Source organism: Cajanus cajan, chromosome 5 (genome assembly GCF_000230855.2).
Source record: "Cajanus cajan strain Asha chromosome 5, NIPB_CcT2T_4, whole genome shotgun sequence".
In the NCBI taxonomy this organism is placed as follows: domain Eukaryota; kingdom Viridiplantae; phylum Streptophyta; class Magnoliopsida; order Fabales; family Fabaceae; genus Cajanus; species Cajanus cajan.
In genome coordinates this window covers 47,013,061-47,085,149 of record NC_138521.1, presented here as the reverse complement: position 1 = coordinate 47,085,149, position 72,089 = coordinate 47,013,061, and the positions used below count along the sequence as shown (strand labels likewise).

General features: G+C 38.6%; 2 protein-coding genes across 2 annotated transcripts; one reads left to right on the top strand and one right to left on the bottom strand.

The window, feature by feature from the left end:
- Window positions 1-36,664: 36,664 nt before the first annotated feature.
- Window positions 36,665-37,165, bottom strand: LOC145958025 (uncharacterized). The gene has a single exon (XM_083074476.1). The coding sequence runs from the start codon at window positions 37,163-37,165 to the stop codon at window positions 36,665-36,667; it is 501 nt and encodes a 166-aa protein (XP_082930602.1).
- Window positions 37,166-57,391: 20,226 nt separating this feature from the next.
- Window positions 57,392-58,932, top strand: LOC109790664 (amino acid transporter AVT3B). Its single transcript, XM_020349853.3, has one exon. The coding sequence runs from the start codon at window positions 57,509-57,511 to the stop codon at window positions 58,751-58,753; it is 1,245 nt and encodes a 414-aa protein (XP_020205442.1). The 5' UTR covers window positions 57,392-57,508; the 3' UTR covers window positions 58,754-58,932.
- The last annotated feature ends 13,157 nt before the right edge of the window (window positions 58,933-72,089 follow it).

Here is a 72,089-nt window from a genome sequence, read left to right as displayed (position 1 = left end):
AGGCGCTGGGCGCAATTTGGAATTGCGCCGGGCGCGAGAGAGCCTTGGTGCTCTCGGGTTGAGTCTTGCTGGGCGCGAGTACTCCTGCGCTGGACACGCTGGCCTTGGTGCTCTCGGATTAAGCCGTGCTGGGTGCGACCTCGAGTGCGCCGGGCGCGAAAGGAGATGATGACATATATGATGTAGGATGTTGAATTGTGCAGAGATTGTAAATCAATGACGTTATATGCCGAACCAAGTTGTATTTGATGAATATGCTGTGAGGACTAGGGGATAAAGTTGAGATAAATACATTTAGCTGTATTAGAGGTGTATTATTGGGCTGGAATCGATGGATTAATACGTAAAATTCTATAGCATAGCGGAATTATAGACTGTTGGGCTGAATTGTGGAAAATAATAATTGTGTGGAATCGCTGTGCTGTGTTATGCTGTGTTGTGCTATGTTGTGCTGTGTTGTGCTATGCTGAGTTGCGTGATATTATAGCCGCTAAGTCGGTGCTGTTATTAGCCACATATGTGGTGCTGTTCTAACCGCTAAGGCGGTGCTGTTGTTGCCGCTTTGCGGTGCCGTTATAGCCACTTGAGTGGTGCTGTTGTTGCTGCTAAGCAGTGCTGATACTGCCGCATTGTGGTGCTGATATTGTTGAGTGGTATAAGCTGTACAAGTGTGCTGATAACTGTATCTATTGTTATTTATATTGCTATATATTTGTATGTTGAATTTTAATTACACTAGCTTACCCTTTTGTTGTCTCCATGATGTTGGACTGCAATGATCATACTATGTATGGGAGCAGAGCAGGGATAGGTGGGTGTCTGGTGGTGAGTCTCCGGTGGACCCATGGAGCTGATTGCTTTTGTGATTATTTCGCTGTGTAGCTACTTGTGATAGTAGCATTTGATTGTAATTTCTTTTGTACACTTTAACTCTGTTCAGACTGGATCATGTATATGTATATTCTAGACTCTATATGTATACATTTGTTCTCTTCTGTGCGGTGTTTCTAGTGTGCTGTTCCGTGTGTAGGGACCAGCCGGATCGTTACAATTAATATGATGAAAAAAATTATTAAAAATTAACTGTAAAATGTTGTATATATTAACAAGATATTACTTATTATGAATTTAGTCATATAAATATATATATATATATATATATATATATATATATATATATATATATATATATCATGTGTTGTACAAGATTAAAATAAAGCCTTTTGCCTATGGAGTTGGAGGATACTAGTAGTAGAACCAAAACAAATACTATTCTGCATATAAAGTTTTAAAAATAAACTTAAAATAAGATAATATTTTTGTAATTAAAATTCTCTATCATTTATCTATATATAAAAATAGAATAATTTATACTATTAATAAATAGAATTCTCTTTTGGTGTATATAAATTTTGGAATAATTTACTTGTATAATTTTCTCTAAACCATTCTCTTTCATTATCTTTTATATATTCTCCTTTTTTATATACTTCAACATATTTAATTTTCAAAACTCACTTTTTTATCTATCAGAAATACAATAATAACATTTAGATTTGAACTCAAGACTCTGTTCAGTGTGCATTCTACCCCAATCTCCAACCACTAAGCCAACTCAAATGAATATTCTTTTATAGTCAAGTCTCTTTAGACTCAACCGTATATCAACAATTATATATGAGTAAAGGTTTACAAATGTTGTTTCATTTTATAGCCAAGACATGATACAATTAATTAAGAACAATATCTTTACAAAAGAATGAATGAATAATGATTTTTGCAAATATTCTCTTTTCGTCCAAAAAAATCTCTTATTCTTTTTGATCTTGAAGTTCCTTATATAGTAGTCTGAATGAAGATGACTATTGCAAAACTTTAAAGGTTCCTCATAAACTTGCTTCGTCTGTCTTCGTTTTGAGACCCTTGAGATAAGAAATGTTTGTTGAAGCATTACATGCTTGCATTAATAATATTTTATCAAATTGTCACTTCTTATCTAATTAAGAAGACTACTTATTAGCTTTAGGATACCAAAAAACCTTTATATGGCGTGTGCTAGTGAATAGCAGGTTCTACATCATCTTTACTAACTTTCTTCATGATTTCAAGGACATGTTTGTCCTTATTTCTTCTGCACAACATGAATTTATTCACTCGATAGTAAACCAACAAAACTATTTTGTTTTACTATTAAGACGTGGTACAACCAATTAAGTACATAACTTTTTTACAGAAAGAATAAATATGACTTTTACAATTTTCGGAACCCGAAAACTTTTGATCTTACCTGTAGATGATTTGGACTTCCATTTTGAAAATCTCATCGATTAGAGAATGCCCAGAAACTAGACTAATTCCTAATCAATGGTTTTAAAAAAGAGTTCAAAGGAGTCGCTACCGATATTTTACTCAAAAACATCGAAAAAAGAATAGATTTTTAAAATTACCAAAATGGCCCTCATAGCTAGAATTAGGTTCGAGGGTCGATTACGTGTAAGAAGGTATTAGACACCCTACAATGTCCTATATGGGTACCATATGATGAAATTAGCATGATAGAGAATAAAAGTTCAAACATTTGGTTCCCTTTATTAATGGTTATTTACATGCTTAATGTTAAAATTACATGATTGAACCTAAAATGTCTACATGGTCGCTTTTATTTATGGCAATGTTTATGAAAAAATAGTAGATAATAGAGAAGGAATTTGATGGGAATACCTCTTGAACGAGCTTTTATAAAATATGCTTCCAATATGGTGGACTTGAGGTGTTTTTTGACTACCTTACACATTACAATTTACCTCACAAATCTCAAGAAATACAAAGAAAGGGAGAAAGAGAAGATTTCGAGCTATATATGACTCTAGTAGGCAATTTTTTTCCTCCATTTTCATTGTACATGAGTCTCATATTTATAAATTTTAGACTTAATTGGAATGATGGTTCTGATCACCGGAACGGGTCATTCCAGATTAGTTTATTATGAGAAATTTTTGAATCTGGAATGGTCTGTTCTGAAATCGGAATAGCCTGTTCCAGATTTGAAGTTAACTCATAACACCTGGGTTAAAACGACCATTCCGAATTGGGAACGCCCCATTTTGACATAGGATTTCTAGGCCATTTTAGAAGCTTGGAACGACCCATTATAGAGTGGGAGCGACTTGTTTTGGGCTCCTAATTCATCCTTTTTGGGTTTTCAAGCATTCTGATGTCGGCCTGGTCCATTCTAATATTAATGAGCCATTCAGATGTCACATTGGTCCATTCTAACGTCATATTCGGGCCTTTGGGAACTCCTTTGTCTCATACTAAAGGCCCATTTCCTTGTATGCATGTCCTAGACGAAATTAGGTGTCTATTGATGCCTCTCTTTACTTGTCCTTTGGATAACTATGTATTGTTTTTCCAAAGGCAAGTAAAGACGTAAATATTTCATCTGAGTCTTATCTTTTGCTTCACAATGTAGGTGCTTCCACATCGTTTCCTTCGGGTAGATGGGTTTACCTGTATCCTTCCCCTTTGGAGAAACTGAGTGTCGAGTTGCGTGTTTCATTGGGTGATAAAGATGGTAAACTATACCATCTAGACTTCCGACTTGGTGTAGATGCTCCATGTTGATGCCCTTGGTCGCTTGTTCGGTGATGGTGTGATTGAGGCTTTATTCAAAGCTCATTGAGGAATGAGTATATTCTGAGCTCAACTTTTCTAGGCTATATTGACATTAAGGCTTTAAGCTACCTTTTTTGAGTGTTCCTTGGCACAGCCTCTATAGGCTAAAATGACATTAAGGCTTCAACCGACCTTTTTCGAGTGTTCCTTGGCACAACCTCTCTAAGTTGTATTGGTTTTGAGGGTTTATCCAACCTTTGAGTGTTCCTTGGCACAACCTCTCCAAGCTGTACTGATTTTGAGGGTCCAACCAACCTTTGAGTGTTCCTTAGCACAACCTCTCCAAGTTGTACTGGTTTTTAAGGTCTAGCCAACCTTTGAGTGTTCCTTGGCACAATCTCTCCAAGCTGTAATGGTTTTTAGGGTCCAACCAACCTTTTCCATGATGTGAGTATTCTTTATTAGCCTCTCTAAGCCTGAGATAAGTAAATGTTAATTCCTTTTGTAAAGGTGGACGTAGTAACCTTTAGTAGGATCGTGCTCTAGTGATCCTGGTGTCATTCTTTGATTTGAGGAACTCAACAGTGTCCTCTAATTGATGTCTGTAGAGTGCACCTGGGGTTGACGGGCAAGGGATGCCTAAAATGCCCCCGTTTTGGGTTGAGATTAGCAAAATGTTGGTGATGCCCTACTAGGTGAGTGTTGTGATGTCTCTCTAGGTTTCTTGTATGTGGAATGAATGGGTGGTAGAGACTCTAGTGTTGCCTCTGGCATGTGATTATTGTGATGCCTTTCTAAGCATCTCCATTGGAGGATGAAATGTGTGGTAAGGATTCTGTTGTTGTTCTTGTCTTGTGAGTATTATGATGCCTCTCCAGGAATCTGTACTGAGGATGTATGGTGAGAATTCTATATTATTTCTACCATACGAGTATTATGATACCTCTCCAGGCATCTGTTTGGGATTTTTTTGACTGGTGATTGGTTGGCAGGAATCTAGTGTTGCTTTTGCAAGGTGAGTATTATGGTGCCTCTCCAAGCGTGTGTCATGGATGTTGGAGTTTTGGTGGATATTTGCTGATTGTCTACTTGTGGGAGTAGTGAAGCTCTTGAGGTATTGTTGTGGTGATGAAGGTAGATGTGACTTGAGGATGTTGTTGCTGACATGAGGGTGGTTTTGATCTTTTTCAGATTGCTTGACTTGATCATGAAATGGGACTGCTGTTGTGGGGAGACCTTCCCCCCTTCTTGTGGTTGAGTCCCCGTGTTGAGGATTCTTTTGAGCCTTGAGCTCACCACTATTTTCAGCTTCAGCTTTTCTAGTGTGAAGCTTTGCCTTTTTTCCTGTGTTGTTTATTTTTTTCTTGTTCCGACTTTCACTTTTTATTTTCATTGTTTATTTTTTTAGATAATTTCCCTTAAATGTGAAAAATTATTTTTCTAAACACGTGTTTCACGTATGCCATGCATGTGCAATGTGCCTTTTTAGGTGTCCTCTGTTATCCATCATCTCGAGAAAGTGGCCTTTCATTTCTCTTTCAAGCGAGACTTCTTTTTGAACAATCTTCTCTCCCTTTTTTTTCGAGCGCCATGGAACATTCTGTATTATTCCTCACTTATTAGGAGCTCATATAGGGTTGTTTGTTCATTTATTTTTTCTTTTTATTAGACCAATTCAATTTTCATTTAATCAATAATAAAACAAGATATTTAAAGATGCAGGTCAAGAAAAATGAATGAAAAAGGGATATCTTTATTATAAATCAAAGGTTTTAAGAAAAGATTACAAAAAGGGATTTAGAAAGAATGGCTAGCTGAGGTAGGTTGGTGTTTCAGCTCAAGCAAACATATCTCTTGGAAAATGAAAGTAAACATCCCCCTAGTCATCCTGGACTGCATGCTTGGAACTCTAGCTGGATTCTTCAGAGGGCTCTAATTCCTTGATAGGGTATCTAGTTCACTTTTCAGTTTTCAATCTAGATGCTTGTCACTTGCTTTTTATATTATCCCAAACTTTTTCCTAGGACGTATCCTAAGGGGATTTTTTTTAAGCGATCTTGTTCAAGTGTAGTATTTCTTCACGGCGTCGGAGTTCACTGGATAAGTTAGTTCCTCACCATCCATGTTGGTAAGGATCAATGCTCCGCCGAAAAAAGCTCACATGACCACATACGAACCCTCATAGTTCAGAGTCCGTTTCGATCATGATAATTATTTATTAATATCATGCTATTGTATAAATAGAGCGTGTATGACTATTCGTTATTTATTTCATGCCATGAGCTAGAGTGAGAAGTGTGTATGGTTGGGTCTTATTGTATGTATTGTTTGTGTTTGGTTACTCGATTTCCATTCTTGTACCATGAGCTAGAGTGAGATGTTTCTCACTTCCTTTTGCTTTGTATTGTTTTCCTTAGGTGTTGTAATTTAGTATAGATTTGTTTTGTTTAATTGCAAATTTAATTCTACTCCATAGAGAGATTTTAATTATAGATTTGTAGTGACTAGTACGGATAAATAAGTTTACCAAGGTTTAAATAATACAAGAATATCTCACCTTAATCAAACATATACTATTAAAACCCCAAGATTAAACCTCTAACTACAAATAAATTCAAATTTTTACTATGCATATGTGATATATTAGTTAATAAATATCATCATAATAAATTTAAAAATAATACCTATTACTATAATAACCATTATTATTATTATTATTATTATTATTATTATTATTATTATTATTATTATTATTGAACTATACATATATATATATATATATATATATATATATATACACATTTCCGATTATTACATAAAAGTAAAAATAAATTTATAACTATAACTAAGTAAAAAGAACGTAATATATATGAGGAGGGATCCGTTTATTTTAGAAGTTTATCTAACAAACTTTGTTCAACAACTCATGTTCTACATCAAATTTTAACGATCCAACCATTGAATATAAAGATTTTAATAAATAAAATTTGCAAATTTTTAAAAAATTTAAAAATCATTTGATATTTTTTTAATGAATTCAAATCAATGTATAAAATGTTTTTATGATTATCTAAATAGATAATCATAAAAGCATTTTATACATTGATTTGAATTCATTAAACAAAATATCAAATAGTTTTTAAAATTTTAAAAAAAATTGTAGACTTGATCTATGAATTAAGAACTTTAAATTCAACAGTTGAATCATATAAATTTGATATAAAACATGAGTTATTGAGTAGAGTAAGTCTAGGTAGACTTACTTTTGGAGTAAACGAATCCCTTCTCAATATATATATATATATATATATAGTTAATCACCTATACACTGCCAGTGTAAAGTTTTTTTACATTAACAACCAATTATATCTTTTAATTGTGTCATGTCACTGTTAAAAGTAAATGTGTTTATAGTGACATGGCACAATTAAAAGATATAATTGGTTGCCAGTGTTAAAAAAACTTTACACTGGTAATGTATAGGTGATTAACTCATATATATATATATATATATATATATATATATATATATATATAAACAACTAATATATTATAATATTATTTATAAAATTAATCTAAATAAACTTGAAATCATTTTATATAACTAGAAACCAAATTTTAAATAAAATATTTGCAAATAAAAATTAACATATTAAAATGAATTAAAGAATATACAAACAACACATGTAAGATGTTAAGAGAAATAAAAATAGTTACGTAATATAACAACATTAACTAGATTGCATAAATTAAATAAACAAGATGAGGTTAGAGAGAGAGGGTAGGAATCAGTTTACTTCGGTAGACTTATTCCATTATTATTTCATATTCTACATCAAATTTCAATAATCCAACCGTTGAATTTAAAGTTCTTAATACATAAATCAAGTATGCAAATTTTTAAAAAGATTGAAAATCATTTTATACTTCATTTCATTAATTCAAATCAATGTATAAAATAATTTATGATTATCCATCCATTTTAATTAATGAAATGAAGTATTAAATAATTTTTAAATATTTTAAAAATTTGCAAACTTCATCTATACATTAAAAACTTTAAATTCAACGATTGAATCATTGAAATTTGATGTAAAATATAAATTATTAAATAAAGCAAATATAAGTAAACTTACTCTTAAAATAAATGAATGTCTTCTCATGTATATTATCATAATAGATGTCTCATCCCCTGACTTGACTTGGTGTTTGTTGTAAATAAAATGTTTTTTCTTGATAGTATTACAAGTTCCTCCCTTTTTTATTTCTTAACCAAACCACACCGGTTGAAAGTACACTATGAGAAGTGTATGAACTGCCCTACTTCGTTCACTATTTATAGACATACTCACGTTGTACAGTGTTAAATTTTTTTTTACCTCTCCAAAGATTCCATTCTTTAATAATATGTACTACACCACTTCACTTTATCTTTTTATCATATTTTTTTTCACCTTATCCATTCATAAAACCAAACCATTCTTATCCCGTGCATGTTTCCTTTTTTTTTTTCGAACAAACATCATTGATGATCATATTATATTTATTTATATTATATTACTCATATACAATCAACAATTTAAAAACTTATATATATATATATATATATATATATATATATATATATGTGTGTGTGTGTGTGAGGAGGGATGTATTTATTCTAAGAATAAATATACTTAAATTTATTTCATTCAATAACTCATGTCTTACATCAAATTTTAATTATTCAACCATTGAATTTAAATTTCTTAATGTATAGATTAAGTTTGCAAATTTTAAAAAAAATTGAAAATCATTTGATATTTCATTTTATTAATTCAAAGTGACGGATAATCATAAAATCATTTTATATGTTGATTTGAATTAATGAAACAAATTATCAAATGGTTTGCAAATTTTTAAAAAAATTTCAGATTGATCAATCCACTAAGAACTTTAAATTCAACGATTGAATCATTGAAATTTGATGTAAAATATGAGTTATTAAACAAAGTATGTTTATGGGAACTTACTCTTAGAATAAATGAGTTATATATATATATATATATATATATATATATATATATATATATATATTTAGGAACCAAAAATAAAATGAAATACAATAGAATACTAATATCATTATAAAAAAAATTATTATTCTATAATATAATCAACTCAACTAAAATAAAAATCTTATTCATAAAAATAAAAAAAATTGCAGTTGAAAATTTAGAATTTTACACGTGTTCTTTCTGTCTTTTTGGATTTCAAACTTTTTTTTTAAAAGGCTTCAATGAAGATAAGCGTCGCAAATCCTTAGGCGTCTCTTACAAGCTTACTTCCTCGGTCTTTAATTTTTCCTTCCTTTTGAAGATAAGTGTTTGTTAGTACATTAATTGCTTGTATTAAATGTATTATTTCATTAAATTGTCACTTCTTATTTGATCAAGGAAGCTACTTATCACCTTTTATGTACTGAACAAATGGATTCATGCGTTTGTTAATTCAAAATAACTTTTTGTAAGGATTTTTGTGATTCATAGGATCTACTTGTCTCTTTCAAACGAAAACACATGTCCTCCTTCTTTTTTGTCATTGCGGGTACTAGGGAAGTTATTTTGCTTTGGTTTGTTAATGAATAATATACAGAAAGACCGATTTAGTTATCAGACATCATAAATCATATTAATTAAGAGTAAATGACTTATAGATGAAATATTTTATCTATTAAACACTTATGTCAAGATAACCGATCGTCTTAATGCATTTGTCTTATTGAATGATTTAAACTTTTCTCTAAAAACGTGTGCGTTTCTTATCGTTAAAACTTTATAACTAAAAGATCTAAGATTATCTTTTGACTTAACAAAGTTTTTTTTTGTTATAAGGTCTTAAGAAAGGAAAATAGAAACAATCAAAAACCTTGAGAATAGTGTAGTTTGAAAATTGTCCAAAAATTTTATGATAAGGCATGTCAAATTGAAGAGAAGACATAGGAAGATGATTTATGAGATAGACACTAGTGACAAAGGCATGATCCCAAAATGTTAGAGGTGAGAAGGCTTGAGCTAATAAAGTAAGATTGAAACTATTAAAATGTAGTTATAGTTTTAGATTTATATTTTAGAAAATATATCCAAGTAAACATTGTGCAAGAATCAACAAAGACAATATAGTATCACTACTAGAATTTTTCTTATTACATGCGACTGTTCCTGCGAATTTTTCATAAAAATTCGCAGGAAACGTTGTTCCTGCAAATTTTCCTGCGAAATTTATCTGCAGGTAATACCTTCGTGGATAATATTTTTTTGCGAATTTTAAAATTTGCAAGAAATTTTCCTGCGAAATTTCTTGCGAAAAAAATTTGCAGGAAACTTTCTTGCAAAAAAAAAAATTTGCAGGAAATTTTCTTGCAAAAAAAAATCGTAGGAGAATTCGCAAGAAACTTTCCTGCGAATTTTTTTGCAAGAAATTTTGTAGGAATATTTTTTATAAAAAAAATTAAAGAAATTACTATAAATTCTATCAATAATTTTTCAACTTTCAAATGCTCACAATGAATTCATCCGAAACATTTGTTCCATGCCTCCAACATGTGATACATAATCTTTTAAATTCTAAGATTGTAGATTATAAGCGTAACACTCAACCATATAAATCAACTTGTAAGGTAAGTGTTGCCCCAACTTATATACTCTTTAATTGCTTTATTTTCAATCGATGTGGGACTTGAAGTTTTTTTAAAATATTAAACTTATAAATTTAAATATATATTTTTTTATTTTTCCTGCGGATTAAAATTCGCAGGAAAAGTTACCTGCAATTTTTTTTTACCATTTAGTAAACATTACTTGCGAATTTATTTTTGCAAGAAAATCTGCAAGAAACAAAATAAAATTCTTACAATATTTTCTGCAAATTTTTACCATGAAATTTTTTTTTCATGATTATTAAAATTGTAGCAAAATTTGTAAGAAATATCTGTAAATTATTTTTCGCAAATAAATTCGCAAAAAATTTCTGCGAATATTTTTTTGCAGGAAAATTTGCAAAAAATTTCTGCGAATATTTTTTTTGTAAGAAAATTCGCAAAAAAATTTTGTGAATATTTTTTTGCAGAAAAATTTGCAAGAAAATAATACTTTTCTAGTAATGTATGAGTAACCTTTATGAGAAATAAAAGGAGTCAGACTCGATAAATATGAATAAATTAGCTCAAGAGGATTATTATAAACAATTGTGGATAGCTTAAAGGGAAACTTATGTGCTTTGTCAATATAACAAGAGGAATAAAATTCAATAGAATTTTTATTAATAGGTGGAAAATTAATGTGTTTGAAAATGTTATGTTGAACATCTATACGTGATGTCCAAGTCTAGAATGTTGTGTGATTACATTTGACATAGAAGAATAATTAACAGAAGGATTGAAATCAACATTGAGATTTACTATAAGCTGTTTTGAATTCTATGTTACTTGCAATAGAGAAGGAAATTGGTCAAGCCATCAGCTCGCATTGTTCCCTTTAGAAGAAGCTCCTTAGTGGCCTGAGATTTAACCACACAAAAGGTTGAATGAAACTCAAAGAAAACATAGTTATCTTTAGCAAATTGACTCACACTTATAAGATTTTTGGTTATTGAAGGAACATAAAAGAGACTTTTAAGAATAAAAAGGAACATTAGAGTGAAAAGAAAAGAATTTGGTAACACTTGTAGATTGAATAGAGGACCCTGGTCATTTCCTATAAGAATTTGATCAGGTCCTTGGAAGGGCACTTGTTGAATGTTGTGAGAGACATTGGTAATGTGATGTGAGACTTTTGAGTTAGGATACCAATTACCAATGCCAAGATGATCATCTATTGTAATAATCGTAGCATAAGCTGGCTGAGAAGAATAATTAGCTAGCAGTAAAGGACTAGTAGGATTAGATGGCCTAATATTCTGGTTATGTGATACAGGAGGTCTCTAAGGTTGACAGTGATAGGTATTCCATGGATGAGGGAACAAATTTGGAACCAAGGTTGTACTAAAGGTTACATTATAGATTGTTGATAAGAAAAATCAAGAGGAACCTAAGGTATATAACTTTTCTCAAATTTATGGTAACAAATAGAAGCTTTGTGGCCATACTTATGGCAAACTTGCCATTTAATGCTATAATATCTTTCGTTGCTTCCACGAGCACCACACCAAATCTACATCGTAAGGAGTAAAAGTGCAATTAGAACCAGAGTAATCTTCTTGATATGGTGTAGATCCCTTAACCAAATTCACTTGACCAAAATTAGGTTGAGAAGACAAAATCGAATGAGATGCTTCAATAACATTTACATAAACAATAGTCTTCTTGAATTTCTCAATACAAGATTCATGTGAGAAGGAGGAGTTTCAACTTCATCAATGGAGGGAGGTTCAAGTTTGCTATTAGTGAGAAGAAAACCGTATCACCAATTGTAGTAAGAGCATCAATTAGTGCCTGAATATGGAGAAGATAATCAGAGATAGTTTGATTCTCGAGCGACATGTTGTGGAGTTTTGTTCGTAACTGTCACGCTTTCACATTGATGTGAAAGTGAAAGAATGCATGAATTTTGTCCTAATGCTACCATGAAGATTTCTATCCGATGACACACATGAGCATTTCTTGCAACATCGACGATTGGAACCTCGATAGCAAAAACTAATCTTTCTATTCCCAAGCAAGATACGTTTCATAGATGCAATCTTTATCATGATCTTCAATAGTGAGATATTTTGAAGGAATTTAAGGATTGACAAGGTAACAATGCAATCGATGTCACTTGATTACAAGTTTTACTTGCTAACATGCACCATAGAAAATAGTTTTTCAAATCAAGTTTCTTATAAGCAGAGTGAGAAAAAGTCATTGCAGCCATTGACAATCGAGGTGGAAGGGATGAAGGAGGAAAAAATGAGGTCATGGTTCAAAGATCAAACCTTCTTGATACCATATTAGACAAATTTCAAAGAGAATGAAAGAAAATATTATTGATTATATTTATATAAAATACAAGGTGTTCTTACCGGAATTTGTCGTAGGGACAATCTTCTAAGTAAGATTGGTGAGCCTCCTTCACTGGTACGCTGATGCTCCAAGATGAGGGTGGTACCTGCAAAAGAGACTCCGATGCTAAAGTTAGGGTTTGTATGAGTAATAGTCTCGTATATGTAATGCGCACGTACCTTGGAGTGAATTAGGTTTTTTTTGGGCTCTGGGCCTGAGATAAGATATGATAGCGGATCTCGTCTGGGGCGAGATCTTCGGTGGTCGGTGATTGGATAATGGCTCTCGTATTGGCGAGATCCTCGGGAATAAGTTGTGATTCACCTGGATGCCGAGCTGACGTCGTGTGACGCGTGCCCGAGATCATCTTGCACTGTGATGCCGAGCTCGAAGCTCGGCTTCGCGGTATGGTCAGTACACTAGCCCCCCGAGCTCCAAAGACCGTAGGTCGAGGAGTTAAGACCGAGCTCGTTGGGGGAAGTGGCTTTTCACATGTGTCGCGACCGTTCATTCCCCAGGAACGCGCAAGTGACGTGCCACGGGAAATGACGGTTATGGAATGATGAATTTGTAATTAATTGTGCTGTCAGGCATGCCCTTGAGTTGACACGTGGCGCGACCGTTTTGAATTGTTGGGAGAAGACTTTCTTTTCTCTCACTCGCGCCTCTTTGCCTTCTTCATTTTACTCTTCTTTCAACTTCCTGCGTACGTCGCTTCTCTTGTTTTCGTCCACCCTCCGTCTCCGTTTTCTCCGTTTCAGTCACCGTTTTCGGTAACCCCTTCATTGTTAGGGTTATTTTCTGAAGAGGTGTACCAGGTACTTCCTTTTTACTGTCTCCTTTTCTTTTCTTCCCGATTTTTCTTGTCTTTTCAATGGCTGGGGGAAGTGGTGCCAGCCCTTCTGCGCCTTCTCGGGGCAAGGCGCGTGGTAAGGCGGTGGCTACCGGGAAGGCCACCGCCGAAAAGAGGGATCCGCCCCGAGGCCCGGAGCCAGGCATTCCTGGCTACGACTGGGTCAAGAGCGAGATGGCGGGGGTCCAAAGCGTTTTTCGGACCTTTCTAGAGGTCAATAGGATCTCCAGGTCGTGTAGGGTTTGCGACCCTTCTATCTCCCATATGATTCGGCTTGAGCCTTGTCAGGCCGATGAGGGCGTGTATATAGGGAAGCCTACAGACTCTCCCCATTTCTATATGTACCAAAGCTTTTTTAGGGATTTAGGTGTCTGTCTTCCCTTCACTCAGTTCGAGTGCGATTTTTTGAATTTTATCAACGCGGCTCCTTGCCAGTTGCATCCCAACAGTTGGGGTTTTTTGAGGGCTTTTCAGGTCCTGTGTGCGGTTCTGGGGATAGAGGTGTCCCTTCGCGTCTTTCTTCATTTTTATCAACTGAAGGCGGGCGCTCCGCCTTATGGTATTTTGTCCTTGAATGGGAGTAGGGATGGGGGTTTGTTTACTCTCTACTCCCAATCATATAAAAACTTCAAACAGGAGTTCTTCCGGGTTGCCCTTGTGGGTATTGACCCCTTGGAGGACGAGGTGTTCCACTTTGGCGGCTTGCCAAAATTTCCTTTTTACTGGTGTCCTAAACCGTCTAGGTTTCACGATTTGGGTAACCTGAAGGTGACGGCCTCGGAGGCAGCCGCCATTGAAAACCTTGCTGCGCTCCCTCGCCCGTTGGATTGCAAGCTCGTTCTGTCGCTTGCGAATTCGCCTTACAGGGAGAGGGGCCTAGGGATTGCAAGCTCGTTCTGTCGCTTGCGAATTTGTCTGCAGGCATTATGGGGAAGAACTTGTGGCGCGAGCTTAAGCACCGCTACAACGTTACTGAGCTCGAGGCTCCCGAGCCTCCGGAGGAGGAAGTTGCCCCCCTGAAGGTTAGCTGGAAGAGAAAGAGGGGGGGAAAGAGGTCGGGGGAACCTCCGCCCCTCCAGGTGCCGAGGAGGTGACTTCCAAGGCCGTTGACGCTGATGCGGTGGATCTCACTGAGAGTCCACCGTCTAAAGAGGCTCCCCCAGTGGGGGCTGGGAAGGCGGCCCAAGCTGCTGAGCCTACCACGCAGGTCGCCGATGCGAGTGTCGTATTTCCTTATACGTTTCTTCTGTGTTAGACTTTGCTTGGTTTATTGTGGTGATATGGGTTTTCTTGTAGGCCGGGGTGGCCGTCACTGAGGTAGGAGTAAGGGCGGCTGAACAAGTTGCTCGAGTTGCCGAGGTGGTGAATATTGTTTCTTCGGATTTTCGTTGCCTTTTATTATGCTTTCTTGTCTTTTGACCTGGGGTCATTTTTCCCAGGCAAGAAATGCTGCCGGGATGGCGACCTCCGGCGCTGGGCCAGTCGCTCCCGCCGTCGAAGAAGTGTTCCCGGCCACCGAACGGGCCTCCCATGCTGTTGGGGTAAACAATGTTAACTTGTTTTTGTGATTCCCCGTATGCCACCTTGTCTATTTTCTGACATGGGGTTGGTTTTTGCAGGCGAGGTCGGAGGTTCCCATTGTGGACTCCCTGGATGCCGAGCAGGGGACGTCGGTTTCTGCCTCCGTTGAGGCTCGCGGAGGGGGCCCGAGTTGTGAGGCTCCCCCGTCCACTGCTGCGGCCTCGGCGCCGCCTTCGGGCTCGCCACAGGGGGCTTCCCGGGGCGGATATTTGGCCCATTGCTTCGGGAAGGGACTTTCGAAAGTGCAGCTGGACCACGTGAGTGCCTCAGCCGACATGGACTCACTGTGGAGCTCGGGGGTGACTGCTGAGAAGTTCTTCCCTCAGGGTTCGTTGAGCTCCGAGGACCAGGGGCTGATAGAGGAGGTCGGTCCTGAGGATAGTTTCGATGCTGCTCAGGTCTTGCTGCAGAGGACTATGGGCATCCTAGGCCACTGGAAACCGAGGTGGGCCAAGCAGCATGAGGACTTGGCCAAGCAGCGAGAGGACCTGGCCAAGCAGTAAGAGGAGCTGGCCAAGCTGAGGGGTCGGCTTCAACCTTGGAAGGATGCGAATAAAATTCTAAGGGAGGAGAACAAGGCTCTCAGCACTGCCCTTGAGGAGGCGAAGCGGCACGAGGCTGAGCTCCGCTCTGCGCGTGGCGACCTTGCACGGGTGCAGAAGTCTCTTGAGATTGTGTTGCGATCCAATGAGGCTTATGCCTCTCAGGTGGGGGAGCTGCAGGAGCTCGTCGCCTTCTCTCGAGGCCGCGCACGCTCCTTAGAGGATGAGGTGACCTCTTCTCGTGACCAAGTGCGGGCTCTGGAGGACGTTGTGACCTCTCTTAAGGGAGAGTTGGCAGCGGCAGCTAAGGAGCGCCTCCGTAACGAGGTCATTCTTGGTGGCCGTGAGGACGAAATTGCCACCTTGAAGGCGGAGCTCGCAGAGCTGGCGGCGAGGAGGGCGGCCACGGACAAGAGGCTCGCGGAGGTCGAACGCTCCGTTGTGGTGGAGCACAAGAGGGGATTCCAAAAGGCTGCTCGTCAGGCTTGGCTTCTTGCTCCTGGATTCGACTTTTCTTCCATGCATGTGGAGAAAATCGTCCGCTTTGGGAGGCTAGTCAAGGAGGACGATGCCGACGACAGTTCTGGCGGGGATGCTTCAGCCTAGGCCGCCTTTGTAATAGCTTGGTTTATTTTTCTTTGGATTGAATTGATGTACTGAAATTTGAGAACTTTGTTTGTATATATATATATTTTGCTCTATCTTGTCCGTATTCGCGTTCAATTTTGGCTGTTTGCGCTGTTTGAGGCACATGTTTGGCGTCTGTTATATGCTTTTGTATATGGTGATACTTCTACCTTGAGTTGGTGAAGTCGAGGTTCGAGGTCGGCCTTAGTTTTTTGTTTAGTAGGATTTTTCGTGGGAGTTCGAACTCGGCTGTAAATGAATGTGTTAAGATTCGTATTCGACCTCGAATTTTGACTGAGTAATTGTTGTGAAAGTTCATAAATGACCCTAGACTGGAGTCAAGGTCAGAATTCGACCTTAAGAAATGTGTTGAGGCTCGTATTCGACCTCAGATTTGAATTAGACGCTTTGGTTGGGTTCGGGCTCGACCTTTATCGGGAGTGTCGAGGCTCGTTTTCGCTCTTACACTTCGATTTTGAGTGATTGATTTTATTGTGGTTCGGATTTGACCGATTTTATTAAGGTTCGGGTTTGACCTTGAAAGTGCCGATGTTCGTATCCGACCTTAGGCTTGGGTGGGGTTCGGGTTTGGTCTTAGGTTTGAGCAAAATGATTTAGCTAAGGTTCGAACTCGACTTTTAAGCGGGGACATCGAGGTTCATACTCGACCTCGGTTTTGAATAAAACGAATTTTTGGCGAGGTTCGTATTCGACCTCGGATCCGGATGCTGTGGTTTGTACTCGACCTCATATGTTAAGGGAGGTTCGGACTTGACCTCAGGTTTGGGTGAGCGTTTCTGTGAAGGTTCGATGACCTTGATTTATTAGCGCCGAGGTTCTGAGCCGACCTCAAACCGGAGTGTAGTGAATTGGATAGGTGGTCCGTATCCGCCCTTAAGTTTAGGCTCATGTATGTTTTGTCATGGTTCGAACTCGACCTTAGGTATACGGCTCGTACTCGACAGTGTCGAGGTTCGGACTCGACCTCAGATTTAGGGTGGTGCGTGTTTCATCGAGGTTCGAACTCGATCTCGGATATGTGGTTCGGACTCGACCTCAGAATAAGTTATTAAGGTTCGAACTCGACCCTTGACAAGAGCGTCGAGGTTCGTATTCGACCTCGAAATTTGCGAGTTGGTTCGATTAAGGTTCGGACTCGACCTTTAATGGAAGCGTCGAGTTTCGTATTCGACCTCGAATTTGAGTGAAGTGATTTGATTAAGGTTCTGAATCGACCTTTGAAGAGTGATTTGATTAAGGTTCTGAATCGACCTTTGAAGAAAGCGTCGGGGTTCGTACTCGACCTTGGATTTTCTATTTAATTGAGGTTCGAACTCGACCTTTAGCGAAAATGTCGAGGTTCAGGCTCGACCTCAAATTTGAGATATGCTATTTAATTAAGGTTCGAACTCGACCGAGAGCGTCAAGGTTCGCACTCGACCTCAGGTTTGAGATGGATTATTTAATTAAGGTTCGAACTCGACCTTTAATGGAAGCATCGAGGTTCGTACTCGACCTCGGGTTTGCTATTTGATTAAGGTTCGAACTCGACCTAGAGCGTCAAGGTTCGTACTCGACCTCAGGGTTGAGATGGATTATTTAATTAAGGTTCGAACTCGACCTTTAACGAAAGCATCGAGGTTCGTACTCGACCTCGAATTTAAGCGTTTGCACAATTAGAGTTCGTTTTCGTCCTTTAGATAATCAGGAAAATAAGAATATGAGATGAGCGAAAGGAGTAGTTTTATTTATGGTGCTTGTGTGCCTCGTTAAAAACCCTCTCAGTCAAAGGCTGAGGCGGGAAAAGAGTGCACAGCTTTGTTCACACTGGAAGAAGAAGAGAGACTTAAAAACTTAAGGAGCTATGGTGGGGGGATTCCCCTTGCTTTGCTTGCTCGACGAGGAAATCTTCAGGCTCTTGGCGTAGCATTGCCGAGCTGTTTTCTGATTAGCTTTGACGGAGATGACTTTATCGTCCTTGCCCGGGAACTTCATGGTGAGGTGTGGGGTTGACACTACCGCTCCGAGTTGGTTCAAGGTTGGCCTCCCGATGATGATGTTGTAGGAAGTGTTGGCTTCCACGAGGAGGTACCGGACCGTGACCCGCCTTGTATCCGGTGGCGTTCCGAAAGTTGTCAGCAAGTCTACGTATCCCCGAGTGTGAACTCGCTCTCCTGCGAAGCCGACTAGGGGCTCCGTGTGAGGTTGAATGAGAGAGTGAGGGACGTCTAGTTTGAGGAACGTTGGCCAGTACAGGACGTCAGCCGAGCTTCCCTGGTCAATGAGTGTTTTCTGCACTTTCCAGTTGGCTATCTCCACAACGATGACCATGGGGTCGTCCTGGTTAGGGTTGACGCCGGCGTAGTCTTCGTCGGAGAAGGAGATTGGCGGTGAGCTTTTGTGCGGGGCCGAGGTGGTAGAGTGGGCGCAGTTGATGCTCCGCAAGTGTCTTCTTCGGGCCGAGCTGCTGGCGCCTCCTCCCGCAAAACCACCTGCAATTGTGTTGATTACTCCCCGTAAGGGAGCCGACTCTGTCTATTGGCTTATCTCGGCTTGTACTACGCCGCTAGCATTTTGTTGGGAACCCGGGTGTGAGTTAGTGCGAGCTCCTGAACCTCGACCTCTACCGCGTCCTCGGCCTCCATAGCCGCCTCTGTTACTTTGTTGGCGCTGCAAATTCTAGCCAAGGTGTCTTGCTTGGATGAGCTCTTCAATGCGGTCCCGGAGTGTGCCACATTCCTCCGTGGTGTGACCATGGTTCTTGTGGTACCGACAGTGCTTGGACTTGTCGGCGCTGCTGGGAGTGTGACCCGGTGGTGGAAGGGCGAGCAGGTTATTATTGCTGGCTTCCTCCAGGATGTGTACCCTAGGTACGTTCAGGGGAGTGTAAAAGTCGTATCTCCCCCCTCTGTTTGCCCTAGTCGACTTCTTGAATTGGCTGTCATTGTTGACTTTGATTTTATCCTTATGCCCTTGTTCCGGCTTTGCTGGGGCTTTCCCGCGAACCTGGTCGCGGAAGGCGGAGTGCTCCTCCATCTGGATGTATCCGGCCGCGCGGGCACGAAGTTCATCCATGTCGTGGGGGGGATCTCGGCAGAGGCTGTCGACAAAGGGGCCAACTTTGAGGGCCATGAGCATGGAGTGAAGGGCGACCTCGGGGTTTAAGTTTCGGATCCTCACCGAGATGCTGGAGAAGCGCTCCATGAAGGCCCGCAGAGGTTCGTCATCACTCTGCCTGAGGTTGGCCAACGCAGTGGAGGTTGCGTGGTGAGGTCGGCTGGTGGCGTACTGCACCGTGAACCGGCGGATTAAGGTACTGAAGTTGTCGATGGACTCGGCAGGTAGCTGGGTGTACCAGTGGAGTGCGGCCCCCTTGAGCGAGGTCGGAAAAACCCTACACAGGATAGCATCACTATTAGTGTAGAGGTTTACCTGGGTTGTGTATAGGTCAATGTGCTCATCGGGGTCTGTCGTGCCGTCATAGCGGTCGAGATGGAGAGGCTTCCATCCTCGGGGGAGTGGGGTCTCCATGATGCCGTCCACAAAAGGATGTCGGCGGAAGGTTTCACGGCCTTCCGTGGCATGTGAGGGTGCTCTGCTGGCGTCTGGGCCCGGCTTGTGCGTCGATGCATGAGATCGGTGCATGGCGGGTTGCGACGTTGGTGCCCTAGTCGCAGTCTGGGATTGAGAGGCCGAGTGTGCCTCATCTTCATGGATGTTGCTCCCGTGAGGAGGGCGATCAGAGGGGCGTCGAGGGAGTTGGGCGCGAATGCGCTCGTTTTCTTCACGCAGCGCTGCGAGGCCTGCTTCATTGGCTGTCCGCATTATCGCTAGGTCAGCTTCGTGTTTGGCACGCATGTTGCGCAGGTCAGTGTCATGCTGCTGGCGCATCTGTTCGACTTGGTCGATCAGCCTTCTCAAGGTTGCAGCATCGCTGTCCATGGTGACTGAGTGTTCAGCGTCCTCTGTTGCACGTCTGTTGTGGCTTCTGGTGAATACCATACGGGTGGCCGATAAGAGTTGTCTCGATCGGTCCCACGGTGGGCGCCAAATGTTCTTACCGGAATTTGTCGTAGGGACGATCTTCCAAGTAAGATTGGTGAGCCTCCTTCACTGGTACGCTGATGCTCCAAGATGGGGGTGGTACCTGCAAAAGAGACTCCGATGCTAAAGTTAGGGTTTGTATGAGTAATAGTCTCGTATATGTAATGCACGTACCTTGGAGTGAATTAGGTTTTTTTTGGGCTCTGGGCCTGAGATAAGATATGATAGCGGATCTCGTCTGGAGCGAGATCTTCGGTGGTCGGTGATTGGATAATGGCTCTTGTATGGGCGAGATCCTCGGGAATCAGTTGTGATTCACCTGGATGCCGAGCTGACGTCGTGTGACGTGTGCCCGAAATCATCTTGCACTGTGATGCCGAGCTCGGAGCTCGGCTTCGCGGTATGGTCAGTACACTAGGAAAGAGCAATTATATATATATTTGTAGAAGAGTGTCAAACAAGATACGTAAATCTAACTTACATGATAAGCTAATTAGCTAATAACAAACTAAATGAAAGTGACAGCAAGTGTCACTTTTAGTTATAATAGAAACAATTACAGAGAAAAAGCATAATACATCAATACATAAAAGAAGAGTAAAATCCTATGCTCTAATAAAAGTTATTACATTTTTATAAAGTCTTTCAAAATTCATGACACTTTTTTATATTAAAAAAATGTTTTGGAATCTTAATTTATAATACACTATTTATTTTATTTTTTTTTCCTTTCTATTTTTCCTTTATGAGGTATTTATGAAAATGTTTATCTAAATAGATCCTTAATGCTTAATCTTTTGTGTACTTTTTTGTATCATTTATAAACATTTTTGCTCTGCACTCTCACTCTCTCTATATATATAATCCAGAGAATTTTCTCGTGCAATATGGGAGTACTATTATAATTCTTTTGCATTAACTTTACACGATAGAAACCAAAAAGATGATATAGTGGGATCACCTTTGGAAAACTAAATTGATCATTGTTGCACTAATATCTCCTACGTTCATGTGATCGTTCATTTTTTTTAGTTGTGACCCTTTGTTAATTTATTGTTGAAACTCATTTTTTTTTCATTATGCAAATATATAAACAACTAGAAGTCCATGAAGTAGCACCAATATTCTTCTAATTTCATTTTATATACTTTGATGATCACAGAAGTTGTCCTGTTGGTCGTGTTTTTTCTACTTTGAAGAAAAAAACCTTGTGTATTAGAATGTTCTTGATTTTTATTTTTATTTTTTTTGTTTCAAAAGTTTTAGGGTTGTGATCAGAATTCAAATAAGTTTCTTCCTAATTTGTTGATGCCTTTTGATATTGGTCAATTTCTAAAACTTGATCCCTCTTATTTCATTGAGGTTCGATTATCCATATTTATATGCATAACCTTGTTTGTTTCTATTGAAAAACCTATTAAAACTTCTCTTTCTTTACTCCCATGCATATGCATTTTTCCCCTTGATTGTTTATCATAACTGACTCATTAGTTCTCTTTTTATCTTAAACTGTATCAAGGAAAAAGAATAAAAAGAGAGTGGAAATGTGTTTTTCACATTGTGGAGTTTTGTAATTGGTACTGAAGATTCACAAACAATACAATTGTCGAGTGAGTGGTTTTATTCAGAATCCTCCTTTTCATCAGTTCTCTTTAATGAAATTCCTAATATAAAAAGGTACATCGATCACACACTGTAGCCTCTTATTGAACAATAGTTGCATGTTTTTACAATTACATTTTTTTATTAGGATTTTGCTTCACTGACTTACTATATTCAATTTTATATTTTGACTATTTTGGTTTTTGTGATTCTCTTTAATGGTTTGTTTTTGTGTTTTACCAAGTTTTTTTCTCCATCTCTCTTTCTTTATTCTTAATTTTCAAACAATAGATTTTCAAAACATAACATTTTTTTTTAAGTTTGATCATTATTTTATGTTTTTGGTAGAGTGGCTCCTGGTTAGGTTTTGTTAACTTAGTTTGCAGGTTCAATCATTAGGCAATTTCTACCGTGAACCCCACTTCTGTGGTTCACGGTGAAAAAAGTTGATAAATATATGTTGTGGATGTGGTTAACTTATGAACCGGTGATTCTAATCATAGGATATATTTATAAAATAAATGAATGAATAAGATTTATAATTAGATTTTTAGTAATAAAATTGTATTATTATATTAATTTTATCTTTTGTTATGAAATGTCTATTTTGTCCCAAAAATACAAAATATTTAGGCTAAAAACCTATTTTGGTCCCTTATAATAATTGTTTCAATTTAGTCCCACTTTTACTTTTTGTTTCAATTTGGTCCCAAATTAATTAATTAGTTTCAATTTAGTCCCAAATAAATTAATTGGTTTCAATTTGGGACTTCCGTCCAAATTATTTAAACGGAGTTAACTGTTGGGCACGTGGATGCCACGTAAATCCATAGGTGGATGCCAATTTTTTTGAAAACACCTGGAAGCAGAACGGCCCGTTCTGAAACCAGAACGGGCCATTCTGATTGCACTTTTGGTATGTTAATTTTGCATCCGGAACGGCCCGTTCCAAGAGCAAAATTAACACACTAAAAGTGAAACCAGAACGGCCGTTCTGGTTTCAGAACAGGCCGTTCTGGTTCCAGAAAATTTTTCTATTTTTTTAATATTTTATTTAATTATTTAATTATTTTTTATTTTGTGGTAAAATTATCTTCATTTTTAATGAAGAAAAAATTTACTTACTTCAAGAGTAAGTCTTGATAGATTTATTTTATTTAATAATTAATGTTCTATATCAAATTTTTAAGAATTTAATTGTTAAATTAAAAAAATTTTCATGTATAGATCAAATTTATAAAAAATTTTAAAAAATTAAAAATCATATGATATTTCGTTAAATTAATTCAAATTAACATATAAAATATTTTTGTTTTAAATGAATGTAAAAATTTAGAGGACAACAAAAGAAAATAAATTAATAATTTATTATGTTTATCCTATTAATTTTTATTATTTTATTCCTCTAATTTTAAATAAGTTGCAAAAAATTATAAAGTGACACTTAAATATTTCTTCAGACAGAAAGAGAAAAAAAAAGTTATTACTTTATTTATAAGACAATTGTATTTTATAAAAATAAGTAATTTTAAAATTTTTACAATAACAAAATATTTTTCAAAATTATTAGATTTTTTAATAAAATTAATAAAGAATATTCTATTCTCAGTTTTGGAACAGGCCGTTCTGAATCTAGAACGGCCCGTTCTGAAACCAGAACGGCCCGTTCTGGTTTCAGAACGGCGGACGGTTCTGGTTTCAGAACGGACCGTTCTGATGTACTGGTGGTGTGTTAATTTTGCATCTGGAACGGCCCGTTTCAGATGCAAAATTAACGCACCAAGAGTGCATCCAGAACGGCCTGTTCTGATTTCAGAACGGGCCGTTCTGGTTCCAGGTGTTTTCACAAAATTTGGCGTCCACGCGGTATCCACGCATGCATCTACGTGGCATCCACGTGGCCAATGGTTAACTCCGTTTAAATAATTTGGATGGAAGTCCCAAATTGAAATTAATTTATTTATTTGGGACCAAATTGAAACCAATTAATTAATTTGAGACCAAATTGAAACAAAAAATAAAAGTGAGACTAAATTAAAATAAACAATTATTATAAGGGACCAAAATAGATTTTTAGCCAAATATTTATTATTGGCGATGCATCTTCTGCTTCGTGGCTTCTATCTCGATTAAGGACTCCATAACGAGGGTAGGGGGGTTGTATGTGGCGAAGACAAACTTCTCCATGGTCACAATTTTTCGTTCAACTTGTTCGTATAGTGTGGGCAAAAAGGTACAAAAGGGTCGAAAGGTTTGGGCCTTGAGACGAGTTACACTCTATAATGAGAATCTCTAGTGGAAAATATGTGCTCATGGGAGTCGAGGTGGGTGCTGAAAGGACATTCTTGGTAGTAAAGGAGGATGGATGGGAGGTGAGGGTTTGTGCCTTTCCATTTGATAAGGGTGAGAGGCTTCTTGGCACGAACTTGATCCTTTTAGATTTGAGGGAGAGGGCTTTCGCTTTAGATATGTGCATTGTTGATGCTTTCTCTTCACCGTGCTAATTATAGTGTTCGTTCTGGAGCACCCATATCATATGGATGTGTGTGCTACAAAGGTGTGCTCTAAGACAATGGCTATTTAATTAAGCAATGATAAGTGTAAATTGTTTTACAAATATTTTTAAGAGGAATGTATTAGTAATTCCATATATTTTAAATAAAAAAAATGAAAAAAGAGTCGTCCACCATGGACCATTGGGCAAACTTACCCACCCTAGCAATCGCCCAATTTTTATGTCAAATACTTTTATCTTTAGATATTCTTTTCAAGGAAGAATTAATATTTGATCTTTGTTATCGGATAATGTTAAGGTGTTTTTTACGGTTAAGAACTGTTTCAAGTGGTTCACACGTGAACCATAAAAAAAAATATCTTTTTTATTTATATTTTAGTTTAAAAAAAATAAAAAAATGATAGTGCCGTTTATACCTTTATGTCTTTTTCACCTCTTCGTTTTTATTATTATTCTCAAACCAATTTTCCTTTTCCTCTTTTTCTGTAACCACCGAGGCACCCATCCATTAGGTATACATAATCTCTCCATGTTACCATCTTTATCAAAATCTTAATCTCCAGTTGAGGAAAGAGAGGTAGTGTTTCATCCCTTCCTCAAGCCGTTGACTCATAATACTACAATTAGCCTTGCTAGATTGGGCTTTGCTACTCTATGGTATTTGTGTGCATAAAAAAGGGTTTCAAATCTTTCTGACTTTTTCTACTTTTGCTTTGAATATGAAACCTTATGGTGAGAAGGGATTTCAAATCCACAACACAAGATTGTAATAAAACAAAATTTATTAGTCTAAAACATTTTTTTTTCATCTAAATCTTTGACGGATGATTATGGAATGTGAGGAAAACTCTTGTAGAAATTACAATCTAAGTTCAATAAAAAAGATGGTGGTAATGTTGTTTTGAATAAGGGTTAAAATAGACATTTGATTTAATAAATTAATTTAAATATTAAATAAAAGTTGTTAAATTTGATTCGTTCATTTAAATTTTTATCAATCTAACGATATTCAATCAATAGTTCACCGGTGAACCATTTTCGTAAAACACAAAATTATTAAAAGTGCACCAATGAACCACCAAAATGACGGTTCATGGTAGAATCCACCTAATGTTAACATAGATGGATTCATTGTTTTCACCAATCAAAATCTTTTCTATAAACCTTTTGAGCTTTTTAAGTTACTTTCAAATATTATTTCTCTTGCTCATGATTAATTAAATAATGTATTTTATTTTTATTTATCTACATTCTACGTTCATTGTTTAGTAAAATTTACTAAAATGAATTCTTTTTGGTTTATGAAAAAATTAATGGTTGCTAATCTTTTCTTTTAATCTTATTTCTTTGTGCAATGTAACACTATATGTTTTTGCTTTTATGTATGTTATATGTTGTTTGGTGATTTATGATATTTTGAGATGTTCTAAGTTATATGTTGCCCTTTTTGTGGTTTTATATAGCTTTAGGGGTTAAGAAATCCTTAAGAATTAAATTATTTAGTGTTGGTTGAGTCGAGGTCAAAGCTAACCAAGAATGATGGAAGATATACAAGGTTCTAGGAAAATATCAACTTCATAAGTTCATTTTCTTAAGTTTTAGAGAGATAGGCTTTGGAACTAGAGAAATTAGATTCTTCTTTTGACTCCACCAGGAGTTTCCTTGTCTTTCCCTAAGGCCGAATTGAGTTGTAAAAGCTAAGATTCAAGCTTGAGGAGCTGAAATTGTTAGAGAGAAATCGACTTATGAAGGTGACCTATGAGGGTCTCATGGTTCTTTCCTTTTTTTCTTGATTTCTCTTTTTGGAAGCAATCAAGATAAGGAAAACTTGTTGATTGATTCTTTAAGTTGATTCATTGATTTTTAGCCCATTGGTGTCATTTAATTTGAAGATTTGAGTTGTTGGTGTTAATATGAAGGTGAAGATTTAGGTTGGGAGAACTAAACTCCATTTTTTTTATTGAATATTTGTTAAATGAAGGATGCATGTGTTATTTGATTTCAATTTTGTTTTGTGTAAGAGTTTAGAAGTTTCTTTCTTGAGTTGCATGTGGTGGGAATGGTTTGTGGTTGTTGCAAGTTTAAGAGAATTCATCTTCCAATGAGAGACATTACATTTTCACTCGGCGAAAGGCATATAGCTTGTTGGGTGAGCCTTAAAAAATGAAGGCTAAAAACCATAATCTTTTTTTCACTCAACGATGCAATAAATTGCTCAATGAAAATGAGGGGTTATAATGTACTTGGTAAAGTGCCACCAAGCGACCATATTGTTGTTGGGTGAGAGGATGTTTTTGTAGGTGGCTCACATTGAGAACTTGCCCAATGAGCTTGATGTTCACCCAACAAGGGGGGACTCACAAAGAGTCCTACTTGCTTAGCAAGTTATGGATGCTCAATACAAAGGGTCTTACTCACCTAACAAGATGAAACTTGCCTAGCGAGAGGACCAAAGAGGGTTTTGCTTGCTTAACAAGCTAGAGCTCACCTAGTGAAAATAGCAATAAAGAGTTTTTCTTGTCAAGCAAGTGTTTGACAAGAAACCCTATTGAGAGCTTGTCACCTGACAAGACGGAGCTAACCCAACAAGAACCCTATTTTTGGAAGAATTTTTATCTTGTTTATCTTATTTGAATTGTTTAGTTACCCTTGTAATGTATGTGGTTAATATTAAATGTTGACTAATGATGACAAATTGAGATGATATGAAGAGAATGGTGTATACTTATTTATATTAATGTGTTGAAAAGTTGTAAGTTGGAGAAGATATATATGAGTTAAATGAGTAAATGTGATGTTAAATGATGATGATGATTTAAGATGTACCATGTTGTATTAATATATATTGCTTAAGTTGATGATTTATGATGTAAGCTTTTTTAGTTGCACTTGAAAGTTAGAGGAAAGTGAGTTATTCTAAGTTGAAAGATCCCATTAATTGTAAGGATCTAAGTCATGATGCTCTAAGAGTACAATGATGAAAACCCCTTTAGGGAGAGAGTTAACTCCTGAAGTGGATAGTTGTTTTAGAAAGTTGTCTCGCTTATGTTTTTGAGTAGATATAGTATGGGGGTAAGGTCGAGCCATCACTAATGCAAAAATTAGTTTTAAAATCGGGATTTTAAGATTGGTTAAAAGGTAACTAATCTTAATAGTGACGCGGTGACAATTTTGTAAATAATGTGAACACTTTTAAGATTAGTTAAATTTTAACTAATCTTAAAAGGTATGTCTGACACAACTTTTAAGATTGATTACAAAAGAACCGATCTTAAAAGTAGTATACAAGATCGGTTCTTTTAATACCTAATCTTAAAAGTTGTATCAGACATAACTTTTAAGATCGGTCATAGAAGAACCGATCTTAAAAGTACTGTATCTATTTAAAAAATGCAACGCTCTCCCTTAGTCATTTTTCCTCGCATGCGCCTCCCTTAGTCATATTTTAAGATGAATAAATATATTAAGTTAATTAATAATTTATTTAAAATGTTAAAATTTAATTTATAAAAATAATATTTTAAAAGAGAAGAGTTATAATAACACCGATGTAACTTTTACTAAGTATTACACTGCTCAATAACTTTATATTAACTGTGAATTTTATAAATTCAACCGTTAGATTGAAAGTTTTTTACTCTTAGCTCATATATACAAAATTTTATATTAATTCAAGATTATTTGATACTTCATTCTTATAAAACAAAATTGACGTAATATATACATTTCAAAATATACTAAAATATGAACACTTTGATTACCTTCAAGTTGTTGTTCAATTTTAACAAAATTTGATATAAACATATAAAGTGATATGAACTTTCAATCTAACGGTTGGATTTACAAAATTCACATTTAATATAAAGTTATTGAGCAATGTAATACTTAGTAAAAGTTACACCAGTGTTATTATAACCCTTATCATTTTAAAATATATAAATTATTATTTAAACTTTTAAATTTATAATAAATAATTTAAATTGTATCATAATATTAATTTTAAATAGAAATAAGTAGATTGTTAATTATAGAAGTAAGTATATATATAAATAAAGATTAATCATATTATAATATAATTATTATATTTTTATTGTAGTCTGGACACACTAAAATGAAAGGGATTCAAAAATAGTATAAGTATGAGATTGTATAGTTGAAGATGACTTAAATGAATTAATTTGTACAACTTATATTGACAACATGCATCTGCTTTTCGGTAGCTTATCTCATCAGAACTCCACAGTTAAGCGTGCTTGACTTGAAGTAATATAGGGATGGGTGACCTTCTGGAAAGTTTCCCAGAAAATGTGCAGTAAGGACAAAACATGTTGAAAAGTGAAGTGTCGTGAAATAGCATCCTTGAGAGGTCAAATATGAGGGTTGTTACATTAATAATTTTATTAAAATTAAACCTGATACTTTTAAGATCGGTTATTTCGTAACCAATCTTAAAAGCTGGACTTTTAAGATCGGTTAAATAACTGATCTTAAAATTTCAGCTTTTAAGATCGTCTTTTTTAAGATTTTTAAGATCAATTCTTTAACCGATCTTAAAAATAAAAAATAATCGATCTTAAAAGTCTTTTTTCCACTAGTGCATATTTGTTAGAAGTGGCCAATGGAGTGAGGCAGGGAGTTGAGTCCCAAAATCCTTAATCGAGTGTTGGTAAGGTGCGCAATATTTAGAGGGTAGGTAGAAGGCTAAATCCATTTAGGGCTTGGTTAATGCATGACAATGTTGTGGTATCTTCACACCAAGTTTGTTATATTTCTAACAATAGTACTAGACTTTCCTAGTTCAATGAAAACATTCAAAAAACCATTTCTTAGTTTGTTATGGCCATTAAGCCACCTAATGATGGAAACCTACTTCCCAAGGTTTCCTTTGGAAGAGATAAGTCCAAGAAGGGTGAATGATGATAAAGATGGTTTAAAGAATTGTAGAACACTTACCCCTTATTTTGTGGGTACCCTTAAAGGGATCCTATAGTTGTTTTACATTTTTTGTAATTCATTTTAACAATGATTGTATTAAGATATTTTTGGCCTTGTATTTTGGATCATGTAGTGTAGGTAATTTTTTCCTTGTATTCTTTTTACTTAAGGGTGTAATTAGTAGTTTAGAGGAGGCATAACTAACTAAAGTCATGATAGGCTTATTGGGCTTGGATGGCCAAATCTTTTTATGGACCATAGGTTTGGACATCCACTTGCTTACACAAGTGGTTTAGATGTCCAAACCATGCCAAACTTGCCATCCAAGTTACAAATTAAGTCACATGACTTTTGATAGTGACATTTTAACAACTTGTTAAAAGTAATCATTAGTTTAGTAGTTGTAATGATTAGGATAGGTAGTTAGAGTTAACTTAAGCTAACCTAGGTTATTCTTAAACTAGGATTAGCTTAGCTTGCTCCATAAACTTCTAGACAACTAATTAGACTTGTAGACATTTAACTAGAGTTAATTAGATTAAGTACAAGATAGCTAACCATCGTTACATTTAACCATGGTTAATCTACCTTGCACCAAGCCAACTAAACTCTATATATTGATCTTTGTACCCATTTTTTTTTTTAGACATGACTTCTAACATTATTGGAAGCCATTAAATGAGCTTGAAGAAGTCCAAGAAGCTTGAAAGAGAAACTACATCAATCAAGTCTCTCCTAAGGTTTCCATCACCTAAGTTGTTAAAATAACCTAGAAAAGGAAGGTCTGGTATGTTGTAAGTTTGGTAGGGTTAAGCCACTTAAATTGCTCACCTATGTTGTATAGGAGATCTTCTATGTTGAAATGTGTGATGACATATTGTGTTTTTGATTTGTAAGTTGTGTATACCTGAGTTGTATTTCTGGGTTGGCAAGTTATATATTGTTTAAGTCATATAATTTTGTTTTGAGTTGCATAACTATGTTGTTTAAGTTGTAAACTTAGATGTTAAGATGTTTAGTTGAAATTGAGTTGTTTTATGATGTATGATAATTAAATGCTTTTGTTGAAAACTATATTATGCGTTGAAAAGTTGTTCAAGTTGATATGGTTAGCTTTTCAACTTTTTATTATATGTTGTTTTATGTTATACAAGCTTACCCTTACTTTTTCATGTGTTAGACTATAATGATCATATTTGGTATGAGAGTAGGTCAAAATTAGGATGAAGGGCAAGCCTGAAGTTGGATGGCATTTTTGGTGAAGTTATTCTGATGTAGCTTGGTTTAGAGTGCATGATTGACACTTAGGGCTTTTCCTTTCAATTCTACATTGTTATAGATATTGATATTGATTGTGTGTGCATACACACTCACACACACAATGTTGCATAAATATCCAAGAAACGCTTGCATAAAACCTTAGGCTAGTAGACTTTCTATTTGTTGCTGCTTAGTTGATGTTATTGTATTGTTCAAGTGTAGCGACCTATCGGGTCATTACGTGTGTACCTTTCATACAATAGTTTTGTGGATGAAATGTCTTATCCAATGTGGCTAATCTCTATGAAATGTGGTGCAAATGATATGACTTTGATGGATAATTCATGAGATGAAACTTCATTATAATAGGTTATCTAGAAAGTGAATTGTTATTTGATGTTATTAGACATGAAGTTATGGGACTATGCCTGGCACCAAGCAAGTAGCAACACTTCATCGAGTATAAATTGAAGTTGTTCCTGTGTTAGGACACACACTTTAATTATCCTTGTAGTAGCGGGTCAGGTCCTGGGTCTCGGTCTTCTAGTTCCTATCCGGGTAGTCCAATGTGAGGGGAGGGTGCCTGCAAAGACACTCCAACGCTCAAGTAAGTGCTTGGCGTAATAAATGCGGTAGTTGAAAGATTAGTTACATACCTCGTTGGGGTCCTATTTATAGTGATTCTTATTGGGCCGTGATTAAGGATTGGGCCCCGGAAAATTAGGGGGTTAATTCGGTGCATTACGTAAATTAACCTCTCCATGATCATCCTGGCGTAAGTACGGATTTGGGTCGAGCACACCGACATGTTATGTTCATATTAAGAGTGGTCGGTGGACTCGGTGTACTCGGTCTGATCATTCGCGGACTCGGGTATTCGACCTAGTCGGCCGTGGGCTCGGGTATTCGGTTTGGTCGGCCACCATACGGTATAGAACCCCCGCAACGTCAAGGATGCCAAAGACGAAGACGATTTAAAGATGTAGGGCTGTGTTTCCCGGTGTGGTAGGGTAGGGGTTGATTCCGACCGCTAGTGGTAATGTGCATGTTCCCGGTGTAGCTATTTTTTTATGACCTCGGTAGTTGTACCGGATATTATCATGTATCGCCGACTATGTTAGCGGAAAACGCGATCCTCCTTTGGCGGTGGTGATAGCGGTCGAGCTGTAAAGTCAAAGGCTTTCAATTCGGCCGATTTTAGATGTTATGCCGAGACATCAGGTAAAAGGGACCTATACCGAGGCCTCACCTGGACGGATCGTGGACCGAGAACTCAGTTAGATGAGGTTTATGCCGAGGTCTTAGACGGTTAAAACCCATGTCGAGACCTCGGCTGGATGGATCTTAGGCCGAGACCTAGGCTAGGTGAGCTTATGTCAAAGCCTTAGATGGATGAAGCTTACGTCGATGTCTCAAGCGGTTGGGGTTTGCACCGAGACTTCGGTGGGTGCGGCCTGCCACGTTGGCCCTAGCAGTTACGGGCCCAACGGTTACTAAATCTGGACCGTTGGATGGTCTAGATCGAACGACTGTGGTTTCGGGACGTCTTTTCACCTCCCCTATTTACCTTGCCTATAAATAGGGGGGATGCTTGGGAAGTTACTTGTTGTAATTTTCTCGAGTGCTCTCAAAACCAGATTCGACCGAGCAAACCTATCAAAGGTAAATTTTGTATTCTTTATTCTTGGTAATAAATGGATAGGGGTTATTCCTCGGCAAGGAGCTGGACGTCCTCGGAGGCGCGGGTGCTGCGTCGGATAAAGAGGGGTCAGATTCAAGTGAAATATCAAGGTTGCCTCCACTACAATGTGAAGTAGTGTTTCCCTCTGATTTTTCCGAGCAGGAGGATAGTGATGACGAAGTGGTTGAGGTATCGCCTCCGGTGACTTTGGCTGTTACTTTGGCACGAGCCACCGAGGTAGATGTTAGAGGTTTAGGTCGGGTCGGCCAGCAGACCCCACGTGCCGAGGCCATTCACGCCGAAGCAAGTGGGGACGATTTGGAGGTGCTCGGAGATGCTCGAGGCAAAGGCGTGAGTGGTCCGAGTGCTCGGCCGAAGGCGAAGATTGATTACGGTACGGTGGAGATGCCCGGGTATGAATGGGTGGATGGAGAGGTCGGAATATACTTCTCGTCGCTCTCGGACCAAGGATTATTAGACACCTTCGTGTCCTTAGAGAAATGTTTTGGGAGCGGCGACGACGAGTTTCCTCTGCTTGCCGAGGCGTGCAAGGATGAGGGTCGAACATTGATTTTGTATTCCTGGAGCCGGGGCTTGATGAAGACTACTTCTTTTACGCTTATATGTGTTGGTTCGAGGACCTTGGCATAAAGCTCCCATTTGAAGACTTCCAGATGGGAGTTATCCGAGCCCTGAATGTCGCACCGACCCAGCTACATTTGAATGCTTGGGCGGCCATGCAAGCGTTCTAGAACCTATGTTTGTGCTTGGGCCTTACACCCCGACCACTGGCTTTCCTCTATTATTATATATGTTGTCCGAGCAAACCAGTGAAGTGGGTGTCGCTAGCTCGAGTGCCGAAGCGTGGGTTCCTTCGGGCATTCACCTCGTCTTACAAAGGGTTTAAGAATGGGTTCTTCAAGGTTTGCTGGGGGTCGGAAATGAAGCCTTGTTTCTACGACCCAGAAGACACTCCTTTATTCCCCTTTTATTGGACGAGGCGACCGACGCGCTTCGAGGCGATGCCCGCATCAAAGCTCCCTGCCGAGGACAAAGAAATTGTGGAGCTCCTGGACCAGTTGCCGAAGAGTTTGCCTGTCCGAGGCCTCTTGGACATTTTTAAAACTTCTCACTTTGAGATGGCCTTGCTAGGTATGTGTGTTAGGCTTCGGTAGTGTAGCAGTGTTTTGAATTGATGTTAAGGCTTATTTTGTTGCAGGTTTAATGGCTGGTGGTAATCTTGACGTGACCGCTATGCTCGCCAAGAGGGCGAAAGAGGCCAAGGCTAGTGGGAAGGTACCGCCGGCGAGGTCGGCTTTGAAGTTGCAGCGGGATAAGGCCGCTAATGTAATCATCCCCCTGGCCGATGCCAGGAAGAAGGGAAGTAATTCTCGGGTACGAGCTGCCGAGTAAAATATAGAGCCGGAACGTCCGAGCTCTTCTAGCAAGCGCCCAAAGCAGCTATCTCTGGAGCAATCAGGTTGTGGTGCTTTCGCCATTCAAGCTGTTCTGGCGGGTTTGAACTTCCTTGTTCTGGACATGCAGACCGAGAACCTGGCCAGCCTGGACCTCACCACTGGAGGGGGACTCCAATACTTGGAAGGCATGTCCACGGAGGCCGAGTACAAGCTCTTCTGCAAGCTTGATGCTCGGACTTCTCTTGTGGCTAAACATGTCATGATGAGGTCGCTCGTCTCGGCGGAAAGGCTCTAGACCCGCTTAAAGGAGGCCGAGGTGACGGTGAAAGAGGCCTTGAGTGCCAATGCTAAGGTCACGGAGTCGGCTGAAGAGTTGAAGAGGGCGGCCGACGTCCACAGGAGGGAGGCTGACAACTTAAAATTGACGGTGCAAAAGATGAAGGCCGAGGCCACTACTGCTGCAGCTGAGATTGCTCGGCTGAACGAGGCCCATGCCAAGCTCACGGCCGAAGCCACCGATAAGATCCTCGGTCAACATGATGTCGGCTTCTAGCAAGCAGTCCGACAAGCCCGCTACTTCTGTGAGATTCCGGCTGACTTTAATTTTGATGTCAGTCAGGATTTTTATGGTGGTAAGTACATAAGTTACGCGGAGTTCCCACAAGGGGCTGAGCCTGACGAAGAGGCTCCTCACCGAGGCATCTCTACTCAGGTCCCGGTGCCGCCGGCCATGGAGGAGAATGACCCCATCATTGATGTGGTCGGCGATGGGAACCCGGAGGACTCGACAGCGGTGTAGGGGGTCAGCTCTGGTGACAGTAGGCTAGGGTTAGGATTTTTTGTAACCGGGCTGTTAGTGCCTTTTGTAATTTGGCCATTGGTGTCGGTGGACAAATGATTCCTTGTAAGTAGCCGTTGTGGTCGGCCATACTTTTTTACTTAATGATATTTTGCTTTCCAATTTTTTGCATGTTTATAAGCGCCTAGTAATGTAGTCATAAACCGAGTTGTATGTTCAGCTGAGGGGGTGAATTTTCTGGAATTAGTTGGTTGTTGCATGGTGTGTTCGTTTACACAAGAGTCGAGCAGCTACTTGACACACGAAGTGTGGGGTATGCGAGAGCGTTCGGTTAGAGAGTGGTCGGTTTATTCGTGCTCGGTTTGAGAGTGATCGCGAATCGTAAACATGTGTGGTTGGTTCGAGTGTGATCAGCCTGATCATGCTCGGCCTTGGGATGTCGGGTTATGCGACGTGGAGTGTTGGGAGTATGAGAGAGCGCTCGGTTGGAGAGTTCTCGGCCTGAGCGTGTTCAGTTTACGTGTTGCCTTAAAGGGGATGCGTGCGTGCATAGTTTACTTAGTGGTCGGCCGAGGATTGCTCGGCGTCGTTGTTTTCGTGTTTAGTGCTCGGCCTAGGTACATCCTTAGCCGAGGAGGGTACTCGGGAGGGAAACCTGTTGGGCACGAGTGCACTTTGAGTGATCGGGTGAGGATTTGCTCGGCATCGTTGCTTTCATGTTTAGTGCTCGGCCTAGGTACATCCTTAGCCGAGGAGGGTACTCGGGAGGGAAACCTGTTGGGCACGAGTGCACTTTGAGTGATCGGCCGAGGATTTGCTCGGCGTCGTTGCTTTTGTGTTTAGTGCTCGGCCTAGGTACATCCTTAGCCGAGGAGGGTACTTGGGAGGGAAACCTGTTGGGTGCGAGTGCACTTTGAGTGGTCGGCCAAGGAATGCTCGGCGTCGGCGTATTATGCGAGTGGACCTGTATGAGCGCGACCTAGACATATAATAAAACAGAGAAGTGTACAATGAAATTTGAAACTTTTATTAATGAAGTGCCTCATTAAAAACCTTGCCAACCTAAAACCCTCCTTAGGGAAAAAAGAGTCGGTCAAGGAAAAGAGTGCACTAATACATCAACTGTAATACACTTTTAAATGTGAGGAGTTCCAAGTTCTCGGAATTGGCTCTCCTGATAGGTGTTCCAGCTTGTATGCCCCGTTGTTTAGGTTGTGTCTTACTCGGAAAGGTCCATCCCAATTTGGGGCAAGTTTTCCTTGTTTCAGATCTTTTCTCGCCTCGCCTGTGGCTCTCCAAACAAGATCTCCCTCTCGAAATTCTCTAGGCTTCATCTTGTTGTCGAATCTTCTCTTGTAGCGTTGCTTGGTGGCCTCGGCCATGACTTGTGCTCGGTTTCGAATATCTTCCACGACATCCAGGTTTACTCGGAGCTCGACTTCATTATTTGACTCATCGAAGTGGGCTCGGCGGAATGAAGACTCCTCGATTTCCACTAGAATCATCGCATCGGACCCGTAGACTAATCGGAAGGGGGTCTCTTGTGTGGTCGACTGCGGCATGCATCGGTAGGCCCAAAGTACCTCGGGTAACTGCTCGGCCCATGCTCCCTTTTCTTCTCCTAGCCGCTTCTTCAACTTTGTCAGGATGACCTTGTTGGCCGATTCGGCTTGGCCGTTCATTTGAGGGTGCTCGACCAATGTGACCTTGTGTTGTATTCCTAGGCCGGCTAGGAATTCGTTGAGTTTTCGGTCGGTGAATTGAAGGCCATTGTCGGTTACCAGGGTATGTGGAACTCCGAACCGGGTGATGATATTCCTCCACAAAAATTTTTGGACTTGATGAGCCGAGATGCACGCCAAGGGCTCGACTTCAATCCACTTAGTGAAAAAGCCCACAACGACAATGAGGAACTTGCATTGTCCCTTGGCAACCGGGAAAGGTCCAAGGATGTCGGCCCCCCATGTGGCGAATGGCCATGCAAGAGGAATACAATGTAGCTGCTCGGCCGGTTGGTGGATCAAGTTGCCGTGTTTCTGGCATGGTTGGCACTTCTTAACAAACGCTGCGCAATCGGTGTGTATGGTCGGCCAATAGTATCTGGCTCGCAAGAGTTTGGAGACGGTTGTTCTCGCTCCAGAGTGCATTCCACAAATGCCCTCGTGAACTTCTCGTATCACGTAATCGGCCTCGGTGGGTCTAGGCACTTGAGTAGCGGAGTGGAGAAGCCACGTCTGTATAACAGACCGGCGACGACGACATATCTGCTAGCCTGTGTTCTCAACCGTTTGGCCTCGGTTGGGTCGGCCGGAGCGACGCCATTGGTGATGAATGCCTTGATTTCGTCTTGCCAGTCGGGCGGGTCACTCTGGCCGGGTTGGTCGGTATCCACGTTTGCTATCACTTTTGCTTCGACACTAGGGTGGTCGATTTCTTGCTGAATGATGGTTCTTAGTTGGCCTGGCTTCTTGGTCGCGGCCAATCTAGCCAACTGATCGGCTCGGGTATTGTCCTCGCGCGGAATGTGCTCGACCAACACCTCCTGAAAGTTTGCCTTCAACTTTTGATAGACATGGTAGTACTTCATCATGTTGTGATCTTTCACTTGAAAGCTACCACCCACTTGCTCGGCCACAACCTTGGAATCGGTCAAGCATTTGATTCTCGAAGCACCCATGTCTTCAGCTAGTCTGAGTCCGGCCAATAGGGCTTCGTATTCGGCTTGGTTATTCGAAGCCTTGAACTGAAAGCGGAGGGATTGTTCCAAAACTATCCCTTTGGGTCCCTCCAGAATTACTCCTGCTCCGCTTCCCCGACAATTTGAGGAACCGTCTACGTGGAGGGTCCACCAATGCTCTTCGAATTGGTCGTGAGGATGGAGCTCATTCACGAAGTCGGCCAGACATTGGGCCTTGATCGGTCCCCTCGGTTGAAGGTGATGTCAAACTGCGAGAGTTCTACCGACCAAGCCATCATTCTTCCGGCGAGTTCAGGCTTGCCTAAGACCTTTGAGATCGGGCAGTCGGTGTGGACCACTATCCGATGGCTCTGGAAATAATGTCATAGGCGTCGGGAAGTGTGCACTAAGCCAAGCGCCGCCTTTTCTATCAACTGGTATCGGGTGATGGATTCCTCCTTCCATGAATGACGTAGGGATTGAAGGGAGAAAGCCTTGGCCCTTGATCTAGGTTCAACAAGGTAGACAAAAGGAAGGTGTATGGTGAAGAAAAGGAAGTTGGCGTGAAAATGATGGTGTTTGGGCGGAAGCACTTAGGGTGGTGGTGTTTGGGTGCTCAAAGTTGGCTCACTCCAAGGTAGGTGGAGGCCACTCTAGGTTTCCTACTCTCCAAGGGTGGAGATAGGAGGGGGATAGCCGAAACTTACCCTAGGGACTAAGGATGAGACGTTGAGGCATAAGAATGCTCACTCAAAATCTATATAATCCAAAGTATTTACAAGTGGTGGGGTGTTGGGTATTTATAGGAGGGGAGGCATCTAGGGTTGCATTTGGAGTAGGCAAATGCATTCCAAATGAAATGCAAATGAACCCTAGATGCAACTTGGTGGCCAAGGATGGAATCTTTGGGTTTAGGTTGGCTATATCTAGGTGCATGATAAGACCATGCAACCTTTGCCCTCCACTTGGGCCTAAGCCTTTCTAACACCAAAAATAGACCCAATAAGCACCAAAAATGTGTCACCCTCTAATTAACACCCTAGCCCAAAATTAAAAACCCTAATAATCTAGAGCACCCCATAATACAATGGTAAAATGGGAAATACAAAAGAAAATAAATTCTAAGTCCTAAACACCCCAAAATACAAGGGTAAAATTGGAAATACAAGTAAAATAAATTGTATGACTAAAATACCCCAAAATACAAGGGTAAAATAGGAAATTAAAGACAAGGGCAAAATAGGAATAAAGAAATAAATGCTATAAAACCTAGGAGCTAAGGTCCAAAAATGGCCTTACTATCCCATTCCTCTTGCCTCCTTTAGTATATCACCTCTTGGTCTTCTCGACCTTAGTGTTATTCCATCATTCCCTCCCTCTTGAAAAGGATTTGACCTCAAATCAAGAGGTTCTTTATGGTGGACGTCATGACCAACAAAAACATAAAAGTAAGCATGAGAGGTAATAGTATATGATATAGATGGAAAGTGCATCCTAAGAGGAGTGCCACTAAAAATGCTAAAAAGATTTTCTAAACTAAAAAGACTAGACTCCCTAATGCTAAGGATAGGATCCTCCCCATGATGAAGTCTAGGTGTATAACTAAAACTTAAAAAGGTAAAAAGACTAAAACTATAGCACACTAATGCATTAGTCCTAAAAACTAGAACATCTTGCCTAAAGTACCCTATGTGGTAACCTAGGCATTTCCTAGAAAACAAAGGAAATACAACTAGAAAATTTCCTAAGCAATTTTGGATTATATTATTTGTTGGATAGTTATGAAAAGAATTTGTCACAAGGAACCTTGAAGGTTCATATGTTATATCCAACAAATAATATATTCCATAAATTGGGTGCATTATTGACACAACTAAGGTAGGAAAAGTCCTACACAAAGGAAGGCTATCTACCTTGGGCACCACCAAGGAAGTAGCACAAGAAGTGGAACTAAGTGAAGTCCATTTCTTCTTCACTAAATCTTGAAGTTGAGATTCTTTTTCTTTAAAAAAGGTTTGTTTTTGAATCTCCACTTCATGACTAGTGGCAACATGGGAGAAAGAGTTGAGGTCTTGATGAATAAAGAGAGTTTCTTTTAAATCATTTTCAATGGGAAAGTGACTCTCTTCAAGCATAAGCCCTTTGGAGGAAACATTATCCTCCTTACTCTTCTCTAAGAGTGTTTGTTGTTTTTCATTTTCTAACCACTCTTGAACTTTTTCTATGCTTTTCTTCATTTTTTCTTTCTTTTCTACTTTCTTTTCTTTTTCTTTTCTTCTAAGTTCTTCCTCTCTTTTTGTATTTTCCTCCTCATGCATACTCCTAGGGACTCTAACTTCTTTTCCTATTTGAGATCTAGTTGGAACAATCCTAGGTTTGGATCCACTAGTTTCTACCAACTTTGCAAGTAAATTTCTTATTTCCTCATTATTCTTTTCAAACTCTTTTTCTTTTTGTCTTAATTCTTCCTCTCTTTTTATATTTTTTTTTAGGTACTCCTTGAGTTGCCTAAGTTCATCCCTAACACTATACCTAGTACTACAAGAATTATGACCATGTGCACTAAAATGATCACTCATCTTTGATCAAGAAAAAGGTTTTCACAAATTGTTTTCAAAGGGGTTAGAAAAGTTTTCACAAAGAGTGAGTGATAAAAAATGGTTTTCACAAAAGGTTTTCAAAGTGCAAGATAGGTAGGAAAAGGCCTAAGTGTACAAAGTGAACTTTCAAGGGGAGGTGGACTACAAAGAATCACTTAATAACCAAGCCCTATCAAGTAAACATCACTAAGCCTTTTCTACTTTTCTTACAAAACAATTTGGCACAACAATAAAGTGTGTGTGTGCACGTTACCCCTAGTAGGCAAATAGCAAGCCTTCTAAACGAATTTGAAGACAAAGATAAAAGCCTAAACAATTATACTACCAAAAGCTCTAAAACATGCAAAAGGAAAGCACTTAAAACATGTTCTAGTCGAGGTCCTAGGTGAAGGTTTTCAAATCACCTTCAACTACACGAACTAAAACCAAGTTTAAGAGGTTTAGAAATGGCCAAATTTCAAACCAAAAGAATGAAACCAAGGCCAAAAACAAAGAGGCCGAAAATAGAAAATTTCAAGCAAAAATTATGCAAAACAAGAATTTAAGTCTTCAAACTCCTCCACTTGGGTTCCTTCACAATGAGCAAACTTGTTAGACCTCTCCAAGTGTTTGTTCACTCCTTTTGATGTGGTGTAAATCCCTCCAAAGGCTAGGCTTGGATTCGGTTCACCCCTCCACTCAAATCCACCAAAGGTGTGAAAATTGACTAGAGTGGTTTTTCACCTACAATCAAAATGAAACCAACCCAAAGCAAGAGTCCAAGAAATAAAACTGAAAAGCACAATTAGGAAAGGCTAAACTCAGAGAGAATTTATGGAGACAAAACAAAAGAGGCCAAGAAAGACAAGCAAAAAAATTAAGACTCAATCAAAGAAAGGAAGCACACAAAGAGTAATCCTAGAAAGGCACTAGAATTAGGTTAGTGTTTAGTCCACTTGATTAAGTCCTTTATATGTCTCGGTCCAGCCAAAGGTAAGGTCCCAAATTAAGGTCAAAATGTCATAAGTCCAACTCCCAAATGCATAGGTATTGGTCCAAGTCCACAAGTCTAGCAACAAGTCCTTTTTGGTCCAAGAATTTTTTTTTTGTTCTTTTCTTTTCTTTATAAGTCTTGGATCCGAAATTTTTTTTTATTATTAAATTAAGCCCATATGTTGCTTAGGTTTTGCACTTGTGGATGGTCAAAATTTAGGTTAAAATTTAGGAGAAGAAGTGATGACAAGTGGCGGTTTCTTAGAGGTACCTTAAGGAATCTTTTTAGTGGAAAAGGTTTTGTACTAGTTAGTACAAGTTGTTTGCACAATTTTTTTTTTTTTTTCAGCCACCTCTTAGATTCTTTTAGGGATCCTTTAAGCATACAAAATTAACCAAAACAAGTGGAATGCAAAGGAAAAGTGGGCAGCAAGTTATATGCATGTGCAAGGAAGCATTTCACACATGGAAACTCAAAATTACACGGAACATGCTAGGACTATTTAGCATGCATGAATGACCTCTAAAAAGCTTCTAAATGTCATGCCCACTATTATGCAATATGGCATATATTTTGTTCATGTAGTCATGCAAAGTGTTTGGGCACATACATGGAATTTTTTTTTTTTTGACAAATTATAGGAAACATACAAAGACAAAACTTTTAGGTGGATTCAAAAATGAAAAGCATATTCATGGTATTTTCATGTGAGACTCAACCTAAAAATTAGAAAAACATGGCAACACCTAATAATGGAATCCTAAAATGTTAAAGGAAGGTTCACAAGGACAAGAACATGAACCAAAAGCTATTCGGCCACACAAAGAAGAACAAGAAGAAGGAATGACCGAAAGCAAAAAAAAGACTCAAGGAGACAAGAAAAGACTAGATGTTACCCTTGAAGAACCTTGGCTCTTGATAACACTTGATGGATTCCTCCTTCCATGAATGACGTAGGGATTGAAGGGAGAAAGCCTTGGCCCTTGATCTAGGTTCAACAAGGTAGACAAAAGGAAGGTGTATGGTGAAGAAAAGGAAGTTGGCGTGAAAATGATGGTGTTTGGGCGGAAGCACTTAGGGTGGTGGTGTTTGGGTGCTCAAAGTTGGCTCACTCCAAGGTAGGTGGAGGCCACTCTAGGTTTCCTACTCTCCAAGGGTGGAGATAGGAGGGGGATAGCCGAAACTTACCCTAGGGACTAAGGATGAGACGTTGAGGCATAAGAATGCTCACTCAAAATCTATATAATCCAAAGTATTTACAAGTGGTGGGGTGTTGGGTATTTATAGGAGGGGAGGCATCTAGGGTTGCATTTGGAGTAGGCAAATGCATTCCAAATGAAATGCAAATGAACCCTAGATGCAACTTGGTGGCCAAGGATGGAATCTTTGGGTTTAGGTTGGCTATATCTAGGTGCATGATAAGACCATGCAACCTTTGCCCTCCACTTGGGCCTAAGCCTTTCTAACACCAAAAATAGACCCAATAAGCACCAAAAATGTGTCACCCTCTAATTAACACCCTAGCCCAAAATTAAAAACCCTAATAATCTAGAGCACCCCATAATACAAGGGTAAAATGGGAAATACAAAAGAAAATAAATTCTAAGTCCTAAACACCCCAAAATACAAGGGTAAAATTGGAAATACAAGTAAAATAAATTGTATGACTAAAATACCCCAAAATACAAGGGTAAAATAGGAAATTAAAGACAAGGGCAAAATAGGAATAAAGAAATAAATGCTATAAAACCTAGGAGCTAAGGTCCAAAAATGGCCTTACTATCCCATTCCTCTTGCCTCCTTTAGTATATCACCTCTTGGTCTTCTCGACCTTAGTGTTATTCCATCATCGGGTTTCGAAATCTTGTAGGAGTCGGCTGACAAAGTATATAGGAGCTTGGGTGCCTTCTTTTTCTTGCACCAAAACCGACCTGATCACCTCCTCGAAAACAGCCAAATACACGAGTAGTGGGCTCAGAGGATCAGGTCTCGTGAGGATCGGAAGTGTCGCCAAGGTTGTTTTCAATGTTGTAAAGGCTTCTTCGCATGGCTCGTTCCATAAGAAGGCCGAAGCCTTATGTAAAAGCTTCGTCATCGGGCTAATCTTGTCAGCCAAACGAGGGAGGAATCCAGATAAAGCAACCAATCTTCCTGCCAGTCGTTGCAATTCCTTGAGGTTGGTCGGGCTTCGCATGTCTAACACGACCCGGCACTTGTCTCGGTTTGCTTCAATCCCTCTTGTCGATAGCATAAACCCTAGAAATTTGCCTCCCTTGACCCCAAAGGTTCACTTCTCGGGGTTGAGCCTCATGTTGTGCTTGCGCAACTCACCGAAGATTTCGGCCAGGTCGGCTATGTGATCGGCTAGGGAATTGGACTTGAGCACCATGTCGTCCACATAAATTTCAATGTTTCGGCCGATTTGGCCCTGGAACACTTTGTCCATTAACCTCTGGTAGGTCGCCTCGGCGTTCTTTAGTCCGAATGGCATGACTTTGTAACAAAAGTTGGCGTTCTCGGTGATAAACGTCGTCTTCTCTTTGTCGGCTGGGTGCATCTTTATCTGGTTGTATCTGGAATATGCATCGAGGAAGCTGAATACAGAGTGCCCGGATGCCCTGTCGATGAGTCGGTCGATGCAGGGGAGAGGATAGGCGTCTTTAGGGCAAGCTTTGTTGAGGTCGGTGTAATCGGTGCATATTCTCCATTTCCCATTCGCCTTTTTGACTAACACTACATTGGCCAGCCAGGTGGTGTAGGTGACTTCTCTTATAAATTTGGCTTGTAGTAATTTTTTCACCTCGGCGTTTGCTGCCTTTCGCTTCTCGTCACCCATCTTTCTTTTCTTTTGTGCAACCGGTCGTGCGTCTCGGCATACAGCCAGTCGGTGGCACAAGAACTTGGGATCTATGCCTGGCATGTCTGATGTCATCCATGCGAAGAGGTCCCAGTTGTCTCGGACCACACACTTGACTCGGTTTGAGTCGATCTCGTTTAATTGGGATCCCATGTTTGTGACCTTTTTGAGGGCTCGGCCAAGTTGAAAAGGAATGAGGTCCTCAGCTGGCTCAATTCGCTCTTCTTCACCCAATCGAGGATCGAGGTCAATGTCCTCTGTCATCTCTTGTCTGACCACATTGACACCTCTCGTGGTCGTCGGGGGGTCGGCAATAGGTCGCACCTTCAAGCTAGAAAGGTAACACTCTCTTGCTGTCTTCTGATCGGCGTGAATGGTGATTACCTGCCTGTCCCTTGACGGGAAATTCATGCATAGGTGAGGGGTCGAGACAATGGCCCCCAATGCATTGATAGAAGTTCGGCCTAGCAAGATGTTATATGATGTACTCGCATGCATGACGATGTAGAGAATTTTGATCTCGCGGGAAGATTTTTGGTCGAAACCAAAGTGAGTGTAAAGTCAATGCACCCTCTTGTCATCACTCTTTCACCTGAGAATCCTACCAGCGGTTCGTGGTATGGTTCTAGGCTCTCCTCTGGGATCCCGAGTTGCACGAAAGTGTTCCAATATAAGATGTCGGCGGAGCTCCCCTAGTCGATCAAGGTCTTCTTCACAATGCAATTGTGCATTTCGACAGAGATTACCATGGGGTCGTCCTGAATGGGATCGACCCCTCGGAAGTCTCGGTCGAAAAAGGTTATTTGTGGCATCTTTGGTGTCCTCGGCTGGTTCACACTATTTATTGATCACACTGCTCGGAGGTGTCTCTTTCTTATAGAAGATGTGGAACCTCCCCCGGTGAAGCCTCCAGCGATGGTGTTTATTATCTTCCTTGGTCGATCATTGTCTTCTCGGGAATGCCGTGAGTGGTCTCTCCTTTCAGCTGACCGGGATCGACGGCGTCGGTCTCTCGTCGGTGGTGCTTCCCGAGAGTGGTGGTCTCTCCCCCTTGACTGTTGATTTTGAGGGGTGACGAAGCTCGTGAGGTGACCCTGTTTGATAAGGTCCTCAAGCTTGTCTTTTAGTGCCAAACATTCTTCCGTCGAGTGCCCCCTGTTTCGGTGGAATCGACACGTCTTGGTTTTGTCGGCTCTAGGGGGCATGTTCGCCCTTTTCGGCATCACAAGGATCTCTGATGCAAGGGCCTGTTCCATTACTTTAGCCCTACTCGCGTTGAGGGGGTGTATGTTGTGTAGCGTGGTCCCCTTGGGGGGCGAATGTTCGAGGGCTCGGCATTCGTCTTTCTCATCGGCTCTCAGCCAGCTTCTTTTCGGCTATAACCCTCCTCGGCCCTAGCTTGATTTCGGGTCTCTGCCAGCTCTTCCATTTGCATATACTTTTCGGCTCGGCGTTAGAGATCATTCATATCAATGGGCGTCTTCTTGCACAAGTTATTCACGAATGGCCCCGGCCTGAGGGCAGTGCTCAGCCGATCCATCACCACGACCGGGTTAAGGTCGCCGATCTCCATGGCGATCTTGTTGAATCGGTCCATGAAACTTCTCAAACTTTCTTTCTTCTCTTGACGAACCCCCGCTAAGGCTAACGAGGTCGTCTTGTACGGTTTGCTCGTCGCGAACTGGAGAGTGAATTGGGATGACAACTTGTTGAACGAGTCGATAGAAGAGCTCGGCAACTTCGTGAACCATCTCAGAGCTCTTCCTTTCAGCGACGTGGGGAAAATCCGGCACAGGGCGGAGTCGTCTTGAGTGGAGAGGGTAGCTTGTGTTAGAAAAACATTCAAGTGCTCTTCGGGGTCGGTAGACCCATCGTACTTCTCGATTGGGAGGCTCTTCCAATGGTCCAACAGGGTTGCCTCCATTATCCTTCGGGAGAATGGATGCCTTAGGGAGTGAGTGGCGAAGTCGGTTTTGTTATCTATCAAAGAGGTAATGGGTGTTTGGGTCACATGGTCAGTTGGGGCATGATATGCCGACTCCTCTTGGAGAGCGGGAGTTGACGGCACGTAGGTTTGGTTAAGACTTCGGAGTTTGGCGTTTTGTCAGCGCAGTTCGGCCAACTCCCTGGCGTCATCTTCTCTTTGTCTTCGGATGGCTGCCATCTCCTCACGCAATGCACGTAAGTCATCGTGGAGGTCAGGTTGGGTTCCGTCAGTGTTCGGCCGGACCTCTTGTATCACAGGTTCCGGTTGTGTCTGAGGCATGCCATACGGGTATCGTTCTTGGCCGGCCATGACAGGATTGTTCTCGGTATTAGGGATCGGTTGAGTCGATGTGGATGGTCCTTTGCGTGTTACTACCATGTCTCGGTCTCAGTCGTAGAGTTCAAAGGGGCTGAAAACGTCTCTTCGGCCCCACGGTGGGCGCCAAATGTTCCTGTGTTAGGATACACACTTCAATTATCCTTGTAGTAGCGGGTCAAGTCCTGGGTCTCGGTCTTCTCGTTCCTATCCGGGTAGTCCGATGTGAGGGGAGGGTGCCTGCAAAGACACTCCAATGCTCAAGTAAGTGCTCAGCATAATAAATGCGGTAGTTGAAAGATTAGTTACATACCTCATTGAGGTCCTATTTATAGTGATTCTTATGGGGCCGTGATTAAGGATTGGGCCCCGGAAAATTAGGGGGTTAATCTGGTGCATTACGTTGTAGACCCCTAAAATTGTCCGGGTCGGAAATAAAGCTTGAAGACTCTCGAAGACTGAAGGAAGATCAGCCAGAAGGACTTCCAGAAGGCCCAAGGAGGGTTCTCTATAGGTCTAGAGGTCTTAGGATAGCTAAAATAAGAAAAGTGGGAGGAATGAAGCCCAATACGGCCTCCCAGAGGTTCAGTACGGCCGTATTGAACATTTTGAACTTCAATACGGCCGCACTGAACTCAATACGGCCGTATTGAAGTTTCTGGACTTCAATACGGCTGCATTGAATTCAATACGGCTGCACTGAACTTCAATACGGCCGCACTGAACTTCAATACGGCCGTATTGAGGTTTTTTGAACTTCAATACGGCCGTATTGAATTCAATACGGCCGTATTAGTTCAAAATTTCAATGTTGACCGTATTGACCCTCATAAACCGTATTGAGCCTCTTCCCTATAAATATGACGTCAATGGGACGTCATTGGACACTTTCACACTGAGTTTTAACCCTCTTCTTGAGTATTCTGGGTTTTTTTTGAGCAGTGCTCTGCCTAGAAATCACTCGGAGAGTTGATCCGACAAAGTTCTCGAGTTCTAAGCTTTTTGCTTGAGTCTCGAACTGAGTCGAAGGGAAATCCGGAGGATTTCCATAGTTAAAATTTTCTAGGAGGGAACGAGCGGGCTTGTAGAGCGAGGGAACGCCAAAAAGCTTCCCAGTTTTACTTGAATATAAAAGCACGCTTCAAAGGTTTCTTCTTCAGACCTTCCTTTTACTGCTTTCTGTGTGCATATTTAAACTGTCATCATGTAGATAGTTAATTTATAATTGCTTAGAATAAATAGGGGTAATTTAGTAATTTCGCACTATTATTTTTTTAAAATAATCTGTCGTAGGGAACCCGAAAGGGGCGCTGTGGGGTGCTAACACCTTCCCCACGCGTAACCGACTCCCTTACCCGACTCTGGTTGTAATGGCCGAAGTCGATTTTTGAATCGATTGCCTTAAACTTCTTTTTCCAATGTTTTGAGTAAAACATTGGTGGCGACTCCATGAACCCTTCCTTTTTATGAAAACCGCTAATCCATGGAGGGTCCCGCTTGGGATTAACATGGATTGGTGAGCCTTTTAATAAAATTGCTCGTTTGACAAGGTCTCAGTTAGAGAATAAGTCATTCTAGCAATCCATATTTTTAAACAAATAAAAGAGTCCAACCATCCTTCGCGAATGCCGAAAGCCCGTTTCGGGCCGGTGGCGACAGATGGCGACTCCACTGGGGAAGCTTCGAGAGTCAGTCCCATTTAGTGACAGATTATTTTTAACAAATAATAGTTAAAATTATTTTATTACCCCTTGCTTGTATGATAACACGTTTTACCTATTTGGCTTTTAATAACTGTTGTTTGTTTAAATTGCCGCAATTGTTTGAAATAAAAACTGCACACAAACCTTTGCACACAACAGTTCCCTCTATACCCGGGGGCATGAGTGGTAAGCCATAGGGAGTGGATGTTAGTACGACCGGTTGTCGAATGGGTCTATAGGTGCCCGTAGACCGTTGTCGGAAAGCATCACTCAAGGTGATAACCATGAACTCGAGTCCGACAGTGCGTTGGAGCTTTCCATCGACTTACGACGAGAGGAATTGGGTCCCTATAATGGGGGCACCTTGGGGGCCTCAGACCGGTGAGAACAGTTAGAACCACCTTGAATATGCACTTTTCTGTAGGATACCCCTACCTCGTGATTCGCTCGTGACTGTGCGTGGATGAGTGAATTGTTTGTGTAAATGCTTATGTGCAATTGTTTGTGCATTAATAAATAACCTCGTGATAAGGTCTAAGAATAAATCCCCATGCATGAAAAAAACCATGACATGAGAGGAAAGACCATGTGCGAAAATATAAATAAAAATGAGGAGCATGTGCATCATTACCAATAAGACATCATGCATCCTCATAAACCATGCATTTTAGGTTCACCAATACCTCTTGACATGAGTAAAAGAGACCCATAATTATCGAGATTCTCCGTTGAGGAGAGATCATAAGTCAAGGAGGGTGGTAACATTCCGTTTTAAAAAGGCAGCGCCTTAAAAATGGAGGGTTATCAAGCTCATGTCAAGAGCGTATTCATCCCATAAATAAACTAATTAAACATTCATTTTTAGAAAGTGGCTGGTCATCTCTCTGTCCTCACACGCGCGCAGAAAATCAAGAAGATGGAGGCGCTGGAAGAGAAAAATAAGAAGCTCACAGCCGAGCTCTCACAGCTCAAAGAACAAATGGCGCAAATGATGGAACTCATGCGTCATCATAATGTACATGGGGCTCACCACAGTGACCATGAGTCCCATCATCATGAGGAGGAGGAACATGAGGAAGAACCTCCACGAGCTGTACCCCTTGGGGCGGGGATCATGATTAAAGAGCCCGAGGTTTCAAAGGAACAATTCCATGCTCTTGAGGATCGGCTAAGGGCTATGGAGGGGCATGATTTTGACATCAAAGATGCCGCCGACATGTGCTTGGTGAGGGACATCCAATTCCCTCCCAAATTTAAAGTGCCAGATTTCCCAAAATACGTGGGATCGACTTGCCTTAAGAGTCATCTCACCATGTACTGTCGCAAAATGGCTGCATATGCCACAAATGAAAAGCTCTTGATCCATTGCTTCCAAGAGAGCTTAGCCGATACTGCGCTCAATTGGTATATGCAGCTAGATGGAAATCTAGTACATACATGGAGGCAGTTGGCCGACGCCTTTCTCAAGCGCTATAAATACAACATCGACCTAACACCCGATAGGTCAGATCTTCAAGCCTTGAGTAAGAAAAATGATGAATCTTTCAAGGCGTACGCCCAACGGTGGAGGGAGTTGGCGGCACAGATAGAGCCCCCGCTGTCAGATAAGGAGACGGTGTCCTTATTCATCAACTCGTTGACTGGTCCCTATTACGATAAAATGATAGGGAACACGACAACACTCTTCTCGGACATCATCACCATTGGCGAAAGAGTGGAACAAGGGCTGAAAAGTGGGAAGCTAGCTGGGCTTCCCCAATCATTTGAAGCCAAGAAGACCTTCGGGAAGAAGAAAGAAGGAGGAGTCAACGCTGTAACCATTTCTCCATCTTCTTCCACTTCGAAGTCGGGAAAGTCGCAATACAAGCCTGTGAGGAAGTTTGATAAACTTCCGACCACATATAGCGACCTCCTGCCGAAGCTAGTAGAAGCGCGTATTCTAGCTTATGTTCCACCGAGGAAATTTGATCCACCATACCCCGATTGGTACAAACCACAAGACAAATGTCTATACCATTCGGGGGCATCGGGGCATTCAACAGAGAATTGTAAAGTTCTCAAATACAAGGTCCAAGACCTCATTGATGCTGGGTGGGTCACCTTTGATTCGACAGCACCCGACGTGAGCAAGAACCCTCTACCAAAGCAGGAGTAGAGAATGGCAAGCCACGATAGGGCCCCTTCATATTTTTCTTTTCTTTTCTTTTAGGGACTCATGATCAGTACCCGAGATCATGAGAACCTTTTCATGTAAATAAGGGTTTTTGTACAGTTTTAATACATATCAATAAAGAGGCATTTTTCACATATCATTCTCTCTTTTGTTCTTTTCTCTCTTTCCTCATTAAAAATTCTAAACCTAAACAGAACCAATAAAATAATTATGTCTGTAATTGTTCGCTCTGACCGGGATCCAAAAGTGAATGGGTTGAGTTGGAGAGTGATGAGGATCTGCAAAGACTGCTAGAACGAGAAGCTCGCTTACTCCAACTCGTCAAGAGAAATTGGAGACTGTGAATTTGGGGCATGGCCGAGAGATATAAGAGGTCAACATTGGGACCCATATCAGTGATGAAATAAGGACACATGTTTCCGCTATGATTATAATAAAATCATTCTTCATTGCTTCTTTTCTTGCTTATAATAAAATTCTAAACCACATTATTTTTTAACCCTGTTTGAATAAACATGAATGAGGTTAAAATCATCTTAATAATAATAAACCCACATCATTTTTATGTGGAGGTGTGTGTGACAACTTGGAGCACCTTCCCTTGGCCTTGACAAGTGTCATCATGGGTAAAAAGAAATCTTTCAAAATAAAAGAAGCTCGGCAGGAAACTCAAAAAGGGGACTGCGCAAAAATAAGAGCAAAAGACCCGCTAGGAATCCCACAAAAGGGTGACCTAGGCAAAAGTTAGGGTTACAAAAATAAACAAAAACAAAGGTCCGCTAAAACGCCACAAAAGGGTGTTTTAGGCAAAAATAAGGACAATCAAAAAACAAAAAAGAAATCCATGATGGTACCATGAACCAAATTCAAAAAGAAAGGTTCAAGGGAAGCTATCCAAGTTGTCAAAATCACAACGTCAATAAACAAAGATTTTCTTAACTTCATAAGTGTTTAATCAAACAAGCCTAAACACTTAAGCCTACCATTGGCCACCCATTCTTACAAAAACCATTTTTGAAAAATAAATCCCTTCTAAAACACAAACTTCAGAACAAAAATATCTTTCCTTTCTTTTCTCTCTTGTCCCGAAAGATTTTAGAATAATCTAGTGGAAGCATGGAGAAATAAATCATCACTGATAATGGATCTAATCTGAACAACAAAATGGTGGAAGAACTGTGCCAAGAATTCAAGATCCAACACCATAACTCTTCCCCATATCGGCCGAAGACGAATGGGGCAGTCGAGGCAACCAATAAGAACATCAAGAAAATAGTGCAAAAGATGGTTGTCTCATTTAAAGACTGGCACGAGATGTTACCCTTCGCTCCTCATGGCTATAGGACTTCAATACATACATCTACAGGAGCTACTCCATTCTCCCTCGTTTATGGGATGGAGGCAGTTCTACCCATCGAAGTCGAAATACCTTCCCTAAGGGTAATCATGGAAGCAAAACTTTCCGAAGCAGAATGGGTTCAAAGCCGGTATGACCAGTTGAACCTCATTGAAGAAAAACGGCTGAACGCCATATGCCATGGTCAAGCCTATCAAAGGAAGATCAAAAAGGCTTTTGACAAGAAAGTCCACCCTCGAGTCTACCATGAGGGAGAGTTGGTAATGAAGAAATTGCTACCAACTCGAAAGGACAAAACCGGAAAGTGGGCCCCGAATCACGGAGGACCATATGTGGTAAAACGAGCCTTCTCAGGAGGAGCATTGATCCTCACAGACATGGATGGAAAAGAACTTCGATACCCAGTCAACGCTGACGTGGTAAAGAAGTACTATGCTTGAAGACGTTGCTTGCATAGGCCCGCTAGGATGAAAACCCAAAAAGGGCGTCCTAGGCAAAAGTTAGGGCAAAATAAAAAGCCCGCCAGTACAAGGGTACTAGGCAAAACAAAGGCGAAATTATCCCCGCTAGGATACGTCCTAGGCAAAAGTTAGGGGCAAAAGAATAAGATGTAAAAGCAAAGCAAGCAACGGTCACTTGAATCGAAAACCGAAAGGCGGTTCAAGTAATTATCTTCTAGAAGCAAGCGTCTTGCAGCATCTACACTCCTGGCTCAGGCATCTCACCCGAAGAAACTAGGAGAACATACGGAGCAACAATTGCAGATATAATTGTTAAGCCCAATGTAAATAGCCTACCCAGGCCAGCCATTCTTCAGAAATTTCCTTCTGTATATCTTTCTGTAAAAACACTTGTGAATATTAATAAAATATCTATTCATTTCTTTTCTCTCTTGACCATGTGATTATGCCTCTAAATTGGTATTTCTAAAAATTGTATGAAATTCCTTAATAATCGGTCAATAAAGAAAATTGGAGGGGTTCCTATAAAATCCATAATCTCCTGCATAAAAGGCTCACAAAAATATTCCCTCACGTCGATGACAGAAATTCCTCCAAGAAAAGGAGGATAGGGAGAGCCATTCATTTTTCTAAAAACATTAAATAATAAAACTTGCATTTGTGCATCACACACATTAGTTGCACATTCAAAGACCTTATCATGAGGCAATTGCATAAAATAGAAAATAGGAAAAATTGCTTGTATATGGCAGCGGTCAACAGAAAAAGCCGCAAATCAACAGAAAAGGCAAAAATACAGAAAAAGCCAAAAAAATGACAAAAAAGGCAAAAAATACAAAAAAAAGCCAAAAACGACAAAAAAGGCAAAAGATTTAGAAAATCGATCGCCTCGTACAGAATAATTGAGCCTGGAGAGGCTTGCCGAAACAATACTCCCACAAAATAACTGAGCCTGGAGAGGCTTGCCGAAACAATACTCCCACAAAATAACTGAGCCTGGAGAGGCTTGCTGAAAAAATACTCCCACAAAATAATTGAGCCTGGAGAGGCTCGCCGAAATAATACTCCCCAGAGATATCTCAGTTTCCACTCACGGGCCAAATTCCCCAGTGAAAGCTATCAAACCAAGATCAGCAAAATTCCCCAAGGGAGGCTTGATCATCTAAACAGAATATCCAAGTCGAAAGGACTTAAACTTCCTCAGTGGAGGGTAGCTTTCCAACTCAAACGAAGAGTGAAGCTAAGCCTGAAGAGGCTTTCTAAATAATACTCTGGGATACATAAGAACTTCAAATCCCCAGTCGCCTACACAGAGGCATTCCTACAAAAAGCAAAAATTCAAAAGATCAATAACAATTCCCCAAGCGGAATTTGGCTTTTCAGCCAATCATTGAACATCAAGATGATATGCCTAACAGAAGAGGCTAATCAAAATCAACGAAAAAATCCCCCAGCGGATAACAGCCTACACAGAGGCAACAAAAATCAAAAAAATCATCAAAAAAGAGTCACCCGAATAAGGATAACCGGGATACTCCACAACGTCGAAAGGACGACAGCCAATCATAAGGCACCGCTCACATCAGAAAGAGCATCTTCGTGTCTACACCCCAAGGAAACAGAAATTCCTCAATGGGTACCAACTACACAATGGAAAGTTGGGACACAAGAACCTATGAGTAACTGCACATCCCCTAGACGGATCCCTGCGTTATCCAGCCCTCAGCGGCACCAAAATCAAAATCAAACCGTCGAAGCAGCATCGTGGACTGTGGAGACAAAATCATCTCAAAGCCTAAGAGGCAATACTCAGCTACCCAGTTGTCGAGAGCACCGAGGTATGCACAAGCCTAAGAGGCGCTACTCAGCTACCCAGTTGTCGAGAGCACCGAGGTATGCACAAGCCTAAGAGGCGCTACTCAGCTACCCAGTTGTCGAGAGCACCGAGGTATGCACAAGCCTAAGAGGCGCTACTCAGCTACCCAGTTGTCGAGAGCACCGAGGTATGCACAAGCCTGGAGAGGCAATACTCAGCTACCCAGTTGTCGAGAGCACCGAGGTATGCACAAGCCTAAGAGGCGCTACTCAGCTACCCAGTTGTCGAGAGCACCGAGGTATGCACAAGCCTAAGAGGCGCTACTCAGCTACCCAGTTGTCGAGAGCACCGAGGTATGCACAAGCCTGGAGAGGCAATACTCAGCTACCCAGTTGTCGAGAGCACCGAGGTATGCACAAGCCTAAGAGGCGCTACTCAGCTACCCAGTTGTCGAGAGCACCGAGGTATGCACAACCCTGGAGAGGGAAAACTCACGCTACCCCGAGGTTGTCAAGAACACGGAGGTATGCAACTACCACGAGGTTGTCAAGAACACGTTGGTATAGCCTGGAGAGGCGGTACTCAGCTACCCAGTTGTCGAGAGCACCGAGGTATGCAATGAGCCTGGAGAGGCGACGACTAATACTCACCCTGGAGAGGGCAAACTCAACCTGGAGAGGCTACTCAACAATTTTCCCACCTGAAGACACTACAAGTCGAAAGGATGGCCTTATTCCCCGGACAATTGGGTCAACTCCTTTACTTATCAACCGGTACAACTAAAAGGCCGTTTGACTAAGTAAAGGGGGGGCAGCTGTAGACCCCTAAAATTGTCCGGGTCGGAAATAAAGCTTGAAGACTCTCGAAGACTGAAGGAAGATCAGCCAGAAGGACTTCCAGAAGGCCCAAGGAGGGTTCTCTATAGGTCTAGAGGTCTTAGGATAGCTAAAATAAGAAAAGTGGGAGGAATGAAGCCCAATACGGCCTCCCAGAGGTTCAGTACGGCCGTATTGAACATTTTGAACTTCAATACGGCCGCACTGAACTCAATACGGCCGTATTGAAGTTTCTGGACTTCAATACGGCTGCATTGAATTCAATACGGCTGCACTGAACTTCAATACGGTCGCACTGAACTTCAATACGGCCGTATTGAGGTTTTTTGAACTTCAATACGGCCGTATTGAATTCAATACGGCCGTATTAGTTCAAAATTTCAATGTTGACCGTATTGACCCTCATAAACCGTATTGAGCCTCTTCCCTATAAATATGACGTCAATGGGACGTCATTGGACACTTTCACACTGAGTTTTAACCCTCTTCTTGAGTATTCTGGGTTTTTTTTTGAGCAGTGCTCTGCCTAGAAATCACTCGGAGAGTTGATCCGACAAAGTTCTCGAGTTCTGAGCTTTTTGCTTGAGTCTCGAACTGAGTCGAAGGGAAATCCGGAGGATTTCCATAGTTAAAATTTTCTAGGAGGGAGCGAGCGGGCTTGTAGAGCGAGGGAACGCCAAAAAGCTTCCCAGTTTTACTTGAATATAAAAGCACGCTTCAAAGGTTTCTTCTTCAGACCTTCCTTTTACTGCTTTCTGTGTGCATATTTAAACTGTCATCATGTAGATAGTTAATTTATAATTGCTTAGAATAAATAGGGGTAATTTAGTAATTTCGCACTATTATTTTTTTAAAATAATCTGTCATAGGGAACCCGAAAGGGGCGCTGTGGGGTGCTAACACCTTCCCCACGCGTAACCGACTCCCTTACCCGACTCTGGTTGTAATGGCCGAAGTCGATTTTTGAATCGATTGCCTTAAACTTCTTTTTCCAATGTTTTGAGTAAAACATTGGTGGCGACTCCATGAACCCTTCCTTTTTATGAAAACCGCTAATCCATGGAGGGTCCCGCTTGGGATTAACATGGATTGGTGAGCCTTTTAATAAAATTGCTCGTTTGACAAGGTCTCAGTTTGAGAATAAGTCATTCTAGCAATCCATATTTTTAAACAAATAAAAGAGTCCAACCATCCTTCGCGAATGCCGAAAGCCCGTTTCGGGCCGGTGGCGACATACGTAAATTAACCTCTCCATGATCATCCTGGCGTAAGTACGGATTTGGGCCGAGCACACCGTCATGTTATGTTCATATTAAGAGTGGTCGGTGGACTCAGTGTACTCGGTCTGATCATTGACGGACTCGGGTATTCGACCTAATCAACCGTGGGCTCAGGTATTCGGTTTGGTCAGCCACCATACGGTATAGAAGTGCTTAGGATTTTCCTTGTAAGATTTTGTATTAATTACTTAGTCATTTTCTATATTGATCAATGTGTTCTACACAACTGTTTTTGAAATGTACCCATTACTTTTTCTCTTTAGATTTCAATACCAACATATGTGAAAATGGTTCCTAATTTGAAAATCGTAGATAATAATTGTAACAACATTTACTCGATTGGTTCTAACTTCATAGAACCTAAATTTCACAATATTTATTTTTCACACAATACATGTTTTGGTAAACCTTTTTTAAAAGACAACCAGGTGTCATTTTTATTTTTTTTGGGTGTTGTAGGTGTCTTTTAATAAATAAAAGAATTTCCATTACTTTTTGGTTTATTTTTAATTTTATTTTCCATAACTATTGACAATTATAATTATTATATACTAATTATTTTTTATTATATTATACTAGTAGTATAGAGGTACTCCGTGTCTTTATATTTTATTTAAAAATTTAAAAATAAAATAAAATATAAATTTAAATAATAAAGGGAATTAAGTAATAAGAATAATAGAATGACTAATTACTAAAAGATAATGATAGTTATTAAAAAATATTAATTTTTTTAATTTTTTTTAATAATAGAGGTATATAATGATCAACTAATTAAATATAAAGATCAAGATTTTTATTGAAAGAGTTATCATTTTTATATATTAGTATAAATTTATATTATTCATTAGACTATTTCAAAGTCGATCATTGGACTAGTCTATCTGGCCCACCAAGCCAAATGAGTTGGACAAAATCTCTAGCTTAGATTTAAGTAATTATTTTACAACCTCAACTTGACCTTATTGATGGGGTGTTTCGGATGGCCTGGCTCATTGAGCTTTAATTAATAGATCTAGTTGAAAGCATTAAATTAAACAACACATCATAAAATTGAGAAAAAAAAATAAGAAAGATAATTAAAAATTATAGTTATATATTATAACTTCAAAGAAATATAAAGTAAATAAAAATAACACTAATAATAAATGTAAACATTACTAATAAAATTAATATAAAAATTAATAATAGACTGATAAAATTTAAGAAAATATATTACTAAAATAATAATAATAATAATATAAAATATAAATGGTAGAAAAGTAATATTATAAAATAATAGAGCATAATAAAAGGTCACATAATAACAAATTATTATCATAACAATAAAATACTATTATAAAATGAAAAATGAAAAATTCTAAACAAAAAAATGTTTACACTTATGCATTTCATATGTACCAAGTTTAGTTATTAATATATATTTTTATATATTCATATTATTCAATAGAAATCTGAGACATTAAAATAATTTTTGAAATACTACTTTCATCAATATTTTAAATTAAAAATATTTATTTTAAAAAAATTTAGCTACTAAAAACTGTTATTTAATACCTTTTGGGATTCAAGGGATAAGAACAATTTTTTGAATAAAAAAAGTGAAAATAAAAAGTAAAAGAAGTTTCTAATAAGTTCCTAGTACTTATATGTAATTGAATATATGTATTCACATATTATTGATTAATGATAATAAAAATATTAAATCAGGTTGATTATAACATACACCAAAAGAATAATCACTAGAGGTAGATAATGCTCATTTTCCCACCTTAACTATTCCACAATCTATTATTTTCCCTGTATTAGCTTTTGCCATGCCTTGACTTAAGGTCACACCACACCTTTTTCCTACATAACATCACACAAATTCTGTCTCATTAACCTCCACAAAAATCACGTACTTTCTCCTCCCTTTGAGTGTTGTTGCTTCTTCTGCACATCACCTTCTATTTGCAGAAGAAGTACCTTTATTCATCATTCCAATGGGGTTTCAAAACATTGAAACCCCACGAGAAGACACGCCTCTTCTCTCTAATGCACCTATTCTCTCCTCAAAATTCAAGACCTTTGCCAATGTCTTCATATCTATTGTGGGTTCTGGCGTGCTTGGCCTTCCTTATACCTTCAAGAAAACAGGTTGGCTAATGGGTTTGCTTATGATTTTCCTCGTTGCATTCCTCACTTACTATTGCATGATGCTCCTCGTCCACACTCGTCGCAAGCTTGAATCCATTGTGGGGTTTCCTAAAATCAACTCTTTCGGAGATTTAGGGTATGCCATTAGTGGCCATGTTGGAAAATCATTCATTGATGCCATGATCGTGATTTCTCAATGTGGTTTCTGTGTCGGATACCTTATTTTCATTTCCACCACTTTGGCCCATCTCGCTAGTAACACATCAACATCGTCCTTATTTTTGGGTTTCACACCAAAGGTCTTGTTTCTATGGAGTTGTTTTCCCTTCCAATTAGGGTTGAATGCAATCCCAACTTTGACCCATTTGGCTCCTTTAAGCATTTTTGCTGATGTTGTTGATATTACAGCCAAGAGTGTGGTGATGGTGGAGGATGTGTTTGTGTTTATGAAGAATAGACCTCATTTGGAGGCTTTTGGGGGTTGGTCTATGTTTTTCTATGGTTTAGGTGTGGCTGTGTATGCATTTGAAGGGATAGGAATGGTTTTGCCGTTGGAATCAGAGGCCAAGGATAAGGACAAATTTAGTGGCGTTCTTGGTTTGGGAATGTTTCTCATTTCTCTATTGTATGCAACATTTGGTGCTTTGGGTTACTTTGCTTTTGGGGAACAAACTCAAGGGATTATTACTACCAATCTGGGACAAGGAGTGGTAAGTGCTTTGGTGCAATTAGGCCTTTGCATCAACTTATTTGTTACTTTTCCATTGATGATGAATCCTGTTTATGAGGTGGTTGAGAGACGATTATGTGACTCTAAATATTGTTTGTGGCTAAGGTGGTTGTTGGTGTTGGGGGTATGTTTGGTGGCACTTTCGGTGCCTAATTTTGCAGATTTTTTGTCATTAGTGGGCAGTAGCATTTGTGTCATTCTTAGCTTTGTGTTGCCTGCTTTGTTCCATTATTTGGTGTTTAGAGAGGAGATGAGTTGGAGTTGTATATTGTGGGATGGGGCAGTAGTGGTTTTTGGGTTGGTTATTGCAGTGACAGGAACTTGGTCCTCGTTAATGGACATTCTTGCCTCCAATGCTTGATTAGACAAGAAAACTTCCTATTACCAACCACTTAATCATGAGTTTGATTAAGTTGAGATTTTTTTTTCCTTATGGAGCAATGGAAATTTTTGCGTTTATTGTGTAGTTTTTTTGGACGAAGCGATGGAGGTTAATTTTTACTTAATTGGGTAATCAATTGCATTTGACGCAATTCTTAATTGTGGAGTGTTTGCAAAAATCGATGATGATCCATATAAGTCAACCTATATTTCTTTTCTTTGCATGTTATTTTTGTTACAACTCTAGAATTACTTTCTTGGCATCAGAACTACAAAAGTGAACGAAAGAGAATTCAACTAGTTAGATATTGAACTTTAATACTCAAGAAATATTTCATTTTATATTTATCCTTTTCAACATAGTACTTATTTTTATATTCGTATATATATATATATATATATATATATATATATATATATATATATATATATATTTGTGTTCGACTTTATTTTTGCAAGAGTAAATTTAATTCTCGTTATCTTATATACTTATATTTGCACTCATTAATCATATTCTATTAAGTACAAAATTAATATTAATTAAAATTACTACAATTGAATAAAAAATCATTCTTAATTCATTCAATCTTAGGAACATAATTATTCTTAAATATAATGTTTTACTTCTTGAACTTGATTCAATCTAAGAGTAAACTTCAAGAACAAATATTCATTTTAGTCCATATTATTTAATGAATATCAAGTATATTTTTTAATATATGATTATCATATCGTCAGTCATTAGTCAACAATGACAAGAACTAAAATCATAAAATAAAATTTTTTATAAGAATTAAAATTAACAAAAAAATATTCATATTAAAATCATAAAATTAATATATAAAAATGTTAGTAATATACGCTCGACTACTTTTTAATTGGTGATATTTTTTTTCAATAGTCATTTTCCAACACTTTTTTTATTATTGACCAAAATTTATTGTAAATTGTAACACCCTGATTTTTAGAAATAAAATAAAATAAGTATTTTAATAAAGAAAAACTTATATTATAGACTTAATTAATTTAATTAATTGGGTTTATAATATAAATAAAATATTTTTATTAAATAAAATAAAGGAAAATGGTTGTGGGTTAAGAGAGAAGTCTTAGGTTGGACTCTTGAGTCCAACTTAAAAACTTATTAAAAACAATAATGGGGGTAAGGTCATTTTAAGCTTTTGTTCTGACACTAACAACACTTGCAAAGAAAATCTTAAAGGGAGACACTAGAGAATGTGCGCAGTAGGGGCAGAAACAACAAAGAACATGCTAGTGCCTCAAAGGTCATCATTTAAGGGAAAGAGAGTGATGATTACTAGTACAAAAATCACTTTTAAAATTGGGGTTTTAAAATCGATCATAAGATAGCCGATTTTAAAAGTGACGCGGTGACAATTTTGTAAATAATGACATTACTTTTAAAATCGGCTCCCTTATGACTGATTTTAAAAGTCTCTGATGTTACTTTTAAAATCGGCTCTTTAATAGCCGATTTTAAAAGTGCTACTTTTAACATTGGCTCTTTGAGAGCCGATGTTAAAAGTAGCACTTTTAAATATGTAGTTTTTAAAATCGACTCTTAAATAGTCGATTTTAAAAGTTCTACTTTTAAAATCGGCTATCTAAGAACCGATTTTAAAAACTACAAACAAAATCGGCTCATAGATAGCCGATGTTAAAAATGTCAGAAATTACCTAAAATCTACGGTCCCATTCTCCCTTTCCCTCCATTCTCTAATCTTTTACTCCATATTCACTAATCGGTTCATATATTCTTTCCTTTACTCTCTCGGGCTCTCATCTGAATTCTCCAGCTTCTCATTTTCTTGGGAGAATACTATACCAAGGTAACATTCTCTTCTCATGTCTCTTATTTCGTTGTTGATGGGCAAATTTTGAACCTGGAACGGCCCATTCTGCAAGCAGAACGGGCCATCCTGCAAGCAGAACGGGCCATCCTGCAAACAAAATAGTGCAGAACGGGCCGTTATGAGGCTATTCCAAAATACAATTTTAGGCATTTTTCATATTCTGGAACGACCTGTTCTAGTTTAGGAACGGCCCGTTCCAAAGTTGGCACCTTTATAATTTCTTTTTTGACTCACCATTGCTTTATATAGACAAATTAGGTACCCAACTTAGAAAATTGGACACCTTGTATGTATGTGTTATATATTTGTATTTTATTAATAATTTGTGATATAATTAATGTCTACTTAGTAATTTAGTGTTTAGAAAAATTAGGTGCTTTATTTGATTTTTATAAATTAATATGATGTTATATTTATGCACATATTGAGTGAACCTTAGTTTCCCATTTGAAATTTAATACAAATGATTTAAATAGTGAGATTAACATTCATGGTCTATGTTTGTTTTTTATGAAGAATAGAAGTTATGGATAAAAGTTGGTTATTGAATCGAAGTTGGATACATGCATCATTTATAAGTGATCAGTATGAGACTGGAGTAGAATATTTTATTGAATATGTAATACGAAATGCTAATGATGATATGAATGGAAGGTTTTTTTGTCTTGTGTTAATTGTTGTAATGCGACTCGCCTAGAACTTGATGTTATAAGAGAACATATTTTATGTGATGGATTTCTTAAGAATTATACACGTTGGATATGGCATGGTGAAAATGTTGACATTCAAAGTGTATCAGTCGAAACTCAAACTCAAACATTTACACAAGAGATAGATATGGATGATTGGTTAGAGGAGATGCTTCGTGATGTGGGTCCAGAATCATTCAAGCGTGCACATATGTATGAAACTATGTGCAACGATTTGGAGAAGCCGTTGTATCCAAATTGTACAAAATTCACAAGACTTTCAGCGATATTAAGATTGTTCAATTTGAAGGCAAGAAATGGATGAAGTGATAAAAGCTTCACAGAATTGTTAGAGCTAGTGAAAGAAATGCTTCCAGAGGGTAACACATTGCCTAATCGTAACTATGAGGCAAAAAAGGTGTTGTGTCCTATGGGTTTGGAGTATAAGAATATACATGTGTGCCCAAATGACTGTATGTTATATGCATGGTGAGTTTGAAGGGTTGCATCAATGTCCAAGATGTGGGTTGTCACGATATAAAAAGAAACAAGATGATTCTGATTATGATGTGAGCACTAAGGGTCCTCCAGCAAAGGTTTTATGGTATTTGCCAATTGTTACGAGATTAAAACGTTTTTTTGCTAATGCGGATGACGCAAAGCTAATGAGATGGCATGAAGATGAAAGGAAGTGTGATGGAAGTCTTAGGCATCCAGCAGATTGTTTGCAATGGAAAAAAAATTGATTTTATGATTCCAAATTTTGGCAAGGAGCCAAGAAATGTGAGGCTTGGACTAGCTACGGATGGAATGAATCCGTTCAGTAACTTAAGTACTAAGCATAGTTCATGATCTGTTTTGTTGACAATTTACATCCAAGCTTACATCCAAAATTGGATGTTTGACTCAAATAAAAAAGTTTACTTAGCTCCTTACTTTTCTAAGTAAGTCTATTTGTATATAATTGATTATAAATTTTAAAAAAAATGTATTATCTATTACAGATAGTTTCTCAATGCAGTGCTCATTGGCAACTTCTGATTATTTGTCCTATGGATAATATATTTGTATGCATTTGTTCGATGCACAAACCTCCTCCTGCAGACTTTAAACAATTATTAGATAAGTAAGTTGTTTTAAAAAAAACTACTTTATTTTATTTATCATTACATTTTATTTTAAAATATAATAATGATGTCCTTTTATCATTAGGGCTATGGAAGGATACCACATACTTAAAGGTTCAAAGTTGAAGAAAAAAATGTTTTGGGTCTCTGTTAAAGTAAGTTATTTTATTTTAGTAATGATATTTTTTCTAAGGTATTTTCTTTTGAATTACCATTACTACTAAAATTGGTTTTTATATTCTTTTTGTAGTCTCATAAGAAAAAAAGGAAATTATGAGTACGGATACTATGTAATGAAGGCAATGCATACTATTGTTGATTCACAAATAGTATCTGGGTGGACTGAAGTACGTTTTAGAATTTTGAAAATTTTTATTTTAAGTTTGCATTTTATCATGTTTTAAGAGTTACTTCTAATAATTGTTCTAAATTTTCTTAACATATATTTATAGATCGATCACCATTGTCGCTAGAAGATATAAGCACCATTAGGGAGCAATGGGCTACATTTTTCATTGAAACATTGGCTAGCTACGAGTTATGTTTATAGTTTTACTTATTTCTCAGTTTAGGATGCATAATAATTTGTAAGTTACTTTGATTACATATATGGTTGACATTTACCAACTCTTGTCATTTATATGTAATTTGGTCCATTAAAAACATATGAATTGTCTGGTATTTTATTAATTTGCAGGTTTTGTTCAGGGATCCTCCTAAAACAAGTCAAATATTTAAAAAAAATTAACCACTTTTAACATCGGTCACGCCATAACCCATGTTAAAAGTTAGACTTTTAACATCGGTCATGCCATAACCGATGTTAAAAGTCTAACTTTTAACATCGGTCAAGCGTGACCGATTTTAAAAGTTAGACTTTTAACATCGGTCATTGACCGATGTTAAAAGTTCCACTTTTTAAAATCAGCTCTTTTAAAATCGATCAGAGAACCGATTTTAAAAGTGTTTTTTCCACTAGTGGATGTATCTTCTATGAGAAAATATGAGGGGTACGGGTAATGAGGTGATCCCTATATCTCTTAGGATGTTAGTTGAATTATGTTTGATACATGTGAGTATGATTAATTAATGACGTTGTATGATATTGTGAAATTCGTGATTGGAGGAATTGAATTGTTTGAAGGTTGGGATTGCATGAATTGGGGGGCTTTGAATTGAATAGATGAATTGGTGATTCTAAGTTATTTTGTTGGCATAATATAATTGCCTTACTGATCATAGCATTGTTGAATCACTATCAAAAGTAAACTAGATTTCCCCTAAAAATTTGCAATACAGTGAATAACCTAGGTCATTCTTCACAAAGACACAAGTACATTAAATTTTTATTTTATCATCTAGTTAGGAAGGAAATTTTTAATATTTGAATAGTATTCAATCAACAAACAAAGAATTAGGAATCAAAAATTCAATCAGAGAAGTATCGATTTAAGGTTTTAATCGTACAATAAAATTTTCATAGTTCAACATTAAATCCAAATTCTCAATCAACCTAATTCAACATGAACTTAATCAAAAAAATGTAGATCAAAATCTAGATCTATGAATTCCATCAAAACATGAAACACAATCGCAATCTCATAATTTTAATAAAATTTAAGAATAGTGAATGATTGAATTAGGCGATTTAGGTTATTTTAGGTGTAAACCTAAATTTAGATCTAAAATTAATCTTCAATCTCTATTCTAGATCCAAAATGAAAGAAAAATCTAAAATAGAGAAAAAGAGAAACAGAGAATTTGTTCGGTAAAAAGATTGATAACTCAAACTTTACCATAGTTTTTGAACCCTATAGAATCAATTAATGAACTAGTCACGCATCATAATCATGTTGCATCAATCCAATTCATGTAAGTAAGAGAGAAAATTCGAGTGTGTTTGTGTGTGTGTGAGAGAGAGAGAAAAAGAAAGAAAGAAATGGAGAAATTAGAGAAACTTGTAGAGGAAGCAACTCTAAAATCTGAAAAATGAGGTATATGTTATAAAGTGTATATGTGTTACACTTATTTGTAGACTACACTAATGATCCTAATATGAGTAATTAAAGGTCTAGCCCACTATGAAGTCTAGCGAAAAACACATAGAAGGGGGGGTTAAATATGTGTGTGTATGTAAACAAAGGAATTTTAAAATCTTTTCGCAATTAGGCTCTCTTTTGTCCAATAAAATAATATTAGTGAATGTTGAACAGAAACTACCCAGGGTTGGTTTAACAAAAACATTTTCAGTCTGAGAGTTTCATCATCTATTTAGATAAAATGCTTCTTTAAACGAAAATTGTTCTTTAGGGTGACAAGTTGAACAAGTATGGTTTTCGTCTGAAGATGGTTTTAAACAAATGATAATCATTGGACGAAGTTTTCAGTGGATTAGATTAACCAAATAAAGTGTGTTTGAAAGAATTCAAGTATAGTGCAAATATTTTATACTGGTTCACTCAAATTGAGCTACGTCCAGTCTCCTTCAAATGAAGGGTTCTACTAGATAATCAATGAAGTATAAATATTGTTTGTTCAGCCTCTTTAGGCTCGCAGTGAGTATTATCAAATAACTCCTGGGCCCAAGTATTCTCAACCACTTTTGACTTGTCAGCTTCACTCGCAGACGCTAGTATTCTTAAACTACTTCTGGTTGCCCAAGTATTCTCAATCACTCTTGGTTCATCAACTTTACTTGCTGACGCTAGTATTCTTTACTCAGCCACTTCTAGCTCTCAATGAGTATTATCGACCAACTCCTAGCTCGTTGACTTCACTCATCAGCGCTAGTATTCTTTAATCAGCCACTTCTAGCTCGCAATGAGTATTCTTGACCAACTCCTAGCCCGTTGACTTCACTCATCAATGCTAGTATTCTTTACTCAGCCAATTTTGGCTCCCAATGAGTATTCTTTGACAAGCCTCTCCAAGCTTTACAAGTATTCTTTCCCTAGCCTCTTCAAGCTTTACAAATGTTGACTGGACAAATTTGGTTTGAGTGTTTGGGTTAATCTCATAGAGAGGATACAAAGGTTTTTACACTCACTAAGGTATGCAACCTTAGTCTTTACAATGATTGAGTGTTTGGTTTACTCTCACAGAGAGGATACATAAATTGGTACACTCACTAAGGTTCTGTTCCTAAGATGTACATGTTTGGAACTCCTTAGTTTACAGAGATGAATACATTATTGGTACATTTGACTCTATACGCTCTATCTCTAGTTTTGTTATTTTGTGGGCTTGATATCACTTGGTTAAGAATGCAAAGCCAAAGGCCAGCCAAAAAAGCCAACCTTCCAAGGTTTGAGATAGTGATATATATATATATATATATATATATATATATATATATATATATATATATATATAAATATATTGTTTTGTAGAATCTGCCCTTGCAAGTATCCGTTGTCGCAACTTAAAAAATTTTGATCTCGCAACCTATGGTTTAGACATCCTTTTAAAGATCTCATAAATCAAGGAATGCCCGGACACCAGACTAATCCTTAATTAATGGTTTTGAAAAATGAGTTCATGGATTCGCCACCAATGTTTTACTCAAAACATTGGAAAAAGAAAAGGTTTTTAAAAATCCAATAATGTCCTTGATAACCAGAATTGGGTTCGGGGGTCGGTTACGTGTAGGGAAGGTATTAAGCACCCCCACAGTGCCCTCAATCGATACCCTATGATGCAGTTAACGTGATAAGAAATAATAAATTAAATATTAAATCCCTTTTATTGATGACTATTTACATGCTTGAAACTTAAATTAAACAATTGACTCTAAAATATCTACATGATTGCTTTTATTATAACAATACTTATCAAAAATAAGAAATAAAAGAGAGAGAAGAAGATTGATTGAAATACCTCGTAAGCTTTGTTAAATCTTCCGATATGGAAATTCTAGGTGCTTTGTGGCAACCTTTCACACTACACAAATGCCTCACAAATCTCAAGAAATACAATAGGAGGGAGAGAAAGAGAAATTTCGAGCTCTAAGGAGTCTTGGACGAAATTTTGAGGCCATGAGAACTGTGTCCAAGCTGTCTATTTATAGGCATCAAAAGGGTGTCAAAATGGTCCGTTCCAAATTCGGAACGGCCTGTTCTGGATCTGAACGTTATGTGTTAAATTCTTACCCCGGAACAACCTATTCTGAAACCAGAACGGCCCATTCTGGGGTTGAGATTAACACAAAAATGCATTGCTAGAATGGTCCATTCCAAACTAGGTTTTTTAGGCTATTTAACGGTTTGGAACGGCCCGTTCCAGCCTAAGATTTTTAGGCTTTTTGCCTGGTTTGGAACGGCCCGTTCCAGACTAGGTTTTTAGGCCTTTTTTGTGGCTTGGAACGGTCCGTTCCGATTTTGGAACAGTCCGTTCCAGGCCACTAAAACCAATTTATTTGGGCTTTAGGCCTTCTAATGTCCTTTCCTTTTGTTTGCATGTTTTGGGAGCTCCTTCCCTTCATAACAGAGGTCCATTACCTTGTTTGTATGCCCCCGGACAAAATGGGTGTCTACATCCATTAAAGAAGATATAGTCATTTGCGACTAGTTCAATCTACCCATTTAATGCTTGATTTCTTGCATTAAATGTTGCTTCCTGTGATAGACCTTGCATGTAGTCTTCTTTGCCTTGTTAGCAGCAGTGTCTGAATTTAGAAGAGACCTAGGAACCTTTTTGTCCTTTTCTGGTCACATAGTTGTAGAGTGTTGTCCTTAACTGAAAAAGTGATGTACTTTTTCTGACACATGCATGCTTTTGCTTTTGCGTGCTTTTCTTTTTCTTCGTTTCTTCACTTTGATCACGCGTTTACGTTAAGAGCATTTCGGTGATTGTAGACAATGCCTTGGTTTGTCTTTTGAGACTTGATTCTTTAATTGCTTGCGTGGCAGTCTTTGTATGCGTCTGTTGGTCTTATGCATCTCAATCTTGTCCTCCGTCTGAGCATCTGAGTTTAATGCTTTGACTTTCTTTTGATCTTTGACTCATGCTTCATCTAATTTCTTATATTGTACTGGAGGTTTTTCCTTGACACATCTTCGTCTGATTTTAGAATTATGATCGTCTGGTGCACATATTATACTCTATCTGATTCTCATGATGTGCCTTGTTTTGACTATTCTTCATCTGAATTGACCATTTGGCTTTCTTTGTTGTTTAGTTCATTTTTTTTGTTTGGTTCTTGTTTTGGATTTTCAATTGATTTCTTATATTGCGTTCTGGATTGTTCTTGGTATATCATTTTTTGGTATTCGTTATCGTCTGATGTGCAAGCCATGATCCCTCTATTATTTGGCTTGTTTTGTCTGATCTTTGTTTTACTCAACCCTGCTTCATGTTTTAGTTTTGCCTGTTCTTATACATATTTGAAACACTACTACAAAGATTAGTGATAACAATATGTATTATATTTGTCATATTCAAAATCTTGCTGGGAATTGCTTCGTCTTCGTCTGACTTAACACACTAAATAAACTAATTACATCACTAACAAATCCTAACATTATAATCTAAAAAGAAAAATAAAATATTGTGTAAGGCCACAACTTTGCAACGAAATTTTGGGTCACTTAACGTTCTAACTGGCCTTTTATCTGAACATGGAAGTTGTAGAACTCTCTATTATTTTTCCAAGGACACCAAGAACGTCCAAATTTGATGTCGAGAGTTCTAGATATGACCTACACAAGAAACAATGTCAAAATAGAAAAAAAAATTACAAAAATTAACTAAAATTTACAACGAAGACCAAAATGACTAATTACAAGAACAAATCAAAGTTAATATATCATAGTATACTAATAAAAATCAAATAAACTGAACTTAGATGAAAAACACATAGAAGGGGGGGTTGAATATGTGTAAGTGTGAACAAAGGAATTTTAAAAATGTTTTCGCAAGGGGCTCTTGTTCGTCTGATAAAAATATGATTTTAAACATTTGAAGACTGTGCAAGGTTTGCTTAGTAAGAGGTTTTGTGTCTGAGAGTTTATTGTCTGCTCAAAGAAAATGTTTCGTAATATAATAAATTGAGTGCATGTATTTTGCATCTAAAAACAATTGCATTGAGAAATAAGCAGTAGATGAACTTTCAGTATAATTAATTAGCTAAACAAAGTTTGCATCTGCATCTGATAAATAGATATAAAGTGCAAGGTGTTTTATACTGGTTCACTTAGACTGAGCTACGTCTAATCTCCTTCAATTGAAAGGTTCCACTAGATATTCAATGAAGTACATATAGTATTATCGACCTCTTCTGACCCGCCAACTTCACTCATCAGCGCTAGTATTCTTTAATCAGCCTCTTCAGGCTCGTAGTGAGTATTCTAGACCACCCAGGTCATGACCACTCTTGGTCCCGAGTATTCTCAACCACTCCTGGTTTGTCAACTTCACTCGTTGACGCTAGTATTCTTTTATCAGCCACTTCTGGCTCTCAATGAGTATTATCGACCACCTCCTAGCCCGCTAACTTCACCGTTAGCGCTAGTTTTCTTTGTTCAACCACTTTTGACTCTTAGTGAGTATTCTTTGATAAGCCTCTCCAAGCTTTATAAGTATTCTTTCCCTAGCCTCTTCAGGCTTTACAAATGTATGATAGATGATTTTTGTTTGAGTGTTTGGTTTACTCTCACAGAGAGGATACATATGTTTGTACACTCACTAACGTATGCAACCTTAGTTTTACAAAGATTGTGTGTGTGGTTTACTCTCACAAAGAGGATACATATATTTCTACACTCACTAAGGTTCATGTTCCTAAGTTACACTTAGAACTCCTTAGTCTATAGAGATAAATACATCATTGTAGATTTGACTCTATATGCTTTGTCTCTGGTTACTTCATGGGCTTGATATCACTCTTTGTTAACGCCAACCTATCAAGGTTTTAAGTCGTGATGTATATATAGTCTTGTAAAATATGCTCGTTACAAGTGTCCATTGAAGTAGATGTAGTCGTTCATGACCAGTTCGATCTTTCATTTAATGCACAAGATCTTTGCATTAAATGTTGCTTCTTATTTATAAACATTGCATGAAGTCTTCTACGTTTGTTAGCAGCAGTGTTTGACTTTAGCTGAGACCTAGGAACTTTTTTTCCTTTTCTGGTCATCGTAGCTATAGAGCGTTGTCCTTATCTGAAAAAGTAATGTATTTTTTCTTACACATGCATGCTTTTACTTTTGGCGTGCTTTTCTTCTTCTTTTTTTTTCTCCTCCTTTAATCACGCAATCATGTTGAGAGCTTTCATATGATCGTAGATGATGCCTGATTTATCCTTTGAGACTTGATACTTTGATATGCTTGAATGGCAGTCTTCATCTGCGTCTGGTAGTCCATTTGCATCTCAAATCTGATCTTCGTCTGAGCATGAGTCATTAATGCTTTGACTTTTTATGGTCTGGTCAATCATTGTGAATGGACAGACTTTGTTTCCGTCTGAAATACTTTTCAGTCTGTGTTGTCCTTCATCTGATATGTTGTTGACTTTCTTCTTCTGTTTGACTAGCCTTCGTCTGAGTTCTTATATAGCGCTCTAGGTTATCCTTGACACACCTTCCTCTGATATTTGATTTATCATCGTCTGGCGCTTATGTAGGTTTTCATCTATCATATAGCTTTGCTTCTTTTAATCTTTATGTTGTGGTTTGCCTTGTCTCATCTTCGTCTGATATTTGATTCATCTTTGTTTGACGCATATTTCATATTCCATCTGTCATTTGTCTTGTTTTGTCTGATTTTCATGGTATGCTTTGCTTTGACCTATGGATTCGAGCTCGTCTATTTATCTTCTTTCTTTTCACATTATTGATGACTTTGTGTGCTTTTCTTATGAGTGAAGACGATATGTGATCTTCCTTGTTATGAATAGTGGACTTTAGACATTTTTCAATGTTATTCGTCTGAGTCTGGAATTTAAGTGTCCGTCCAAGAGATAGACTTTTTCTTTTATTTTCATCTGGTTAAAGTGAAGAAGGGGGACTTCAAATTCATTTGGAGCGTTTCTTCGTCTTGTATTTTCCATCATCTGATACTTGATTGACCTACGACTGGTAATATGATTTGTCTTGTATGTATTAAGTTTTCGTCTATCTTTTGATTGTCTAATGCTTTGTATAGACTTCACCCGGTGCTTAACCCACTTTTGTCTTGTTCCTTATTTGGCCTTGTTTGATAGTTGTGTTGGCTTTTTGTTTAACTTGGGATGTATCGTCTGAAGCTTGATCATTCGCCTTCTTATGCTAGGCCATTAGGCTTCATCTGATGTCTATACTTTCGTTTAACATGGATCATGCTTATTCTTGAAGTTTGATCAATTTTCTATCTTGTGCTAGGCTTGGCTTCATTTGATCTTTCCATCTAAGGCTTGACGCTTTTACCCTTTATCTTGGTTTGGGTGTAGGAAATGGCACATACTCTATTATTCATCTTGCCTGTACTTATGTTTTTCTGAAACACTGACACACTCGTTAGAAATAAAAACATGTATTATATTTTTATCATTCAAAACCTTGCTGGAAATTGCTTTGTCTGACTTAACATAAACCAAAAACAATGCATAGAAATATATATAAAATTGATCTATCAAATACCCCCACACTTATTTTTTTGTACTCTATAGTAAAACTCACTAATAAACCTAAACTCAAAAGAAAGTAAATACAAAATTCCAACACCTTTTAATGAATTTCCAATGTATAGAAAAAGAGAAAGTGTACAATAATTCCTAGAATCAAGGTTACAAATAATCTAAGAGACATAAAGGACATTACAAGCAAGCAATAAAGCAAGTCAAATTAAAGAATGATTCAAAAATGATAGAACTTCACAAAATGGTGTATAACTCTCAACTCTCAAGTGTTTAGGATTGTATTTACATTCAAACACATCATGAAAACTAGCACATCCAAGCTTTGACAAGTCTCTAATTTCCACAACTTGAAACACATGCAATTAAAGATCAAAAGAACTTTTATTTAGCTTGTAATGTTCCTAAGGTAAAGGTAGGATAAGATAAGGATTATTAAGCTATAAACCAAAGAGAAAAATGGAGCAATGAGAAGTAAATTCAATAAGCATGAAAGTTAAACTTCGGCTTGTCCATTAGTTTGGAGATGATAAGCTATAGACACTTTATTTACAATCCCATACTTATGAAGCAAAGCTTGCATGCTCCTATTGTAGAAATGACTCCCCATATCACTAATAATTGCCTTAGGAACACTGTGGAGAAAAGACACACATTAGAAGGGGGTTGAACAGTGTGTATCAAAAACTCACACTTTTGAGCAACAAAGAGAATAAGAACTTAATAGATGAAGTGCTGGAGAAGAGTCAGATGAAACACTAGATTTTATATTGGTTTGTCTCAATAATCGAGACTACGTCCAGTTCTGAATCTAACTAGATTGAGTTCCACTATCTTTTAGAAAAGATACAAGTATTCTTTCAACAAGCTATTTCTGGCTCAACCCTAAGTAGTCTTTGACTTGGCTTTTCAAGAAACTACCAAAGTATTCTTTGAACAACAAGCCTCTCTAGGCTTAATAACAAATATTCTTTCAAACAAGCCTCTTTAGGCTCAACAACAAGTATTCTTTCAAACA

Bases quoted from the DNA above. Each gene is read 5' to 3' on its own strand.
- LOC145958025 (XM_083074476.1), bottom strand. From the start codon at position 37,165: ATGGGTGCTTCGAGAATCAAATGCTTGACCGATTCCAAGGTTGTGGCC.
- LOC109790664 (XM_020349853.3), top strand. From the start codon at position 57,509: ATGGGGTTTCAAAACATTGAAACCCCACGAGAAGACACGCCTCTTCTC.